This window comes from Mytilus californianus, unplaced genomic scaffold, assembly GCF_021869535.1.
Source record: "Mytilus californianus isolate M0D057914Y unplaced genomic scaffold, xbMytCali1.0.p SCAF_5, whole genome shotgun sequence".
NCBI classification, from domain to species: Eukaryota; Metazoa; Mollusca; class Bivalvia; order Mytilida; family Mytilidae; genus Mytilus; species Mytilus californianus.
In genome coordinates this window covers 71,512,272-71,564,033 of record NW_026262701.1, presented here as the reverse complement: position 1 = coordinate 71,564,033, position 51,762 = coordinate 71,512,272, and the positions used below count along the sequence as shown (strand labels likewise).

General features: G+C 32.8%; 3 protein-coding genes across 6 annotated transcripts; 2 read left to right on the top strand and 1 right to left on the bottom strand.

Moving 5' to 3' along the window:
• Nucleotides 1-2,971: 2,971 nt before the first annotated feature.
• Nucleotides 2,972-7,661, top strand: LOC127703007 (uncharacterized). The gene is made up of 5 exons (XM_052207383.1): nucleotides 2,972-3,066; nucleotides 3,535-3,637; nucleotides 4,367-4,493; nucleotides 5,763-5,867; nucleotides 7,171-7,661. Exons 1-5 carry the CDS (start codon nucleotides 3,035-3,037, stop codon nucleotides 7,293-7,295), a joined length of 492 nt encoding a protein of 163 aa, XP_052063343.1. The 5' UTR covers nucleotides 2,972-3,034; the 3' UTR covers nucleotides 7,296-7,661.
• Nucleotides 7,662-14,032: 6,371 nt separating this feature from the next.
• On the bottom strand, nucleotides 14,033-21,922 carry LOC127703005 (BTG family protein-like). The gene is made up of 4 exons (XM_052207381.1): nucleotides 21,819-21,922; nucleotides 21,072-21,521; nucleotides 20,421-20,547; nucleotides 14,033-19,893 (listed from the first exon to the last, which is right to left on the bottom strand). The coding sequence occupies exons 2-4, from the start codon at nucleotides 21,380-21,382 to the stop codon at nucleotides 19,357-19,359; spliced, it is 975 nt and encodes a 324-aa protein (XP_052063341.1). The 5' UTR covers nucleotides 21,383-21,521; nucleotides 21,819-21,922; the 3' UTR covers nucleotides 14,033-19,356.
• A 6,914-nt stretch (nucleotides 21,923-28,836) lies between these two features.
• Nucleotides 28,837-50,806, top strand: LOC127703002 (protein AAR2 homolog). Of its 4 annotated transcripts, none has more exons than XM_052207375.1 (5): nucleotides 28,837-28,966; nucleotides 35,788-35,957; nucleotides 40,677-40,777; nucleotides 41,789-41,888; nucleotides 47,067-50,806. In XM_052207375.1, the coding sequence occupies exons 2-5, from the start codon at nucleotides 35,791-35,793 to the stop codon at nucleotides 47,818-47,820; spliced, it is 1,122 nt and encodes a 373-aa protein (XP_052063335.1). In that variant the 5' UTR covers nucleotides 28,837-28,966; nucleotides 35,788-35,790; the 3' UTR covers nucleotides 47,821-50,806. The 4 variants fall into 4 exon arrangements, with proteins under 4 accessions (XP_052063335.1, XP_052063337.1, XP_052063334.1 ...); XM_052207377.1 differs by lacking the exon at nucleotides 28,837-28,966 and adding an exon at nucleotides 28,982-29,155; XM_052207374.1 differs by lacking the exon at nucleotides 28,837-28,966 and adding an exon at nucleotides 29,162-29,870.
• The last annotated feature ends 956 nt before the right edge of the window (nucleotides 50,807-51,762 follow it).

The window sequence follows — 51,762 nt, the reverse complement described above, 5'->3', positions numbered from 1 at the left end:
ACAATATTTTACATTTTGTCCAGCAACCAACTAAAAATCACTTTATCTGTGACGTTCTACCTTTGTTTCAACGTCCAACAAGAAGACGTTCAGATTATGACGTTATCTCTTCCCGCCATCCCGGCTATCTTTCCCTCACTACGACGGAAAGACCAGCAAGAAAATTCTGAGAAGCAGTCTTTTCAAAAGAAATCAAGGAAATGAAAATGGATTGTGTCTATATTCCGGATATTTACAGCATAACTTCTGTTGCACACAGAACGTAAGTTTTTATTGAAAATGTTCGGAGATTTTGTATAGTTTGTTTCGTTAGCGTTTCAAGTCCATTATATTTTTTCATGGCTTAACTTTATGTGGAAGGGTATACTCTTTTATCTTATTGTTATTATTTAAATAATTTAATTCATTTATTGCTAAAGTCATATAATCATGCCTTACGGTTTTGAACACAAACATAATTTCTGACCATCAAAGTAAAATAAGTAAGTTTTTCACTTGGTGTCAAGCATAATTATTTTTTTTCCAGAATTGATGTTTTCGCTACAATAAGCGAGTCCCTTGAGGTTAACTTCAATTCGGAAACTGCAGATTTCCCCAGACAACAAATAAGAAGCATCATGCAGAAAATGATGGTATACAGACAGAATATGGGTAAGATTATGCTATCTTCAGAGGTGAAAAATATCAAATGTAAACAAAATATATTTCGACCTAACGAAAACCGAAACAAACATAACATAACGTGTGAAAACTCTTCCATAGACCTACACTTTAGCGCCTTCACTTATAACAGTGTACATACTAATGCCAACTCTTTAAAAGCAAAGTTGTTTTGAGAACACATAACTGAATCGTTCTCTCGATTAGCACTTCTGAGGTAATGACCATTATCAAATTTTATTCAAACAATTCAAATTAAACGTTCTGAATGTCTGTTGTTTCTTTTTTGAAACTCAATCTGTAATTTTAGGTTTTCAAAGTGTTTTTGGTGATTTGATATCAGTAAATTTAAAGTGACACAACAACCGGTAAAAAAGGACATGCATGCTGTTTTACATTTTTAGCAAATTCACTCGAACGACGTGGATAATTTTTATTTTTCCAGAATTTCCAGAAATAAACAAGTTGTTTTATCTTCTGTCTGAGATGGTGTTGGGTATTGTTGGAGCACATGAGACAGCTAGCGAAAGTAGTAAGAAGTCCGTTGCTGAAAGAATCCAGAACAAAATTGTTAAACTGGTTTCATCATCTGACAGCATTCTGCCAATTCCAACGTAAGTTGTTTGGTTTGGGTAACCAGTGTACATGGTTCTTGTGTTAATGAAAAAAATGTCCCGTTACACAAAAGGATCATTTTTTTCTTATTCTTTAATAGAAAAAGGGATGTCGTATATCAATTAATTACACAAAATCACTTCATGCTCATGAAAACAAAACCCAAAGCAACAGCGATTTCATTGCTGTTATTCATCTAAAGGTCAGAGTGAAGCAAAGAGCACCTCTCTGCAAATTCAAGACGGTCTCTAGTACTAGTTTATGGCAAAATTCTTGGATAGATTTTAAACATACCTTTCGTTAAACAGGACAAAAACCTTTAGAATTATTCCTTCTTGCAATGATCATCTGTATGCATATACAAATTTCGTACAAACGTGTACAGTTCTTCAAATAAACAAAAATGTTGACCTGCATGCGCTTTGCAACGAAAGTAAGATTTCATAATAAATTGTATATTTTTAGATTTGATCAGATAAAAACCGAAGAATACTATACAAAGATCGATGAAATGAATAAACTAATGAGAGCCCACACACATCAATACAAAGAACTTCAAAAACAACAAGAGGTATTTTTTACAGTACAAACCAAACATGTGAAATAATCTTTTGCAAGCTTGTAGTTCAATTTAATTATTTTCATCAAGTTATATGTATTCCAAAATTGTTATGTTATGAGATAGAATATTGCTCAGACGACTTTTCGGCATTGTAGTTGAAGGCCAAAGTGCAGCTACTATTTTGCTTCGATTTTCCATATTAGACCATTTTAGAAACATTTAAAAAAAAAAAAAAAAAAAAAAAAAAGCTATGTACATGTACATGTTCCCAACACACTCAATTTCTTTGTGTTCGCACATTTATTCGCAGCAGTTAAAAAAATTAAGTTTGCTATGTGTAATCTGGCTAACAACTAGAAGTAAAATAGTTTTACATTTAAAGATGTGTTGGATTGATAACAGTAAAGTACAGAAGTACGAATTATGCCTGAAGACGGCCGAAATGTCACGAAACCACCTGGCGGATGAACTATCCAGTAAAAAGCTGAACGCTCGAGATGACAGCATTAAACAATTGCAGACTACACTAAAAGATAAAAAGCAGAAAGCAGCAGATTCAGCCAAGAGATACCAAACTTTGCTGACAAAAGAGAAAATGGCTAGAAATGCTTTGAGAATGGTTAGTTTAGCAGAAAAATTTAAAGGGTCTATCTATGATTGAATATAATGTTAATATGTTCAAAATTTTAATCATTTACGAGTCAATAATCAATCGCACAACATTATTGGGTAAGTTTGTGCAATCTGAGCAATGGTGCATTTTTTGTATGCAAATCGATTAAATGCTGATTGTGTGTTCACTAGGGACACAAATCAACCGTTTTATCGGTTAACCCATTCAATCGTTTCTTAGTTCGCACGTTCCATAAATGAAGACAAATTTCAAATCAAGAGAACTGTGTTTTTTTTTAATTAAACTTTTTTAAAAGGAACACAATGAATTCAAACTACACTGTAGAATCGCTCTGATATCTGTAGAAAATAATTTATTTGGTACTTTAATTTGCAGATTATCATAGTTTAATCATGATCCTCTTTAGGTGGATTATCAGAGTTTAATCATGATCCTTTTTAGGCAGATTATCATAGTTTGGTCTTGACGACCTTTTTAAATTATATATTATCTAGCTTGAAAGTGACTTATTGGACGATATAAGGTTCAACTTAGCAGATCGTATACACAGTGGATTGTTGTCTATGAAATATATCCTAACAACACAAACTAACAAGTAAGTAATTCGTTTCATGTTTTGTATTACCTAGGGTAAATGGAAATTAAGCACTCCTACCAGATAGCTACTTAAAATTGACACTTGTAGTGGCAAGTGTAGAAGTTTGGGGTCCTTTTTATGTAGCGTATCTGACTTCGGATCTTATTTTATACGAGTACGAAATTTAAAGAGTTTACAATTACTTGAATACTGCTGATACTTAAATCGTGTATTGATTAGGACTGGTGATTATTGTTTTAAACATGCGATTAATGAATAAACCGTATTTATTTACGTTGCAATCAATTTAATGTTATTGAACTACTTAACTATTAAATTCGAAAGTTATACGATTTTTCAAGTAAACAAACCAATAGCATTTCTTAGAAAAAGAACAAATAAACAGTCAGTTTTATTGAAATTGTTTTTTTTTTTTTTTTTTTTTTTTTTGATATATTACTGAATGGCTTTTCTTTTGTCTTGTAGACTCTATGAAGTACTTCCACACATTGACGACTTTGACTGCAGATTGGCTGCAGAATCAATTATAGAGAAACTTAGCTCCAAATACCACTTCAGTTCACCACAGGTAATTATTCAAACAATATGCTCATTATTTCAATCGGTGGTCTACCGGTCTGCATAAATACTGAACATGCACGAAATATTTGCCACTGGACGTTAAGCAACCAACAATCAATCAATCAAATATCGTGACTTTATTGATAGCGTGGATACTGTCACGGAAACCTCTCAGTAGTCATGGCTACACAAACCAATAACAAATAAATAAATCAAACATAACAGTAGCATAACCAAGTAGCGTAACTTTCCAAATATGATTTGCACTTGCCAGCCTTATGATAAGGCATAGATATACCAAATATCAGTTAAGGTATGATTTTCTATATAAAGACAAATCAATCCACAGGTCACGGTTCAAATTCTTCGTTGTCGGTGCTACTCAATATATTTTGTGCGTTGTTTTAAACTTTCCCCTGCAGAAACTTTTTAAATGTGTCGTCGTAGTTTTAGTAAAAGATGTATTTGTTTATGTCAATGAGACAGCAACTTAACGACACAGCACAACCAAAAAAGATGTTCAGATTGTTTAGCAATAAGCAGGAATTTCTTGGTACTAAAATATGCATTAGTTAAAAGATTACAAAATTAGAAATAACTACATGTATGCTTTATCTCTGTTTGTTTAATATATACAGACATGTATATGATACTTTCACTTTAAAAGCGATCATGTCGTACATAATGTTTGTTAGGGTTAGTGGCAATTATGATTACAACAAATATTTTTATGTAGGAATTTCATACTGCAAACGGACTTAAAGTCAAGCTTCCAGATATTCAATTTGTTAACTACAAATCAGCCATACAGATAGTGAAGGAACAACTATCTGATCAGACAAAAGAACAACGCAATAACAATAGTAAGTCAGTTTATAACGTTTATTTTGATTGGATAATGTCAAAAAAATTCAGGACGGTATCAGTTCCATGTGGGTGATGATATGAAAGCGACACAAAAGCACATAAAAACTGAGACCACAGTTTTATATCAGAATATTTGTTGTCAGATGTATTTTTTTTACTTTATTGATGCCGACCAACCTTCAGATACATAACAGTAACTTCCTAATTCCATTTACATGTCATTTATACAAGACATTATTTTGAATATAAAAATAAGAAGATGTAGTATGACTGAAAATGAGAAAACTGCCCACCAGAGACCAAATGACGTAGAAGCTTTCTTTGTATGAGTCATGTTAATCTATTTATTGTCTTATGCATGTATTATAAACAACACGATTCTTATATTAGCCATTGCATTGTCTTTTAAAATGTCAATTCTTCGCAAAAATACTTAATATGAAAAAGAAGATGTGGTATGATTGCCAATGAGACAACTCTTCACAAGAGACCAAATGACACAGAAATTAACAGCTATAGGTCACCGTACGGCCTTCAACAATGAGCAAAGCCCATACCGCATAGTCAGCTATAAAAGGCCCCGAAATCACAAATGTAAAACAATTCAAAAGAGAAAACTAACGGCCTAATTAATGTACAAAAATATCAACGAAAAACAAATAAGTAACACAGCAACAAACGACAACCACTGAATTACAGGCTCCTGACTTGGGACAGGCACATACATACAGAATGTGGCGGGGTTAAACATGTTAGCGGGATCCCAACCCTCCCCCTAACCTGGGACAGTGGTGTAACAGTACAACATAAGAACGAACTATAAAAATCAGTTGAAAAAGGCTTAACTCATCAGATGGATACAAATAGAAAAACATATATACAGAGTGGACGCGAACGGGTTCTTGTACATCCCAACAATAAAAAGACATTAAGTACAGATCTGAGAGTACTCGCAGTTACTGACAGCTAGTTCAAAGCCAATAACAACTAATAAAAAAATCATGCATCTAAGACTAAATTATTAATGTCGGGTTCTAATTGTGACGGCAACCGGTATTCGATGAGTTCTATCGTCTGGTCAATTCTTTCACACACAGAGAGCAAATCTGTCAAACACGAGCAATATACCAACAATATCCTGGAGAAATGAGAGGTTTTCATAAGCCCAAATTGCCATTTACTCTTACAATTACACTGTGCCTGCGTTACAGTTGGTCACTTTGAATTATTAAATCTAATAACGGTCCCAATATTTAATTTTGCAGACGTCAGTTGCCAAGAAAACCAGTTTAACTTTGTAAGCAATAATTATGTGAAGACAAAAGAATTGTCAGAGAAAACAAACGAGTGTTTTGTCAAAATTAAAGAAGGTAAGGTCATTTCGAGGGTTTTGAATAAGGTTTTTAGACATAACAGGCAATTTCAATGTTTATAAAAACTTCAAAAGATACAGCAATATCAGGGTATATTGCGATGCACAGGGCTTACGTCATGAAATTTCGAGTACGATAATCATACTCATACTTACAATTCTATCAAAATACTGTACTGGATTTTGTGTTTCGAGCAGAAGTTTTTGTACTCCGAGTACTAAGTAAATTTTTATGACCGGGATCTAGGTCATCTTTTTGGCAAATGTGATTGTAATGCTACAATAAAAAAAAATCAGAAACATGAATAAAAGGAGGTGTGACGAAATAAGTCAATTAGACAGCAATTCAAATGCACAATAAGACCAAAAGGGGCATCTAGAGGTTAAGATGTCATCGTCAACGGTGCAATATAATGTCTATATGATACATGTATGTTATGTTTTTCCATTTAAGAGGGCGAAAACAAATAATTGTAGAAAATATGACAACTTTTGGATTTGAATAAAATCTGTTGTGCGGATTTCATGAAGGAAATAGCAACCCAACGACACACAATAATCATGACAAAAGAAAAATAATAATATATATGTGTGGTTTTTATCTTCATGAATGGGAGGAATCCATGACAAATCGCCCCACACCTAATCGCCCCACTTTTTAACCAACTCGCCCCACTTATGAAAAAGGGTAAAATCCCATTGAAAATAGGTTGGATAACTTGCTCCATTTATGAAAAGGGTAAAAATCCCTCTGAAATAAGGTCTGTCAAGTCACCCCACTTGTGAAAAATAGATAAATCCTGATGAATTTAGTAATGCCAACTCGACCAACTGGATGCAAAAGATGCAATCCCGTTGTATATCTATGTTCCACTCATAAATAAAATCAGTAACTATGAAAACCTTAGATAAACATGCTTTTCCCGTTTGAATGGTTTTACACTAGTCATTTTTACCTTTTTTCATTAAGTGGGGCGAGTTGGCAGGAGAAAAATTAACGGGATTTAACCCTTTTCACAAGTGGGGCGATTTTTTAAAAAGTGGGTCGAGTTGGTAAACCAGTTTGGGGCGATTTGGTGTTGGGCGATTTGCCAGTGGGGCGATTTGTCCTACTTCCAATGGGAGGTAGATGATACTAAATTAATAATAAAGAATAAAGAATCAAAGTCCAGAGGATAGTGTTTGTTATTTTGTTGATATAATATTACACACTTCTTTTTTTATCATAATCAATTTCTAATTTTATCAGCTTTCCGAATGCAGAGGAACAAAATACACTCAATTTGTTTTTTAATTTTCAGGGATGGTCGTAAAGTTGAAGATTGCTACGGACGAGTCGGACGTTGCCTTTGGGTGGTATAAGACTAACCCGTGGAATCAAAAGAGATGGGGATTCTTTCGCAAATCTACAGAAAACATGAAGTAAACATAAACACTGAGGACTGAGATATGCATGTTGACATTATTGGTTTAATATTTTTTTAAATGATTCGCACTATAAGTGTACTTTGGTTATGTTTCAATATTGAGTTGTGCGAGTGTGTCGGTCTGTGTGATTGAGAAAATGTGCGTCCGTGTGAGAGAGGGGAGTGTGTGTGTCTGTGCATGTGAAAGAATGTTTATCTTTGAGTAAAAGTATCCGTGTGAGTGAATCTTGTGAAAGAGTGTGTATTTATTTGTCTTGTGTGGTATGGGAGAAATGAGAGAAAGAAAGGGTGGAAGTGTTTGTGCTGTTTGTCATTGTTAAAAATATTGTGAGTGTATATAGCTATTTAATAAATGATTTTTTTTATGAATTGGTCTTACTCATTATTCCTTAAACGTTCTCACAGTTTTCTTACAAAAAGATTATTTTCTTTTTGAAAAAAATATTGTTTTCAACAATACATAAACTGTGTTGAAACTTGTACATTTGTTTCCAGCCATACTTTTATTTTGACTGGTAAATGCATATAACATGTCAACAAAGTGTATCTTGAAAAAAAACGTGTAAGCATGTGCAACAAAGAGCAGGATTTTCCTCCAGTTACAGCTTGGGATCGAGCGCAGAATGCCCGGCATTGATTGCTCTATTTATTGATTAATGAAAATAAAATCAAGCAGTCTCCCGTTCAAAAAGCCATTTACAAAAGACTTAAGGCAAGCTCTCTTGTTAGCATATACACCGTACACGCCTTTATAACATTTCATCTTCCAAAGAAAGTAAAATCTACAGGTATTTCTAGATGCATTGAATTATCTTTGTTCTGTGAAGTGACGGACTTATGCTGTCCAATGTTCATAAAATTTCATGAAGGTTTGATGAAAATGCTTATGTCTAAAAAAACTTTAACCATATACTGAACCTAAACTTTCGACGACGCAATGAAGGTCGCTGTATCTCGCTTCCGCGACTAAATGTAACCGGCTTAACAAAATTAGTTTTAACCTGCAACGTGTTTATGTACCTGAGCATCGTTACTGGCTGTCTTTTGTCATATATTTATGTTTTTGTTGATATTTTAGGGAATTAGGTGTTGATGGCAAATCTTAAAAAGAGTCTGTTATTCATTCTTTACTTTTCTCAAATCGGATGATTTAGAGTTCTACTTGTATTGACGCACTATTGTTGAAGACCACGTATGTTGACGTCTCGGGTGATTTAGAGCTTGACATATTTTATTGACGCACTATTGTTGAAGACCACGTATGTTGACGTCTCGGGTGATTTAGAGCTTGACATAGTTTTGACGCACTATTGTTGAAGACCATGTATGTTGAAGTCTCGGGTGATTTAGAGCTTGACATATTGTATTGACGCACTATTGTTGAAGGCCACGTATGTTGACGTCTCGGGTGATTTAGAGCTTGACATATTGTATTAACGCAATATTGTTGAAGGCCATGTATGTTGATGTTTCGGTTAATTTAGAACTTGAAATATTGTATTGACGTTCTATTGTTGAAAACCATGTATGTTGACGTCTCGGATGATTTAGAGCTTGGCATATCATATTGACGCACTATTGATGAAGACCACGTATATATGTTGACGTCTCGATGTCTTTGAATTTTGGGTCCTCAATGCTATTCAACTATGTACTTGATTGAACCTTTTAACTTTTTTTATCGACCGTCACTTGTAGCATTTTTGTAGACGAAGTTATCTTTGATGAGTTTTTTTTAGTGGTTAGGTTTATGTCTCATCTCATTTTATTCGTGTTTATCATATAAAGCAGGGGCGGATCCAGGATTTTAGGTTAGGGGCGCAAACTTAAATTTTCGCCGAGTGAAGCGAGGCGAAATTTTTTTTGAGTTAAAATTATCGAAATATTCTTTATTAAGCTGAGGACAACCCATGCTTTGCAAATTTTAGGGGGGGCGCACGCCCGTCACGCCCCCGCCTGAATCCGCCCCTGTAAACATAAAGAGGTGTGGTATGATTTCCATTGAGACAACTTTCAACAAAGGCTAAGGGACAAGGATGTGAACCATTACAGGTCACCGTATGCCTATACAAAGACTAACACTCTTATCTTGTATATACAAGTTTAAAAAGATAACACTTTATACCGACCTTACGTCCGAATCGCTTAATGTCTACATTCCCCTCAAACCAAATAACAGTTGAAAACCAAGTATTTATGAATAACTAAACACGTTTGGCGCTATATGACATAAAGGGACCTTAAAGAATATCCAAATTCATCAAAGTTTAACTTGCCAGAAGGAGTTGGAACCTTACGGTTTCTTAGTCATTTCTTATTTTATTAAAGGATAATTTAATTGATGTTTTAAATCGTGTCAGTACCGTTACAATGACTACTGAGCTGATGAAGTAAGCCAGTAAAGGCTCCAAAATGACAAAGTGTTTATGAAGCTTTTATGGAATACTTTCAGGAACTTACCACATAAAATGACTGAAAACAAAAGACTGTAAAAATTAAACCACTTATTTTTTGGAGTTACACCCCCTTGTAGTGAAAAACGAATTAGTAAAAATGATTTTTATCAAATTCAATTGAAATACATATGAATAATAAATAACTTCGCTGAGCGCAGCTGGATACGACCGCAGATGTCCAACCCTGAAAAGTTGGGCCAAAATGGACACCATATTCACGCTTGATACAGGTCTGAATTTGGATTGTAACTAAATTTTTGACACATAATAGGTTTCTGACACAGAATAACTGTAGTCAGAGAACTTCAAATTGGTTATATGATTTGAATTTATATTCAATTTATTGCTTTTGTGCAATACACTATGCTGTTGCGAATTGACCCCCCCTACCAAAAAGAATTTATTTTACCCCGGTTTATATTAACCCCCAAAAAAATATTTGAAGAAATTTTCTTTTAATTTCTGAAATCTGAAATGAGAAAAATTGTCCCCCCCCCCCCTCCAATTTTTTTCACCTCCCCCCTTTCCCTTAAGATATGGTCAGTATCTCAATTCAAATTTCTAATGCAGTTTGCAACCAAAATTACCCATTTAAATACATCATAAAAGTTTTAAAATATAAAATGACATACATAGTCATGGCTAAAATTAATATTAATTAATAGTAACTGCTAAAAATAAATTGACAGCTAATCACCTCAAGACAATAATCATTTCTTAATACATAATTTACAAGCAGTGTAAGGGAGGTAATCAAACAGTGTTCTTTAATTTGAATTGGATTACCTCCCTTACACTGCTTTTAAATTGTCTCAATTGTCCTTTAACCAGAAAAAACCTTGTTTTTCCCCTTTTTTTGCCCCTAATTACTAAATGGTTTGAGCCATAACCCCCCAAAGTCAATCCTAACCATCCCTTTGTTGTATGGATGTTTGTGATATAATTTCAGAGAGATTCATTATACACTTTAACACAAGTTATTGTCTGGAAACTACAAAAATGCTTATTTGGGCCCCTTTTTTGGCCCCTAATTCCTAAACAGTTGGGACCATAACCCCCAAAATCAATCCCAACCTTTCTTTAGTGGTTATAAACCTTGTGTTAAAATTTTATTGATTTCTATTTATTTATACTAAAGTTATTATCCGGAAACCATCTGTCTTCGGACGACGCTTTTTTTTAATTTTGATAATGGATTTGTTGAAATTAAAAAAGCAATACTTTAACATGTAAGTTAATGAACCATGACTGAAGGTACATGGCTAAACAATCTCCATGGAAATGAGATGTGCTAATGCTAATACAACTGCATACCAAATACCATTGACTTATCCTAAGTCGTTCCCTTTAAACAAACCTAAACACAAACATTAACGTGTAAACTATGTAAAAGTTTCAAAGTCAATGAACCATGCATAGGGGGTGGGGGTATATAATCTCCACGGAAATGAGCCTTGCAAATGCCAATAAATTTGCATATCAAATATCACCTGACTTAACATCAGCGCTTCATCTTAAACTGATCTAATCACAAACTTATACATGTAAACTAAGCAAAAGTTTCAAAGTCAATAGATCATGACTGACGGGCCGGAGCCAAATAATCTCCATGGAAATGAGATGTGCTAATGTCATTACAACTGCATACCAATTAACATTAGACTACCACTAATGGTTCCTCATAAACTGACCTAATCACAAAACTAATACATGTAAACTAAGCAAAAGTTTCAAAGTCAATAGACCATGACTGATGGGGCAGGGCCAAATAATCTCCATGGAAATGAGATGTGCCAATGCTGATACCACTGCATACCAAATAGCATTGACCTACCACTAGTGGTTCACCATAAACTAGACCTAATCACAAACTAATACATTGTTGACGCCACCGACACCGGAAACAGCATACCTATGTCTCGCTTCTTGACTCCGTCAAGGCGAGACAAAAATTGGAAGAAAAGGCATGCGGTTTTCAACAAAGGACAATGATTGTGTGAAGTGCCTATACACATTTCTTATAACAGGCTATCGGTACTGCAGATGCAATAGGTAACACAGATCCATACTCGCACGAGGCTGGTGTGTTCGACTCCAATCTTACTTGACTAGGATTATCAATCGAACGGCGAATAAAGATAATTATGCTGTACACGCTAGGATAAACCTTTTTTAAATGGCTATTTGTAACGAAGATCGCATTGTTTTTGTCGTAGTGATAGACGCTAATAGAGTGAGCAACCGTATGTTACTCTGTGGAATCGTCAAACTTAGTCGTTATTTGTGACTTCTAAATGAAACTTTTTAGTAATATATGTTTATGAAAACTGTCAGACTTCTATGGGTCATTCAAGCCCTTACCAACTGATTTTTACAGTTTGTTTTCAAGTTGTGTTGTCTTGCTACCACTGTCCCATGTTAGAAGACTAGAGGGTGAAACGCAAACAAATATGTTCTTAATATGCCTTGCCCAAACTGGAGTTTTTTGCTGTTTTTCTTTTATTGTTGTTTTATTTTCTGTTTAGAGTTGTTTCGCATTTGTCATCCAGGGGCGTTTTATAGCTTACTATAAGGTTATATGGGTTTTGTTTATTGTTGAATGCTCGGCGACTTGAAATCGGTTCACATCCTTCTACTGTGGTCCACTTCGATACTCGACTAGAATTACCAATCGTACCAATTCTCTTTTTCCCAGCAGTGAGGATATGGTGACGGTCTCCGTCCGTCCGAATTACATCAATACTCAAGAGGACGTTTAACAGAAAACTTGCATACTTGTTAAGACTATAAGTTGTCATATTGTCTATACTATACCCTAATACTATACCGTCATTTTGAGTTGATATTTTTTACGGAGGTATTGGACTTCGACTGTTTTATACCATTGTAAAAGTGACTTGTGTTGCAATTCCTGAGGCTGTTTTACAGAAATCTCTTGGTAGGGTTGTACATGTATGTAGTAGCTAGTTGACCATATTGTACCACCATTTTGATATAGATAAGACTTACTAAAATCCAATTTGACCCATTTATAGTTGTCCAAGTCATTGCAACACCAATTACCGATATTAACTCACCTCCAGAGTTTAGTTGCAAGGATATTTGTAAGATGAAACCACAGAAGTTAATCGAAATTGGTCTCGTCATCTTTTTTTACAGGAACTTCTGGATTGCTAGGCTTGTAATATTGTTGAAGTGACGTTTACCACATAATTCTTTTATTCAAATGCATACACCCTAAAGAACAGTTCTAGTGTGGTAGATGTAAAGTTCTTCTTTATTTGAAGGCATGATAATCGCCAAACTGTTTGGAAATAGTTCAAGTCACTGGAAAAAATCCAGACCTCATATTGAAACAGATTTACGGCTAGCTGTATTCTTTTTCCTGCTTCTGTTGATGAAACTATTTTTTAGTATGTACATATACTGAATATGTTTGTGCTGTTTGCTATATAAACTAGAGGCTCTAAATAAAAGCCTGTATTGCTCACCAAGGTCTAGGTCTATGTGCATCTTCAAATATGGATACTCTCCAAAATTGTCGAATAAGATTAGTCATAACAAATCTTCTTTGTTGACTGTATATTGCTGACCATTTTTGTGGTTATTAATTTCTCTATCTTCTATTATTTTTGGCGAACACTCATAAATGGTCATTTAAGGTAACAACTTAGAAGCTTGAGACATGACAATTTTATCTATGCTGACCTATTTGCCGACCTTATTTTGCTTATCAAGTTTTTCTTTTAAAGTTTCTATTGATTTATTATAGTCTTAAAGATAATAGGCAAAAACGCAAAAAAAGTTGGTTAACATCTAATAAATTAGGCTGTTAGTTTTCTAGTTTGAATTGGTTCACATTTTTCATGTCGGGGCCTTTTAAAGCTGACAATACTTTATGGGTTTTTCTAATTGTTGAAGGCGGTTGACATATAATTGCTTTTTCTTATTCATTTGAGCTCTCCCGGATAATTAGTTGTCTTCTTGGCAATCATACCAAATCGCCTAATTTTTTTTATTGTATCAGACTATTGTCATTGAATAGAATTTGTAACCAGCTAGTTCATAAGGTAACAGTCGGAAGGAAGACATATTATTCAGATTCAAAGCCATCCAGGCTTTATTTTACTCCTTCAAGCCTAACAAAGAAACAGAAAATATCAATTTTGAGTGTCTTTTGTATGACCTTGCCGTTGTTTCAATCCTATAACCTCAGTCACACAAGCCTCTACCATGAGACCATGAGGCCGTTTCAGGGGTTTAAGAAGAATAAGAGTAACTTATATATAAAAATTTTAATACCAGATCTCTGGAACAACAAGTTTTGACTTGTAATGCTGTGGTATATCAATATCACAGTTATCAAGTTATGCCACAATTCTGAACACCTTTCAATGAATCAACATAATGTATGGTTTTTGCTATGAAGTTATGAATACAAATATTACAGAAGAAAAAAACTTGTTCAAATACACACAGATAAGATATACTAATACTTAACAGATTTGTAAGTCATTAAATGACCATAATATGTAGGCCTTAAAATAGAATTCTATGTCTGATGTCTGTATAGCAAGCAAGAAGTTCTAATCTTTCAGGAAAGGGACTAAAAATAAGCATACAATTATAATGAACATGTCATGAAAAAATAATAAGATAGTCTTTCTTTTCATATCATACCCGGTACATGGTTTGGTAGGTTCAAAACATAATACATGACAAACTGTTTTCCTGAATTAAACTTGAGTATTATTCATTCTATAGTTCGACATCAAACAAAGAAATTCTATCTAAAGGCTTACAGTTACATAAACATGCTATTCATCATTTATAACTTTTGTTTATATAATTTTGTAGGAAAGTCTTAAAATTATACAGCTCAGGTCGATTGTCATTTCAATCACAGTACGTAGGGGGTGGTGCAATGAGAGCAAATTTTCTAATTTAACTTTTGGTCCCATGTAGAAAAGAAATTCCAATTTTTTTTATTTTTCCACTCAAGACTTGAATATCAAACCTCTAAAAATTGATTTTAGGATTTTTCATTTAATTTTTTTTACAAAATATAAGGAAAACTTTTGAGTTACAAATGTACCAACATGGAGTAAATTATAAATGACAAAATCCACAAGAGTTATAATATTGTATGTTCTTAGTCAAGTTACACATGCATAAATATCCTACATCAATTTTTAAACTACGATTATAAAATGACAGTTAAAAAATGATACAGCAGGAACGAGATCATAATTATACATGGAAATGAATGCCATTTTGTGTAGTTATGAATGTTCTGAAGTAAACATGGTCTGAGATCAACTAGTCAACTTGGCAGGGATGATTTATGAAAATTGAACAAAATATTGATTAAAAATATCAGAAGAAAATATTTTGGCAAAAACTAAATTTTGGAGAAAATACAAAAGACATTTTAAAAACTTTTTTTTACCTGAATATCACAAGAAAAATCCGTCAGAAACAAAGCTGAACAAGGTCTTGCAATTGAGACAGCACAAATATCTCTGTCAACCAAGTACATGTTGTATTAGCCCTACTTACTTGTTTAATTACTCTGAAAAAGGATGTGGACATGTTCCATCATTAATTACGACAGAGACAATTTCTCTATATTTATGCTTAATTTAAAAGAAGATTCCAGACTCAGAAACTACCTCGAAATTTCTTTGTTTTTTTTATAAATGGTGGTTTCTAGTCTTCAATCACCTCATCAAATCCCCCCTAAAAAAAACTGTCTGAATTTTTTTTCAAATTTATATTCAATTCAATTAAATTTCAAATCAAACTTAAAGGATATTCCATAAGCACTATTTTTTTTTAACAGGCAAACCCTGTTAATGCAAAGAACAGGCATTGAAATAAAACTTAACGTGCGAATTAACAAAAATAGATGGATTCTGATGGTTTTGTTCGTGCAACAGTAGAAATAGTTAGAATAATGAAATGAGAATTAAATGTTTACATGTGTTCTTATTCCTTTAAACAACCAATTTACTACAATCTTATTAACAGCAAAAATTAACTGAAAACCAGCTTCTCTAACATAAAACATAAAAAACAGTAAAATTGACTGACCACATTTTCTGAGTATGGAAGTATTAACTTCTATAAAATTTGTATTTAAAACTTCGCAAGTAGCCATTTGCAATTTCCCTCATTAAATGAGTAGGTCAAGTCAAGGTAATTTACTTCAATCTGGTGTTCAATTGTTTATTTGAAGTCTCTGCATCATTGTATGACACAGGATTGCTTATGATATATTCCCTTTCAACTAAAAGGCAACATGTGACCCCTAATTATTTTGATTTCTGAAAGCTTTGGAACATGATAATAATATAATTTTTCCAGATAACTGCAGGACTTTTTTATTCCTTTAAACATAAATCAAACTTTGCACCATGAAAACTATAAAATTTTACTACTTGTTAAAATCATTTATATATAATTTTGCGGATAAAAACCTCAATTGCAAGTCAATCTTAAACCCCAAAAGACCATGGTTGTTTTTTAATACTTATACTTGAAAAAAAATAAAATTGGGTTGAACACATTCAATAACTTTGACTTGACCTCAATATATAAAATGTGTCACATAACTGTAACATTCTCTCAATCTCTTTCACATCAAGTAAGAATGTGTCTTTATACAGTCCTTTGATCTAGCATTAAAAATGAAGTAGCTCCAACATGAAATTTACAAAATACTTGTATAATTTCAAAGGTAACAAAATTTACAATCTGAATTCAAATTCTGACCATTTTAGAGAATGTTCAAAAATACACTTTCAAGCTTTAGTAAAATTACACAAGGAATTTTTAACTACCAGAGCTCAATTTGGGGAAAGATTAAGGGGACATTGCTCAGCCCTGCCAAACCATACCATACAAATATCTGATTACAGGTATGCACAATTAAATGTATGAGGGAGTGTAATTCAAAATGTTTATACCTGCATGTGTATGGTGGATAAAATTTGAAATTTGTTACATTTTTTTAATACAAGCATTTTCATAAACTGCAAGTGGAACCACTTCTACCATGTAAGCCCTGTTTTGACCACTGAAAGTCATAAAAATAACAATATACTATTATTTATCAATTCGTTCTTTTTTCTGAATTAATGCTTAAAAGCAACCTGAAAAATAAATCTAGTTAAAGCTAAGACATTAGTATTGCACCAAGTAAAAGGTTCACCATAAACCATCTGCCTGGATGTGTGAATATTTACATTAATGAACAGGTCATGATATGTTGTTGACTGATCTTTCAGAGGTCACCTGGGATAATTCATAAAATATACTTTGGAATTCAATACACAAATTAATTTGGCAGCAATTCCATACTGCACATTTATCACAATTAATAATATATATTAATAAAAAAAAAAACAATTAACACAAGTAAAACAATTATCAATGGATGACAGAGGAGACCACAAAACATAATGCGGAGAAGTATTGGGCGAAGTAAACCAGGTTTTCAATAATGAGATTTAAGTTATTCTTTTTTTTTAAAATTTGATCAGATGTCCACAGACCATTTTTCTAGTGTTATATTATTAGTAAAATATTAAAATTGCTTTTCAATCAAAAAGAATAATTAATACTGTATTGAACAACTTTCAACCTTGGATTTTACAAATCTGAAACTTACGAGAAAAATTAATTACTTAAAACTGAAAGCCACATTTTACTTATTAAATTCTGCTTTAATTTAAACACAAAATAAAATAAAGTACAATGTTTGGACAGTTAACGTTAAATACTGATCACAGTGCTGATATCTAGTTGAACAAATCTAATAAAAAGCATGAAGGCAAAATTTGAAAAGGAAATGTTGTTTCGTAGTCAATTTTGAGACCCATTGATCTCTTCAAAAGCACATGTAACAATTTTAAAAAAATTCTGTGTAAGATAATCTTTTCCACAACAAATTGTACAGCCTACAGGGTGGTTGAAAAGCTATTTCAAAATAAACATGACTTAGTGCCATCAAAAGGCAGTTGTTTCTGAAAATCTGTCCAATTAGGAGATTTAAATAATAATATGCCAAAATGCAGCTAGGTGGGGTACAATGCAAAGGGGCCCCACAACGCATACATTTTAAAGGAAAAGCTACCAGGATGCAATTTGGTATATGTAAATTACCTTTTCCATGTTGTATCTCCAGCAATTCAAATGAAAATCATTAAAAAATTTCTAGCTGGTGTTTATATAAAAAAAAATAATTTTAAAACCTATACATGTACTTTGTCAAAAGTTCTACTGTATCTAATCATTCTGCAAAACAACATGCAGAAGTCATTCCATTTGGGAACAATGAACATTCAAACAACACTTAACTACTCCATTTTGTGTCACTTTTCTTCGATACAGCAGAACTACAATTATATCCATCAATTCCATGTTTTAAAAATATATACTTTCAAAAGATTTCAGTATTTCTTCATTTGTACATTTCCGTTTATTTTATTGTTATAAATTTATTTATAGACAGAAATATAGTTTGTTAATTTTTATTTTCTTTTTCGCAACTGTTTATAAGTCAATGGATGAACAATGGTATAATCACGTTTTTTTTCCATTTTTTGAAAATTCTGTTTTGTTCCAACAAGATATGTCATGAATAACTGTTTTGATCTAAAAGCTTTGAAAGTTAAATGCTTTTTATTTTAGATCTTTGCTGAATCTTCTTAGACAAAAAGTCATGGAAATTGGTTAATAAAACAATAAATTTAATCTTTCATAAAACATTATTTCAGTTATTTTGGTCTACACTCAATTTTCTGTGCGAGTAAAATTTCTTTATATACAATATAATTCATTCATAAATGTCTACGAACTTAATAAAACTTCAAGAACTGATGGATTTATCACAATTTGCACTTTATATGCTGTGGAACTATACAAATGTTGATGAATTCACTCATCATAATATAAAACCACAAGTAAAATCGACAAAAAACAAAATTAAAATCAATTTATCCAATAAATCAAAGAAAACAAACAGTGATTCATAAATTAAGAAATAAAATATAGTGTTTAATGTACTTCACCATTAGTCCTGCTACCAGTAAACTAGTATTTGTCACAAATGTACTATGAACAGAGCACTTTCTTGTTATCTCATACCTATCACATATTTCAAAAGTAAATTTGCCCTAAAACTTGGTGATATGAAGTACATGTAATGTGCAAAAATATGCTGGTAATATAGTAAATATTCATGCTGCATTTTTAATCGTTTTCAAGCAGGTTTCCAAATCTTTTTCAAATGTTAAGTAGCACTAAAAATTACATATGGCAAAAACAATAGTATTTCTCCCATTTAAGCATCATTGTATGCACATGTTTACGAGTATTTCATTTCGAGGTGCTATTAAAATAAGCTCTCACAAATATGTGTCATAATTATTTCCCCACAATGTTTATTGTGATTTTACCTATAGCACAGTTACAACCAAAGAAACATGTTCATTTCCATTAAGCAAAAAATAAAACAATGAAAAAAAAATATAAATACTCTGATATAAATAAAAATATCGTCTGGCCAATTAGTAATGAAATGAACACATTTTATTTATTACTAGTGAACCTTTGGTGCTTGATTGAATTTACTATGAGATGGCCCTGATCCTTTACCCCAAGAAAACTGCTCTCCGCTTTTGCTCTGGAAATTTTTAAACCCTTGATTTGAGCTGCCTTGTTTGGACTTTCCCTGATTGAGATTTGAGGTATGCTTCCCTTTATTTTGATGAGATTTATTTGATTTTTTCTCCTGAGATTTCTCTGGGCTTTGATCAGGTGATTTGCTACTGTCTGATGATGAACCGCTGTCTTCTGACAAGCTCGATGATGGTTGTTCTTCAGACTTCTCATTCGCTTTCCCTGCAATGCTGTTCACTTGATTCATAAACTGCTGTCTGACCTCGTTGACGTGCTCAGGAGAATGCCTCACCCCATTGACTTGCTGTTCTGACGGCAATTTACGACGACTATTGCGGTGGCGGTGGTTGTTGTAGTAATTATGCTGTTGGTAAGTATTGAAACCATTATAGACTAGATTATGGTTGCTGTTGTATGGACGGGATGCAAGAGATGATCGGGTGGTAACAATATTCACCTACAAAGGAGGAATCATGGCTGTCAAATAATTCATTTCAAAGACCAATGGACATAAATATTCAAATAAAAGCACAGACCTGTTCAAGGGATGATCCTGTCTTTAATTTATATACTTGCAACAAGAAAAGAGTAATTAAGAAATGGAACCAATGTAAATGAAGCTTGTCAATTACTTTTTTCCAAATCTAAATTTGTTCCTAAAAGCAAAACTTAACTTAAAACCATTATGCCTAAAATAATAGTCAGTCATTAAACATGATGAATCAACTGACAAAAGACCATTCCTCAATAATTTGTAGTTGCTTAGATCTGGACAGGAACACAAAAAATAACCTCAGCAGGGAACCCATTAGCCCAGGCTACTAAATTTGGGGCTTTTATATTGTGGCAGGTTGGACCACCAGATGGAAAATGTTAGTGTTTTTTTCTTTGGGAAGTATATTTTATGGTATAAACATTTCATACATCAATTCCCATTTCTATTTTCGGTGTTGTAGTTTTAACTATACATATATATATATTTACCTGATTGTTGTATCTATCCTTTTCTTTCTGTAAATATTCATCTATGTCAACAGTGTGCGCTCTGTTTTCAAGATTTCCATCTTTAGATGTTGCAAGAGTACAGACTGGTCTGTTTGCCTCACCAAACCTTTGAAAAAAGAACAAACAATTTTCTTTTTTAGGACAGTGCATTTCTGATAAATTTAATTAGTTATAATGAGCTCAAGGTATTGATGGGTTGTTGTGTGACAAGCATGTTGTAGTGCTGTACTGTATAAAATTTGTGTAATACAGGTCTGTTATTCATGAAAAGACAATGGGATTGACAGCAACATTGCTTATTAATTCAAAGTTGTTGGACCATGACATAGAGGGCAGGGCCTCCAAATAGTCTTCAAACTGATATGTACTGAAAGTAATTGAACTCCTGTACCCTGTAACTAAAGAACAGTGTAAGTGACGACACTCGAATTTGAACTGGAACTGTGTTTATAAGCATTGTGTGTAAGTTTTATAACAATTGGTTGAGGCAAACAAAAGTGAGAGAATGGAAACCAATTTTTGGACGGACCACGTCCAGACGAATAAGGGTAAACCTAAATACCCTCTTCTCCTGGCAGCCAGGGCATAACCACATTGTCTATTTATCATTAAAATCAATTAACTTGTTACCTGCAAGAAACATCTGAAGGATCTACCCATAGTGTCAGTTCACAAAACAACTTAAGATCTTTGTATTCCAGACCAGACTTGTGTACAGCACTCTCCATTACTGGGTCATTTGGTTCTTCTGGGTTGATTCTTATACATCTATAAGCTTGTCCTTTAGCTGGAAAATCTTGATACCAATGGTTCTTAAATTTCTCTACCAGCACTGATGAAAGACTATTTGAGAAGGATTCCATTTTCTCGTTTGGAATGCTACCGCACTGCCGTACTAAACGTGATAAAAACACCACTGCTGCTGCAATTTCCTCCCTCATTTTTAATGTTCTTCACTTTAGCACTTAAAAAAATCTTCATCAAGTTTTCACTCACTGCTTTTTCCACAACAGAATCTGTCAGATCCTGTCAACACTCTCAAAGCCTCGGTTTCGGTTTGTTATTGTCTTCTTTGTTCGCCTGGAAGTCATTAAAACCTTATTAAAATTTATCAAAAACAACAGTGTCTGTTGGATTGTTTACAGTAAATGATATGCTCAACAAATTGAAAAGATCTGAATCAGTATTAACTAAAGCAGAAAAGGGAATTTATCATAAATTATTATTTCCTTATTTTCGATGATTCACGAACAACACCAACGCGAAGTTCACAACATTCCAGAAAAATCATTGAAATATTTTGATAACTGAAAACACCAGCCTGAATATTGGTTTAAATTGAATAATGTGGATGGCTGTATAAACATATCAACATACCCAATAAAGTACTCTTGAAAAATATCTTGTTTACTGTAAATACTGACCAAATCCACCATTAAAGCGCACAAATGCCAGAATGCGGTCATCCAATCAACAACTATTTCCGTCGACGAGTTGCTACGAAATACATAACGTCATTTCGCGGGAAATTTAACACGTGTCAATGTTTACAAAAAACATTTATCAACAGGGGGTCACAACATGCGATTTTGGGTACAGACGTGCGGCTTGGATTTAAAAAAAAGAAAGAAAAGTTCATTACCTTGAAGACTTGTGAAAATCACAGGGACTCGGTTAAAGCAGATTAAAATTTTGTTTATCAATGTTTTTCAAATCTTTTTTCGTATTTCTTGTCTTATTTGTATTACCTTATTAACGTTGGCATCAATATTTCTTTGTTTTCTAGCAATGTGCAGTTTACTATCCATATCCGTTTACTGAAAAATCCTAAAGTAGATTTTTCAGTATACGGATATGGATAGTAAACTGCACATTGCTAGAAAACAAAGAAATATTGATGCCAACGTTAAAAACGTTAATAAGGTAATACAGATAGATAGGAAATACGAAAAAAGATTTGAAAAAACATTGATAAACAAAATTTTAATCTGCACACTGAGTCCTTGTGGTGGAAATATCGACCCATAAATATATTTCATGGCAAAATCAAAATCCCATTCACAGTATATTTCATGCCCAGTTATCACATAGGCCTACGTACGTCTTATAAATAATTTGATTAAAAGGATAAGACAACATATAAAATTATATACAGATATCTATTCGAAAGATGAAAATTATTGACCCATTGATAATTTACCTTCGTGAAATGAAATTACAACCCTTTGATTGATTTAACCAGAGACATATAATACATGTCTCTGATTTAACATATCAAAAAGGTACCCATTCCAGCGCACGTCTGTGCCCTCGGTATACCGTCATAACTATTAAGAGAGGCCCCCACCCCCACCCCCACCCACCGGTGACATTGATGAAAAAAAGATGGGCAATTAATCGGAATGATAGTATACTTGATAAAACGGTATTTTTGTTAATAATTTTTCCCAGTTGCTAAAGTTAAGGATTCGTATCATTATAAAAACACAAAATTTGTTTTCACTGGGTAGTCTGGGGTGGAACTGGCGTCTGCCGTGACCATAAGATAACATGATAATTTAAAACCCAGGTAGGAATAAGGAGTACGAACGTCGGACTCTGAAATTTCAGCTATCCATACTTGAACTTGGCACAGTCGTGGTAAAATTTCTGTATGGTTAAATGGATTGTTAGTTACGAGTACTTTCAACGTCTTTCTAACCTGCATTAGCTTCCGAATGGCGGATCTAAGATTTTTAGTCTGAGAGGCACAGAGATCGTAATTTGCCCTGATTTTTTGTTAATCTATGGTTGTTTTATTACACATACTATAGTTCCTTATCCTTGTTCAAACGAATCTGAATATTTGCATGAATTTCATGATTTTTGTTAGCTGAACGGACTTCGGTTTGGAGCTTATTCAACAAAAACTGAGTCAGAGATGATGATCGGATCTGCTGAAAAAGCACTTCTTTGTGCATATTCATTTAGCTAAACGAACTTGTGGTGACCACAGATATTATTTTCTTTAGACTGTCTTACCTAAAAATGAAAAAGAAAGGATATAGTGCATCAATTCATGACACAAAACCATTACACGCTCAAAAAGACTGAAACAAAAGCCAAGGAACAACGCTTTGGTTTCTGTTCTTCATCTTATAGTGATGCTTTAAAAAAAAAAATGGAGGAAAAACTCTCTTCCCTGGTCAAGTTCAAGATTGTCCCTAGCGCCAGTTTGAGAAGAATCAATGAGAGCCTTTCCTAGATGCCGAACAAGCTACATCTGTTCATTGAAGAATACGTGTATAGCTGCAGAGTAAATTGATATATATATATATATATGGCAAAAAAAATCCTGGGACTAGGATAACCTGAAATATTTCATAACCTCCATGATAAATCGATTTCACTGGGATATCAGGACATCAAGAATTCGAATTATAGAATTATAAAGGTCCTGAAATACTCACGAGTCAGGATATACTGGAATGGAATGATGAGGTCCTGAAATGGAATTATGGAGGTCCTGACGTCCTGAAATATTTCAGGAGGTAAATTGAATTATGGAAGTCCTGAAATAAAGCTATTCTAAACGATTATTTGTGAAAATCCTGAAATTGAATTATGGAGGTCCTGGGGTGGATCCGAAAACCTGGAAGTCCTGAAAATGAATTATTGAGGTCTTGAAATATTGCAGGCGGTCCATAATTATTTATGGTTATACTGAAATTCAATTATGGAGGTTCTGAACTTATTTCAGATATCCATAAATATTTATAAAATCCTGAAATCGAATTATGGAACTCCTTGAATACTACAGTTTTAACAAAATCTGCGCCTCACAGAAAGTACAGCAACGTATCGATCTTTCTTTTTTTCTCCAGCTGTCGTTCGATACAAAGTTTTACGAAATTCAATTAAAATTCAGATCTACATACATAATATATATCACAACTCGTGTGCTCGTATGAGGATAGCGAGTATATAGATCTATATTTTAATTAGATTGTTGATAATTATGTAATTGAGACTCGGTCTTCCAGTTAAAATATTCAAATTCTACTGATAACTTTCTTATTTCATTGCCGATAGTTTTAAAATTGTGGTATAATCTCTTTCATATTTGCTCGGAGAACAAACAAGTTTTTATAAAAAAAAACCAAACAAACCTGTACATAAAAGGATTATGAGTTATGTGATGATAAGTTTACTATTACATGATGATGTCCAAGTGCATTTGCTCAAGGGTTGGTATACTACATTATAAATTTTTTATCAGCCCTGGGCCTCTTTTCCATTCAAGCATCTATACAATTTGATTCGTATACAACTTGCTATTTTGGATTACTTTGAGTCACAGTGGACATCTGTTTATGCTGTTAGCAACCTATACGACATCTTGATTACAATATTTTTGTTGGCGCTGGCAGTTTTTTTGTGACATGCGGCATGCGCAGTATAACAGTGATTAAGTTGCAGAAAACACTAGGCAGAGGTGTTCAATAGTCCAATAACATCTAACCCATGTGCAAGAATATGTCACATTTCCAAGCGAGATAACCCAATCTGTTTATATTGGACAGTAGATAATTAACGATAACTCTTAACTCCTTCCAATAGATGTCGTTGCATTTACTAATCTTGTTAAATACAACAGAGACATGTCTCTGATAAAAATTAATTAGTGTCTTCACGGGAGTTATAAATTACGATACTTGAGTTAGTGGTCTTTAAAAGGACTATGATATTGAGATCAAAACCTCGTCGATATTATAAATCAATGTAAGAAGGGGAAATTATTTTGAAAAAATTAGGGAAAAAATTCCATAATTTTTGTTAATTGATCTTGAACAGTCATAAAACGTATCTCATGAGTTTTGATGTTCATATATCTTAAAAATACCATCTAGGAGCTTATATGACATCCTTGTTACCAAGAAATTTAATATTTTCATTTGTCCTTATGCAACAGAGCTGACGACGAAATTTGTACTGAACCGTAGCTTATTGCAATTTAATCACCATTAGTAATAAAATAATTATATGGCATAATATCAGCTGAATTTTTTATAACCATTTTTAACACCAGCAAACTCAATTAAGTTTGTCCTGCTTTCTAATAATAGGCTATATACATTCATTCATTTCAGTACAATCATTCATTTATGCCTTGGACAAATAAGTTTGCTTTAAAATGATGCTATATATGTCTTTGAAGAAATAAATTACAAGCTAGATGTTTTTCATTTTTTAAATGTTTTATGTAAAAACGGCTAAACATATCTCAACCATCTTTAGTTAGGTAAGGCGTTAGCAGACAAAAAGGTTCAATAAATCAAATTTAGACAATTGGTGAAAATTAAAGATATAAATTCTAAGACTAAATAATTGAAGAATAAGTCATTCAACAGTTAAAATATATTTTTTATTGATATTGATAAGTAGAGCTCTCTCTCTGATTGATAAGTGAAGATTTATCAATTGTAATAACTAAAGACATCATCATGAAGCGAGTTAGGTCGCAAGCGCTTTTATAGTGGGTCTCCCTTTTTATGTGTGTTTAGGAGTAATTCTTATTTGAAAGTTTTCTTACATATTTCAACTTATTTCACCCATCTAAAATTGTCTTACTGCTATCAGTGCGATTTAATACTAACAGTATTTATATCTGATGTCCCTCTGTCCTTATTTTCAACAGTGCAAGAAAGGTATAAAATTTGCCTGAATTAAGTCACGGATAAAAATTCACATTGACAATAAGGGACGACATCAAAAGTTCAATGTAGGATAAACAAACTTAATTCACGTAGTTTTTTTCACTGACCCCCCCCCCCCCCCCCCTCTCTTCTCTTAACTTAACTTTGGAAAAATTGATACAGATATATGTAAATTCGATGTCAAATAAACAAAACTTGCAGCAATTTTTACCCCCACCCCCAGACTATTTGAACTAAGTTTTTTTTATCCTACATTGATCTTTTGATGTCGTCCCTAAATCAAAGCCCATTTATGCGATTCATAGTTTGTCTTTGATAAATAAATCGCCTTTTAAAAAAAGCAATTTACATTGTTCATGAACAATTGATTATAAAAACTTGGGTAACATTTTTCTTGTTTGAGATTTTTTTCCACACAGCAAGAAAGATCGAAAATTTAAATTAAAAAAAATCAGGGACACAAATTCGTCGGACAAAACTAAATTAATAAATATAAGTTAGTTTTTATGAGTCGTGGCATATGCACCAGACAAAAGGTGTTTTGAAATACAAGGAAACCCCAACATATCAACGAAGAAGGGCCTCTTTTACTGTGCATAATATTAAAACTTGTCACCAGGTCTTCAGCAATTGGCTTTTTAATATCCATTTACAATGACAACACATTCATCATTATAACAGAAACCAACATTCAATGTGTTGTAGGCGTTACATTTTTTCACACAAGAACATTTTGAACAGTGTATTTCTAAAATGACCGAGAGACAACTTACATGTGTTTTGTATTGCACCATTAAGTAATAAAAAAAAACATATATATAGAAAATGACAAATTAAAAGAAGAAACAAAAAAATAAAAGCAGCAAATTAAACTATCTATACATAGATAACACTAATCAATTTACTTCCATGGTCAAACTAAAGAGCGAGGAACACGATTCCCTAAAAAAGAGTGATTTGAGATATTTTTTGCATTAGTTTTCGAGTTATCAAATTTGTTTTAATAGTTCCACCACATTGATGTAATGTCATTACAGGATGATACTTCCACAACAAACCGTGCATACATTCATTACATGTACATATGTCACCAATTAACACAAGTTGTATTGTATCATATTCAATTTAATAAAACAAACAGTGGCATCCTGTTGAGCATATATAAGACATCGTAATTGGAGATAGGAAAGACAGTCAAGCGACAGGGTGCCTGCTGATAATAAAATTCATTTGACAATATATCAATTTCGACCTTTTTTAATATACCACCTTTTCATTTTCTTTAAATATTATCGAAATACAAATGATGGAAAAATGTTTTACGGGTGAAAAAAAATTATTAAACAGCGAATCGTTTATTATTATTTGAATGTAAATGTATACTTTATCATTTATCATTAAATACGTTTCATCAAATATGAATAAAAAATATCTTTATAGTCTCTATTATATGAAATTATACGAACTATGAACTATCATGAACAAGAACCCTTATAGTAAAACTCCATTATGTCCTTTGAACAGATGAGCTATCCCGACGAATACAATTTAATATAATTAAATATAATTTTATTTTGTATTCAATATTTATCGTTTCTATTTGAACAATAAAAAATAGCCACAGTGAACACTTTAAATTTGAACTTATTATGTATTATTTCATTTATTCAAGAATAACCGGAATTTAGTTTACATGTATAACAGTATGATCTCGCTAATGTACGTTGTTTTCGTATATTACATTTGTGTTGGTTATTTTTTTCAAAGACAACTTTTCAAAACGCCGGAGACCTAAGAATTTCTTAATTTAAACTGACTTTTCTGACATCAAAATATAGCTTATTGACAGGAGTATTCAACAGTATGTGTTAATAGTATTTCCTCCGCATATTAAGTGTGCTTCAATTTTTTTACTTACTGCTGTCTCATTTCTTTTGAGGTAATTCATCGATATTTACTGATGTGAGTAAGGGAATTTAGATACTGAAATTTCAAAAAATCGGAGACCTAACAATGAGATAAGATAAACTGGATTTTTTAATACCACCAGAAAGGTAAATCTATGTAGAATTCGGTCGTATGTGTTAATAAGAATTCAGATGATTAATAAAAATAATATGAAGAATTAATGAAGGGTACCTATTTATTTTCCCGTTACTTTCTATGTTAATCGAACATCATTAAAAACATTGCACCCCGGGTGTCGCTGATAAGGGTAATCGGCCATTAGTGTCCTTCATTCTTGGGTATGTCTGGGGAGATATTTCCCTTTTCTTTGGTTTTTCTAATGTTTATATTAAAATTATTTTGTTATTTGTTATTTGTTATTTTCTTTTTGCAGGTTTTACTATCAATGTGTCGCTGAAATAATAGAGAATGAATATATCAGCTTAAAAACGTTTTAAATGGAATAAGAATGTGAACTTCATGACATAGGAGTTTTTTTCTCTAATTTTCTCAGTTTCAATTTGACATTTTTAATGATCGACGAAATTCGATATATAAGGTTCCATAATTAGAGAGATAAAGAACTTTTAACTTTCAACTGTAGTACAAGACTGGGGCGAGTTGGTAGAAAGTGGGGCGAGTTGGTGAAAAGTGGGGCGATTAACGATGGGGCGAGTTGTCTTCCTTCCGGTACGTTACTGTTTATATAAAATGCACTTTAGGTTCTTAGTGATATTACAATGAGACTTGGTAGGAACAATCTGGCGATAACTTTAAATGTTGGAAAACGAATTTAAGACGTTCCCTCACTTTTGCATGTCCCTCTAAATTATTTCAGGTTTTGATGCTGTATTTTTGAAAACATAAGAAGATAACAAAGTAGTAAGCAAAATCATCTAAAGTCGCATCATCTTAAGTCGAAGGACAGACAAACACCATGGCCAAAGGCAAAGAGAAAAAAAAAAAGACTAAAAGAGAAACACGCTCCCAAAATTTGGGCAAAACATGGGACTAATATAAAAAAAGTCATTTATATTATGTCCCGCAAAACATAACAAAATATGAAAACTCGTAAATGTTAATAAAATAAAGAATGTTTTTTTCACCAATTTTCAGCATGTTCAGTAGAACAATTTATTTTCACATCCCTTCTGAAACATTTGTTTGTATTTAATGTATTTAATAATGAGGGTAGGAATTCCCTTTACCCTCAAGCGTCAAACGGCTATTTTTGGCTACCGTTAGCGTCAAATTGGTTAAAATTTTATTGTGATTCGTCAAAATCTCCTTATCGTGATTTTCACTGGTCTCAAGACTCAAACAATCATCTGTTACCGTTATTTTTGGAAAGAATTTAACGTGATTCGTCAAAGTCAGTCTATTTTATTAATATCGTCATAAAAAAAAAAAAAAATGTACATTTTATCAAAATGCACCAAAAATTATCGTTAATGTCATTTGTCAAGATATTATCATGATTATCCGTTATTCGTCTTGAAGGTGTCACCCCCATTTACGACCCTCATTTATGGTAATCCAAATTTAGCTAGCTTGCAAAAGATGAAATTATAGACCTTATTGGCACTTGACCAAAGATTATGTGACCATCAATTAACTATCAACCTTTCTTCAACAATTCCTTTTGCATTGTGGCGTTGGACATTTTCTTTTGTGACTTCAAAATTTTACGGAAATGTTTATGATGTCCAGTAATGGCGACTTATAGAGAAAAAGTGTTTACACCAATCTTGATTTGTTTTATATGAATGAGTTATGCCGGTTGACCGTAGGTCATTTGGTGTTAATGACATCATTGAACAATCGGTTCTTACTGTGATGTAATGACATAATTGTTGTGACAATAAATTAGGAAATGTATGGGAAAGTGCACGAATTCTAAAGTCATGTATTGTTGGTGCTTTTTTTTTAATAGTCCCTATCTACATTACTAAGGACAGCAGTATGTTTTTTCTAATCTGTTTAGCATGTTTAGGGTACACAGATTTCCTAAAAACTCCCTAAAACCCAATTAGAACCTGAGAACTGATAGATATATATCCCCGAAACTCTATTTCAAATGGTGTAAAACTGTCTTAATTGATAATGAAGATTATAACTTATGAAAAAGTACTGAAGAATTAGATTCTTCAGCAATTGAAATTTGAAAAGTAAACACCTTATTTGGAAAACATTAATTTAAAAAAAAGGATTCAGTACTTTTTATGCTTTTATTAAGATAGACATCTACCTTTTGAATAATTACGTCCACAATATTGTTATACAAGGAACTTGCATGCAAGACACACAAATTGAATTCCTGAAGTTTAATTGTACATTCATTGAGTAAAATTGACATATATCTCAAAATTATAATCTTTATTAACTATAAAAGCAGTAAAATACAACATAAAATAGAGTTTTCAGGTACTGTAAATTCAGAAATTATTGCGTGCATTTATTATTGCGATTTTGGAAGGATGCACAGCAATGCGAAATTAATTATAATTGCGATCTCAGGAAAATCTACATAAAGATGTGTATTAAATTCAAAATGCGAGTTCTTTTTATTGCGATACTTATTCAGTCGCATTATTCGCATTAGTAAAAACCTTGCAATAATTTCTGAATTTATAGTAATATCTATCGGTCTCTGGTTCATATTAAGTTTTGGGGAGTTTTCAGGAAATCAGGGCTCCAGTCTGTTTACTAATGCACTTAAGTTAAGAACAAATATATGTATATTCAGGTTTGGTGGTGTACAGGAGATAACAAGTTTGACAAAATTACCATAGATCAATATATGTATTAGTCCAAGTTTAATTGTAAAATTTGAGTAAATAACAAACAATTTTTTCTCCATTTAAATGACACTTATATGTTATAATTATTAGTACTGTAGCTTGAAAAAACCGGCATTCCTACCAATATTTTCCTATGTCTTGGGTGAGAAACATCAGAAAAGATTTCTTTTTAATATTTCATGTCAGAAATAAATTATGTATTATTTAAACTTAATATCAATTTCAAAAGATGTTCAGTTTGTGACAATTTTACTGAATTTGCTCCCAGTTTTTATACGACCGCAAAAATTGGAAATTTTTTGGTCGTATATTGGTATGACGTCGTCGTCGTCGTCGTCGTCTGGCGTCGTCCAGCGTCGTCCGAAGACACATTGGTTTTCGCACTCTAACTTTAGTTTAAGTGAATGGATCTCCATGAAATTTTACCATAAGGTTCAATACCACGAAAGGAAGGTGGGGATTGATTTTGGGGGTTATGGTACCAACAGTTAAGGAATTAGGGGCCAAAAAGGGGCCAAAAATAAGCATTTTTGTAACTTCCAGACAATAACTTGTGTGTAAGTGTATGGATCTCTCTGAAATTGTACCACAAGGTTCCATATCACAAAGGGAAGGCTGTAATTGATTTTGGGGGTAATTGCCCGAAACATTTAGGAATTGGGGGCCAAAAAGGGGCCAAAAATAAGCATTTTTCTAGTTTCATGACCATAACTTGTGTTCAAGTGTATGGATCTCTCTGAAATTGTACTGCAAGGTACCATACCACAAAGGGAAGGCTGGGATTGAGTTTGGGGGTGATGAATCATAAGGGGGTTCAAAAAATTTGGGGGGGAATTTTTTTTTTTTTCTTTTTTTCCTTTTTTTTTTCTTTTAAAATTTTCCATTTTAAGTTGGTTATTTCTGATTAATATTTAAAAGCAAATAATAATGATATGGTAGGAGATACACACCAAACAGGATGTGTAAATTATTATATAATAAGTATTGTGCAATAGCAAGCAATTTTCAATTGCACAGTATTGCACAATAGCAAGAAATCTTCAATTGCACAGTATTGCGCAATAGCAAGAAATCTTCAATTGCACAGTATTGCGCAATAGCAAGAAATATCCAATAGCACAATATTGCGCAATAGCAAGAAATTGTCAATTGTACAGTATTGCACAATAGCAAGAAATATTCAATTGCACAGTATTGTGCAAAAGAAGATACTTCGTATAAATTGCTTATTTCTTGATCAATTTCAATGGGGTTTTATTCTTGAATTCTTGGGGTTCTTAAATATGCTGAATCTAACCGTGTATTAAGTTTTTGGATTTTGGGCCCCGTTTTTAAATTGGTCCACATTGAGGTCCAAAGGGTCCAAAATTTAACTTTGTTTGATTTCATCAAAAATTGAATTATTGGGGTTCTTTGATATGCCGAATCTAACCGTGTATTTAGATTCTTAATTTTTGGTTCCGTTTTCAAATTGGTCTACATTAAGGTCAAAAGGGTCCAAAATTAAACTTAGTTTGATTTTAACAAAAATTGAATTTTTAGGGTACTTTGATATGCTGAATCTAAACATGTATTTAGATTTTTGATCATTGGCCCAGTTTTCAAGTTGGTCCAAATCGGGGTCCAAAATTAAACTTTGTTTGATTTCAACAAAAATTGAATATATGGGGTTCTTTGATATGCTGAATCTAACCATGTATTTAGATTTTTGATTTTTGGGCCCCGTTATCAACTTTGTCCACATTGAGGTCAAAAGGGTCCAAAATTAAACTTTGTTTGATTTCATCAAAAATTGAATTCTTGGGGTTCTTTGATATGCTGAATCTAACCATGTATTTAGATTTTTTATTTGTGGACCCGCTATCAAATTGGTTCATATTGAGGTCAAAAGGGTCCAAAATTAAACTTTGTTTGATTTCATCAAAAATTGAATTATTGGGGTTCTTTGATATGCCAAATCTAACGGTGTATTTAGATTTTTAATTTTGAGTCCCGTTTTTAAATTGGTCTACATTAAGGTCCAAAGGGTCCAAAATTAAACTTAGTTTGATTTTAACAAAAATTGAATTCTTGGGGTTCTTTGATATGCTGAATCTAAACATGTGTTTAGATTTTTGATTATGGGCCCAGTTTTCAAGTTGGTCCAAGTTGGGGTCCAAAATTAAACTTTGTTTGATTTTAACAAAAATTGAATATATGGGGTTCTTTGATATGCTGAATCTAAACATGTATTTAGATTTTAGATTTTTGGCCCAGTTTTCAAGTTGGTCCAAATTGGGGTCCAAAATTAAACTTTGTTTGATTTCAACAAAAATTGAATATATGGGGTTCTTTGATATGCTGAATCTTACCATGTATTTAGATTTTTTATTTTGTGGGCCCGCTATCAAATTGGTTCATATTGAGGTCAAAAGGGTCCAAAATTAAACTTTGTTTGATTTCATCAAAAATTGAATTATTGGGGTTCTTTGATATGCCAAATCTAACCGTGTTTTTAGATTTTTAATTTTGGGTCCTGTTTTTTAAATTGGTCTACATTAAGGTCCAAAGGGTCCAAAATTAAACTTAGTTTGATTTTAACAAAAATTGAATTCTTGGGGTACTTTGATATGCTGAATCTAAACATGTGTTTAGATTTTTGATTATGGGACCAGTTTTCAAGTTTGTTCAAGTTGGGGTCCAAAATTAAACTTTGTTTGATTTCAACAAAAATTGAATATATGGGGTTCTTTGATATGCTGAATCTAACCATGTATTTTGATTTTGGACATTGGACCATAATAGGTAAATTAAAAAAATTGAAGTTCTTAGACCACATTCTTTCTGTGTCAGAACCTATGCTGTGTCAAATATTTAATCACAATCCAAATTCAGAGCTGTATCAAGCTTGAATGTTGTGTCATACTTGCCCCAACTGTTCAGGGTTCGACCTCTGCGGTCGTATCAAGCTGCGCCCAGCGAAGCATTTTATTATTTTTAAGCATCAAAATATTTTTATAAGACAGACCACCTTGTTAGATTTGAATGAGATGCTTTGGATGGTCTAATCTGTCCTTGTAGGTAAATGTAGGCATGAAAGAACTCAAATGACCAACATCCTGTAGTCATGTGGTAGTGATCAGGACTACATTGTACATGTTGTACTAAGCAAAGTTAATAATAAATGAATCAATCAAATTGAATATTTAACAGTTGATTAACAATGTTAATGAGTACAGTTTCTGTGGATTTTTACCTTGTATATATATATATATATATATATATATATGATCCGTTTATTTGGCAATCGCCAATGGCAGTCAGCAGGGATTAAGAACATTTGTTGTTCGACCTGTTAGTCAAATACGTTTTGTTAAAATATACTTTTTCACTTTTTTGGTCTTTTGGAAAATGTTGTTTGTGCTGTATTTAGACCCCTCTAACAAGGAATTTGTTTTGCATGCACACGTATAAAAATTGCAGTTTTTATCCAACGCAATCATAGGTTTGAACGTTGTTTTCAATTTAGACTTGTTTATATTTTTTCGTTTGGGCTTGTTTTATATTTGCCTTCGGGTTTATATGATCCGTTCATCCTATTTTGACTCCTCAAAATTCAAGAGTATCCTAAATTGAGGTAAATTGTATGGCTTTCCAAATACCGTTTTGATTCCTAACATCACTGAAGAGACATTAATTGTCGAAATCCGGATATGGTGTACAAAAACCTTTGCACCTTTTGTTTGCGGTATACCATCTTTTCCGCAAGTGTATTGTTTTCTGTTTAGTATTAAATTTATAATTAAGATCCATTTATTACATCCGTGATCCGTTTATTTGGCAATCGCCAATGGCAGTCAGCAGGGATTAAGAACATTTGTTGTTCGACCTGTTAGTCAAATGCGTTTTGTTAAAATATACTTTTTCACTTTTTTGGTCTTTTGGAAAATGTTGTTTGTGCTGTATTTAGACCCCTCTAACAAGAAATTTGTTTTGCATGCACACGTATAAAAATTGTGGTTTTAATCCAACGCAATCATAGGTTTGAAGTTGTTTTCAATTTAGACTTGTTTATATATATATATATATATATATATATATATATATATATATATATATATATATATAGTAGTCATGGTAGTAGTTCTTGTGAATTTAAAAGAAATTTCCACAAAATAAATACTAAAATTCTGGATTAATTTGAACCAAATTAATTCTGACATTGTAAATAGATATAAGAAGATGTGGTATGAGTGCCAATGAGACAACTCTCCATCCAAGTCAAAATTTATAAAAGTAAACCATTATAGGTCAAAGGGCCTTAAAAATTACTAGTGTAAAACCATTCAAACGGGAAAACCAACAGTCTAATCTATATAAAAAACGAGAAACGAGAAACACTTATGAACCACATCAACAAACGACAACTACTGAACATCAGATTCCTGACTTAGGACAGGTGCAAACAAATGCAGCGGGTTTAAATGTTTTAATGGTACCAAACCTTCACCCTTTTTCTGAAACAATAGTGTAACATCACAACATAGAAAGACACACTATAAAATATCAACTGAAATAGCTTAACTCAATAAAAGGACATATTAACACCAGGGAACATACACTGAACAAATAAATTTGACCTATGATACAATGTAAATACAAAATAAATAAACTAAGGGAAGAATAATAAAAGTAACATGTTATACCGCTATATAATGTTAAACAATTTAAGAAAAACAATATTGTATGCATACTTCTAAGGTATACATTTAGAATTATATCCAGAAGCGATCCCCATACTTCGTCATTATATGACCTAATCATTCCATTGGTCAGATTCACACAAAATAGAGGACCATACAAGTAGGGTATAATTTGGATGCAGTGCTTATTTACCTTCTCTACTATTTAGTTTAATTACAGATCATGGATCAAGACACAGCTCAGACCTTGTTCAGAGAAGGTGCCATTTTTGTATTTCTTGATGTGCCAGTTGGAACAGAATTTGGTATTGATTATAATTCATGGAATGTTGGACCAGAATTCCGAGGAGTGAAAATGATTCCTGCAGGTCTTCATTTTGTATATTATAGGTATCTTACATACATTGTATTTTAATCACTTCTATCAAAAACTATGAGATTTGAAAAAATCTAATCTGTCCTAATAACTACACGTATACATCAGGGATCATTACAGAAAATATTTCAAAGTTCGAGTTAAATTATTATATTTTTAAATCATTGAAAAAGAGTTATATTGATTTTATAAATTTTGCAAAACTTTTAAATATGTATATGTGTGCAAAAATGTGTGTATCTTAATTTTATGACCCCAAAAAAATTAAATTCAATACATATTATAATAGCATTTAAGATATTTATGAGGAAGAATTGATTCATGGCTTATCTTCTTTAATCTGAAAAATGAAGTTTATGCAGAGAAAACAAACGGTGGTGCTAAAAATTCAAGGGTGAAGGATCATCACCCTTATAGCTTTGTCACTGAGTGGCTAGGGCATATAGTCTGTCATTCCTTCATTCTCAAATCCATCAGTTGTCTGGACTGGACAAAAGGGATGATTTTTTTTGCCTATTGTTAATTTTCCTTTTTTGGACGGTGATGATCCTTTGGCACCGTCTAATGGTGTTTTTATATGCCAACTCGTTTGCTATGCCTGTGTCTGTAGTGACATTTGAATTTCAATAAGCATAATCTATGTATTACTAGTACATTATTAAGTCAGGGATTTCGTTACCACAAATTACTGAAAACCTTTACTAAATTCATCCATAGATACAAAGATTTAGTTTACAAGTTTGGCTGTACCTGTAGCATGTGTAGAAAGCTTATTTCAAACGAAATAGCACATCCTAAATTTTACAGCGATGTTGTTAATTGAGCCTGTAATTTAGATACGATCTGGGTAAACTTATCAATCCTTTAAATAAACTTATTCTGAAAGGTTACCAATTCAACACTGTAATTAAATCTTTGAATATTTTTTTATTGGTATAAATATTGATTTTGTTATCAGTAAATTAAAACCATACTAAATATTGTTGTTATACACATATGTTATTTCACAGTACTACAATCTATCGATACCTATATTTTGGCATTGCACAAGGTCATGTTTTCTCTGACTGTTAATGACATTCTTTATGTGCCTGTCCCAAGTCAGGAGCCTGTAGTTCAGTGGTTGTCATTGGTTCATGTCGGTCATATTTGTTTTTCGTAAATTGTTTTGTTATAAATTAGCCTGTTAGTTTTCTCAATTGAATTGTTTCATGTTTTTCATGTCGGGGCCTTTTATAACTGACTATACAGTATGGGTTTTTATACGACCGCAACAAATTTTTGGTTTTCGCACTCTAACTTTAGTTTAAGTGAATGGATATCTATGAAATTTTACCATAAGGTTCAATACCACAAAAGGAAGGTTGGGATTGATTTTGGGGGTTTGGTACCAACAGTTAAGGAATTAGGGGCCAAAAATAAGCATTTTTGTAACTTCCAGACAATTACTTGTGTGTTAGTGCATGGATCTCTCTGACATTGTACCACAAGGTTCCATATCACAAAGGGAATGCTGGGATTGATTTTGGGGGTAATTGCCTTAAAATTTTAGGAATTAGGGGCCAAAAAAGGGGCAAAAAACAAGCATTTTTCTAGTTTCATGACAATAACTTGTGTGTAAGTGTATGGATCTTTCTGAAATTGTACTTCAAGGTTCCATATCACAAAGGGAAAGCTGGAATTGAGTTTGGGGGTAATTGCCCAAAACGTTTAGGAATGAGGGGCCAAAAATAAGCATTTTTCTAGTTTCCAGACAATAACTTGTGTTCAAGTGTATGGATCTCTCTGAAATTGTACTGCAAGGTACCATACCACAAAGGGAAGGCTGGGATTGATTTTGGGGGTAATTGCCTCAAACTTTTAGGAATTAGGGGCCAAAAAGGGGCCAAAAATAAGCATTTTTGTAACTTCCAGACAATAACTTGTGTGTTAGTGTATGGATCTCTCTGACATTGTACCACAAGGTTCCATATCTTAAAGGGAATGCTGGGATTGATTTTTGGGGTAATTGCCACAAAATTTTAGGAATTAGGGGCCAAAAAAGGGGAAAAAAACAAGCATTTTTCTAGTTTCATGACAATAACTTGTGTGTAAGTGTATGGATCTTTCTGAAATTGTACTACAAGGTTCCATATCACAAAGGGAAAACTGGAATTGAGTTTGGGGGTTATTGCCCAAAACGTTTAGGAATAAGGGGCAAAAAAGGGGCCAAAAATAAGCATTTTTCTAGTTTCCAGACAATAACTTGTGTTCAAGTGTATGGATCTCTCTGAAATTGTACTGCAAGGTACCATACCACAAAGGGAAGGCTGGGATTGATTTTGGGGGTAATTGCCTTAAACTTTTAGGAATTAGGGGCCAAAAAGGGGCCAAAAATAAGCATTTTTCTAGTTTCAGGACAATAACTTGTCTGTAAGTGTATGGATCTTTCTGAAATTGTACTACAAGGTTCCATATCACAAAGGGAAAGCTGGAATTGAGTTTGGGAGTAATTGCTCAAAAGGTTTAAGAATAAGGGGCCAAAAAGGGGCCAAAAATAAGCATTTTTCTCGTTTCCAGACAATAACTTGTGTTCAAGTGTATGGATCTCTCTGAAATTGTACTGCAAGTTACCATACCACAAAGGGAAGGCTGGGATTGATTTTGGGGGTAATTGTTTCAAAATGTTAGGAATGAGGGGCCAAAAAAGGGGCGAAAAACAAGCATTTTTCTAGTTTCAGGACAATAACATGTGTGTATGTGTATGGATCTTTATGAAATTGTACTACAAGGTTCCATATCACAAAGGGAAAGCTGGGTTTGAGTTTGGGGGTAATTGCCCTAAACATTAGGAATTTGGGGCCATAAAGGGGCCAAAAAACAAGCATTTTTACAGTTTCCAGACAATAACTTGTGTTCAAGTGTATGGATCTCTCTGAAATTGTACTGCAAGGTACCATACCACAAAGGGAAGGCTGGGATTGAGTTTGGGGGTGATGAATCATAAGGGGGTTCAAAAAATTGAGGGGGGGGGGGATTTTTTTTTCCTTTAAAATTTTCCATTTTAAGTTGGTTATTTTTTATTTATATATGAAAGCAAATAATAATGATATGGTTTGATTTCATCAAAAATTGAAATATTGGGGTTCTTTGATATTCTGAATCTAACCGTATATTTAGATTCTTAATTTTTGGTCCCGTTTTCAAATTGGTCTACATTAAGGTACAAAATTAAACTTAGTTTGATTTTAACAAAAATTGAATTCTTGGGGTTCTTTGTATTTAGATTTTGGATATTGGACCATAATAGGTAAATTAAAATTTTTAAGTTCTTAGACCACATTCATTCTGTGTCAGAAACCTATGCTGTGTCAAATATTTAATCACAGTCCAAATTCAGAGCTGTATCAAGCTTGAATGTTGTGTCCATACTTGCTTACAACTGTTCAGGGTTCGACCTCTGCGGTCGTATCAAGCTGCGCCCAGCGGAGCATTTTATTCTCATTGTTGAAGGCTGTACAGTTGCCTATAATTGCTTACATCCACTTCATTTGAACTTAGGTGGATATTTTTCTCATTGGCAATCATACCACATCTCCTTATTTTTTTATACGCCCGTTTACAGGACGTATTATGGTATACTGTTGACCGTCTGTCCGTCCGTCGTCAACATGTTGGACATTAATTCAAAAACTCTTTAACCAATATGCATGAAACTTTGGTGAATTGTTTATATCTATAGACGTGAGCTCCCTTTCGTTTTTTTATAAATTTCAGATTTACCATTTCTGAGTTTTGGGGTTTTATTTATTAAAAAAGGGGGGATTTTCCAATTTTAGGACAATAACTCAAAAAATATTTCACCAATTTGCATGAAACTTTTATGAATAGTTCATATCTATTGACATGAGCTCCCTTTCGTTTTTTTTAAATTTCGGATTTACCGTTTCCGAGTTTTGGGGTTTTATTCATTAAAAAAGGGGGGATTTTCCAGTTTTCAGACAATAACTCAAAAATAATTTCACCAATTTGCAAGAAACTTTGGTGAATTGTTTATTTCTATCGACATGAGCTCCCTTTTGATTTTTATAAATTTCAGACTGTACGTTTCCAATTTATGGGGTTTTATTCATTACGAAAAGGGGGATTTTCCAGTTTTCGGACAATAATTCAAAAATGCTTTCAGCATTTTTTATGAAACTTTGGTAAATTGGTTATATCTATTTTTGTAAGCTCCCTTTTGATTTTTATAAATTTTCAATTTCACATTTCTGAGTTATAAGATTTTATTTGTTTATAGTCTGACATCAGATTTACTAAGTATTGCGCAACAGCACAGTGTATTGCACAACAGCAAGAAATCTTTCATATAACCAATTTCAAGTTCTTTTACTACATTTATTCAGAAACCTATAATATATCAAATATTTAATTACAATCCAAATTCAGACCTGTATCAAGCTTGAATATTGTGTCCATTTGCGCCCCAACTGTTCAGGGTTGGACCTCTGCTGGCGTATCCAGCTGCGCTCAGCGAAGCAGTTTATATATGGTATTTTCATACCTTCAGATATTAAGATTTTGGTTCTTCAGTGTATAATGGTAAGTTAAAGATATCAATTCCCATATCTTTCTGGATGACATAGTTTTTTCAGAATTACAGCCCTTGCAATTTGGCAGCAGGCCAAGACATTCAATTTATCCTTCTACATTTTGTTTATAAGATAATTGATTAAGATTTATTTACATTTCAGTGCTTGTAATAAGGAAGGCCAAGCAGCACCTAGAACTGGATTTTTCTATAATTTCAGAAAGAAAGAAATTGTTGTTCGCAAATGGAACAAATTGTTAGAAGGTAACCTTATTCTCAACAATTCAAAATGACAGAATTAATACAGTTTACTGAAGTTGAATTCCTAAAGAATATTCAATGTTTATCCGCTTATACACAGGTTCAATTTAGGCAGTTTCCTCTTTTAATCAGGTTTTGTTTCTAATAGGTTTCACTGTATTAAAATTAAATGATGTCTGAAGGAAGTACCATATATCTAGATATTTTGGTGTGTGTCAAATGTATGTTTTGTTCCATAGGCCAAAAAAAAATTATATGTAAAAAAACAGTATGTTTAAGGTTACATCATTAAAAAAAATAGGGTAGGTAGGTCGGTATCTCCATTTTATCTTTTGCGACATGATTTTGAGTCGTGAGTAACGTCTTGCAGTGGTCTGAGTTGTCCATGGGCCAAGTTTACCCATATTTTTAATGATTGGATTTTTTCCCTTGGTTATTGGTTTGAAAAAAATTGCGGCAAGGTGTTTATTTCATCACATGAGTCGCAAGTTTCTTTAAACAGCTGTCATATTCATGATTGTGAACATTTAGATGTTTCAGGCTATTGATTTATTTTTATGGACAACTCTAACTTCTCTTTTGACATGAGTTCAGTTAATTTTTCACTTTAAGACGGGAATAAAATGACTTAGGGTCGGTTGGGTAGCTGTAAATAGACATATATTTTTTTTGGCCATATATTGGTAAAAGGTGATAAAATTTCCCATTGGCAAAAAATCCCTTAATGGTCTTGGAAATACTTTTAAATAACGAAAATTTAGTTGTAATTTTCTTGAGCAAATCACTGAGAATAGATCATATAATATTTCCTCAGTTATAGGGTACCTAATAATGTTTTGGGTTTAAAAAGTACAAACAGATGTCTGTGAGGCCACACCAATTTATATTCTCAACATTTTTTATGATAAAAAAAAGAGGTGTGACCAAATAAATTTGATATAATTCATTAAATGTTATATCTTTACCAGTATTGGAGTAACTTCTGCTGCAAATCAGAAATGCATTGTTTTACAGATATTGATCCTGATATTGATGTTAGAGGAGATGTACTTCAGAAATTTCATGACAATAAAGAGGAAATGGACAGATACTTAGGAGCTTATCCATATGAAAAGTAAGAGAAACATAAAAAAATTGAACTTCTTTGATAGTTTTTATATGCCCGTTTACGGGACGTAATATCGTATACCGTTGTCTGTCCGTCCGTCGTCAACATGTCGGACATTAACTCATGGTAAAAAATCTGAACAATTGGTAAAAAATGCTTCAACCAATTTGCATAAAACTTTGGTGAATTGTTCATATCTATTGACGTGAGCTCCCTTTCGTTTTTTATAAATTTTAGATTTTATGTTTCTGAGTAATGGGGTTTTATTCATTAAAAAAAGGGGGATTTTCCAGTTTTCAGACAATAACTCAAAAATGCTTTCACCAATTTGCAAGAAACTTTGGTCAATTGTTTTCGATCTATTGACATGAGCTCCCTTTTGATTTTTATAAATTTTAGATTTTACGTTTACGAGTTATGGAGTTTTATTCATTAAAAAAAAGGGGGATTTTCCAGTTTTCGGACAATAACTCAAAAATGCTTTCATACAACATATTTGTTACGTTTGGAGGACGTGTTTTTCAACAGACTGTCAGAATTCCAATGGGAACCAATTGTGCCCCTCTTCTTGCTGACTTGTTTCTTTATTATTATGAGGCTGACTTCATACAGGAACTTCTTAGGAAGAAAGATAAGAAGCTAGCAATATCCTTTAACTTTACGTTCCGCTATATAGATGATGTTCTCTCACTAAATAATACAAAATTTGGTGACTATGTTGAACGAATCTATCCCATCGAACTAGAGATAAAGGATACTACATATACACTTAAGTCTGCCTCATATCTTGACTTACATCTAGAAATTGACAATGAGGGTCGGTTGAAAACAAAACTTTACGACAAAAGAGATGATTTCAGCTTCCCAATTGTGAACTTTCCATTTCTATGTAGCAACATTCCAGCAGCGCCTGCATACGGAGTATATATCTCCCAATTGATACGATATTCCCGGGCTTGTATTTCCTATCATGATTTCCTTGATAGAGGATTGCTGCTCGCAAGGAAGCTGTTAAACCAAGAGTTCCAAATGGTGAAGTTGAAATCATCCCTTCGTAAATTTTACGGACGCCATCACGAGTTGGCTGACCGTTATGGAATAACTGTTTCACAGATGATATCGGATATGTTCCTTATGTTGTAACTACAATACCCTTCCCTTTTCACTAATGTGACCTACCGAATTAGACTATTTACTGGATTTGTAATAACATAAGCAACACGACGGGTGCCATATGTGGAGCAGGATCTGCTTACCCTTCCGGAGCACCTGAGATCCCCCCCAGTTTTTGGTGGGGTTCGTGTTGCTTAGTCTTTAGTTTTCTATATTGTGTCATCTGTACTATTATTTGTCGGTTTGTCTTTTTATTTTTGGCAATGGCGTTGTCAGTTTGTTTTCGATCTATGAGTTTGACTGTCCCTCTGGTATCTTTCGTCCCTCTTTCAGCAGTTCTCATGAAACTTTGGAGAATTGTTTATATCTATTGATGTAAGCTCCCTTTCAATTTTTATAAATTTTAGATTTTACACTTCCTAGTTATGGGATTTTATTCATAAGGGAGCTACCATTTGATTTTTAAGGGGGTCTAGGATGAAAAATTTTGTCCTGCATTTTTTTTTTAGTTGTAATCTCTGTCCTGCCTTTTTATTTTTCCCTCTATTCGGTCCTGCCTTTTTTTTTTTTAAAGTTTATCCTGACTTTTTTTAACCTAAATTGTCATCCTGACTTTTTATACGACCGCAAAAAAAATTTTGTGGTCGTATATTGGTATGACGTTGGCGTCGTCGTTGTCGTCCTGCGTCGTCCGAAGACACATTGGTTTTCGCACTCTAACTTTAGTTTAAGTGAATGGATCTCTATGAAATTTTACCACAAGGTTCAATACCACAAAAGGAAGGTTGGGATTGATTTTGGGGGTTATGGTACCAACAGTAAAGGAATTAGGGGCCAAATAGGGGCCAAAAATAAGCATTTTTGTAATTTCCAGACATAACTTGTGTGTTAGTGTATGGATCTCTCTGACATTGTACCACAAGGTTCCATATCACAAAAGGAATGCTGGGATTGATTTTGGGGGTAATTGCCTCAAAATTTTAGGAATTAGGGGCAAAAAACAAGCATTTTTCTAGTTTCATGACAATAACTTGTGTGTAAGTGTATGGATCTTTCTGAAATTGTACTACAAGGTTCCATATCACAAAGGGAAAGTTCGAATTGAGTTTGGGGGTAATTGCTGAAACGTTTAGGAATTGGGGGCCAAAAAGGGGCCAAAAATAAGCATTTTTCTAGTTTCCAGACAATAACTTGTGTTCAAGTGTATGGATCTCTCTGAAATTGTACTGCAAGGTACCATATCAAAAAGGGAAGGCTTGGATTGATGATGGGGGTAATTGCCTCAATATTTTAGGAATAAGGGGCCAAAAAGGGGCAAAAAACACATTTTTCTAGTTTCCAGACAATAACTTGTGTTCAAGTGTATGGATCTCTCTGAAATTGTACTGCAAGGTACCATACCACAAAGGGAAGGCTGGGATTGAGTTTGGGGGTGATGAATCATAAGGGGGTTCAAAAAATTTGGGGGGGGGGGGGGGGATTTTTTTTTTCCTTTTTTTTTTCTTTTAAAATTTTCCATTTTAAGTTGGTTATTTCTGATTTATATTTAAAAGCAAATAATAATGATATGGTAGGAGATACACACCAAACAGGATGTGTAAATTATTATATAATAAGTATTGTGCAATAGCAAGAAATTTTCAATTGCACAGTATTGCACAATAGCAAGAAATCTTCAATTGCACAGTATTGCGCAATAGCAAGAAATCTTCAATTGCACAGTATTGCACAATAGCAAGAAATATCCAATAGCACAATATTGCGCAATAGCAAGCAATTGTCAATAGTACAGTATTGCGCAATAGCAAGAAATATTTAATTGCACAGTATTGTGCAAAAGAAGATACTTCGTATAAATTGCTTATTTCTTGACCAATTTCAATGGGGTTTTATTCTTGAATTCTTGGGGTTCTTTAATATGCTGAATCTAACCGTGTATTTAGTTTTTGGATTTTGGGCCCCTTTTTAAATTGGTCCACATTGAGGTCCAAAGGGTCCAAAATTAAACTTTGTTTGATTTCATCAAAAATTGAATTATTGGGGTTCTTTGATATGCCGAATCTAACCGTGTATTTAGATTCTTAATTTTTGGTTCCGTTTTCAAATTGGTCTACATTAAGGTCCAAAGGGTCCAAAATTAAACTTAGTTTGATTTTAACAATTTTTAGGGTTCTTTGATATGCTGAATCTAAACATGTATTTAGATTTTGGATATTGGACCATAATAGGTGAATGTCCAATTTAAAATTTTTAAGTTCTTAGACCACATTCATTCTGTGTCAGAAACCTATGCTGTGTCAAATATTTAATCACAATCCAAATGCAAAGCTGTATCAAGCTTGAATGTTGTGTCCATACTTGCCCCAACTGTTCAGGGTTCGACCTCTGCGGTCGTATCAAGCTGCGCCCTGCGGAGCATTTTATTTTTTTTGCAAGTGTCTCATCCTGCCTTTTTTTTTACTCAAAACTCCTGTCCTGCCTATTTTTTTCAAATTTCATCCTAGCCCCCCCCCATAAAAATCAAATGGTAGCTCCCTAAAAAAGGGGTGATTTTCCAGTTTTCGGACAATGCCTTTAAAGTGCTTTGAGCAGTTTTCATTAAACTTTGGTGACTGGTTTATATCAATTAAGATAACCTCCCTTTAGTTTTTTACAAATTTCTGATATGGCATTGAGAAGTTATTGAACTTTATTCTTAAAAAATGCTCATGGCGCAGCTGTTTATTATTCATGGTACTATATTTTCATTAATATGAGTAAGAAAGAAGTGAGTATAGCATCTGAACAATTTAATTTAACTAAAATAGACATCTGTGTTCTTGTAGTATTTAGCATAATAATTTAAATGTAACACATGTGTCGATTTTAATTGTTATTTAATTCAGTAATTCTGTTGACCATACTTGCAGATTGTCTATACTTTATAAAAAAAAAAGACTATGACGGAGTTGATGATGCACAACAGAACAAATTTCATAAAATATAAGATCATTTTATCAATAGAAAAGCTAAAAGTTAAATGATATTGACAGTTGGTCTAAGTAGTTCATCTTCAGCAAACGCTAGTCTGTCAATATGAGGTTGTGAGGTGGAACCCAGCATGTGTCAGGTGCGTTTGACTCCTATCCTAATTGACTAGGGATGCCAGTTTTTCTGCTGTAGGTTGATTGTTCTCTATGGGAACTCCAGCTTCTTCCACCACTACACACTGGATGCCAATACGTGTATATATAGCCAATAGTGCTGAAAGTGGTGTTAAACACTATACCAACAATCAATCAATCTTAGCAAAGAATCAAAGAGATTACACTGTACAGCAAGATCAAGACTTTTTTTTAAGATTTTCATTTTATTGTCAGGTTCAGGAGTTACTACTAACTAGTTGATTTTAATCAGATACCAACTGTCATCATTTAACCATTACCGGTACTTGATAAGAAATTGGTTTCTAACTTAATTGACATTTTTAGCAATATGTATTGAATTATGTTTGCAGGAATATAATAAAATGTGGATTTTTATGAAAATAATAATCCTTACGTAAAATGAAAAGACAAAATTTGTTTGGCAAATAGTTTTTTTCTGTAACCTAGCAGTAGCAACAGCCTTATCCCAAGTGATATTACATCAACTTTTGTGTATAAGAATAGAGGACTAAACTTCGAGATATACTATAAACCAACTTATTTTTTGCGGATTCTCTTTTCAGGTTTAACCCTTTCTACCTGAATTCACAGCAAATCTTTTTTGGGTGGAATTTTATTGATTCATTTAAATAAGGAAAGATACAAGTTTTTAATAATACATATTTGTGACAATTTATGTTCATATTATTTTTCTACTCGCAAAAGTCGCGAAAAATAAATCACTTGCGAAAACTAGTTGGTTTACAAGGTCAGAGTCCATGTATACTAGCTAGGTATAAATGCTTTTGAATAATCCAGCTGGAATAGGATTCTTAGTTTACTCAAACAACACCAAAACTCTCTATTTCTTGAGTAATTATAATTTTTTGGCCTTGATTTGCCCTGTGAATCATTAAATGACTTACTCCTCATTTCTATTTTTTAGTTTCAAAAAATGGGTATCTCTCTCCAGCTGCATGAGCGAAACTTTAGTGGAAAGGCTTCAACCGGAGAATGGGAAAATTTTAAGTGTTTCAGAATTCATATCAGAAAGTAGTAACACTGCAAGCCGTAAAAAAGCAAATGATGATCTGCCAGATAAGTCATCTATAGAACCAACATCTGCAAGAGAAGCAGAATCACAACTACCACAAATGAAGGTACAGCCGGGAACATTTATCAGGTTTACAGAATTACCAAAGAGGAGGTATCCAGATGGGAGTACTCCAGCAGAAATTACAAAATGTAGCATGGATTCAACCTACATATTAGAAACTCTATTAAAAGAAAATTATAACTCCATAGAAAAAGATTTACTTGGAGAAGTACAGTTTTCTTTTATCTGCTTTTTGATTGGACAAGTCTTTGATGGATTCGACCAATGGAAAAAATTGGTACATTTGCTGTGTAGCAGTGAATCTGCATTAACTAATCATACTCAACTCTTTTTGGATTTTGTTGGTGTACTTTATTTTCAAGTTCATGAAATCCCAGAAGATTTCTTTGTTGATATTGTATCACAGAGTAATTTTCTGACGACGACTTTACAAGAATTCTTTTCTAATGTAGAATGTAGTTCTGCTGATCAGAGCCTGAAAAGAAAAGGCAGAAAATTCAAAGAACATTTGACCAGTAAATTTAGATGGGACTTTGATTCTGAGCCAGATGAATATGCACCTGTTGTTGTGGACACAAATTAATATTAAAATCTAATCAGTATAAAATTGTAGTGTTTAAATGTTTATGGGATATACTTGAGTCACAGCATCAAAATAATATAGCTTTAGGTGTCAGACCACTAATTCACTCACTCTAAAGACTTTAAGCATTAGTGTAAATTCAGAAATTATTGCAAATAATGTGACTGGGTGAGAATCGCAATAAGAACAACTCACATTCTTATATCTGACAGATATATCTGTATGCATCTTTTCCACAAATCGCAATAATTAATCTCGCAGTATATTATAATTCCTGATGTACATGTTTTTGTTAAACTTAAGCTAAAATATTTAGAGAGCTGTAAACATTAAAAAATTTTGTTTACTATATAGGGATTTTGAATTGATGGTCGACCATTGGTGGAAAAAGCAGTGAAAAGAAAATAAATTCAGAAAACAATTGATATTTCATTTTAACTTGTGGCTTTTGATTTGGTTTTTTTTTACCGATTTTGGTGGTTTTTTTTGTTAGGAAACTATAGTAGATAGAGGGAAACTGTAAAGAAGCAAAATTATTAAAAAAATAGATCTACAAATAAATCAGCATGACCTAAATCATCAATTGACTCATTAGAGGAGAATGCTTTTGAAAATGATTTTCTTATTTTTTTTCATTTTTGCCAGAAACTTTGATGTATTCTTTTTGCATTGTATTAACTTTTTGAAAAAAAATGCCAATTGAGCAATGTAGACGCCTTTGAGCCTCTAGTTATCTTGCTGGCGACAAAAGTTGCGGAAAGCGACACATAGGGATTGCTTATCCGGTGACGATGATGACATTGTAGTAGGCGTCAACAATTGTTAAGTTTTCTGCTTAAGTTAGTTTGGTAGGAACTACTTGTGACAGATCAATGATATTTTATTTGAAGTTGCATTACTATCAGTACATATCATTTTGATTACTATTTTGAGGCCTTGTCCTCTAGGTCATGGTCCAATGACCTTGAATTAGTTTGCAATTTTCAATGTCAATTTTCTGCTGATGTTAGTTTGATAGGAACTACTTGTGAAAGATCAATGAAATTTTGTATGAAGCGACTTTACTATCAGTAAATTCAGTTTGACGACTATTTTGAGGCCCTACCCCCCAGGTCATGGTCCAGTGGCTATGAATTAATTAGCAATTTTCAATGTTAAGTTTTCTGCTTAAGTTAGTTTGATAAGAACTACTTGTGATAGATCAAGGATATTTTGTATGAAGTTGCATTACTATCAGTACATATCAGTTTGACGACTGTTTTTAGGCCCTACCTCTAGGTCACAGTGACTTCCAATTAATTGCAAATTTTCAATGTTAAGTTTTCTGCTTTAGTTAGTTTGATAGGAATTACTTACAGTAGACAATTATATTTTCTTTTAAGTTGCATTACTGTCTGTACATCTCATTTCGAGGCCCTGCCCACTAGTTCATGGTCCAGCAACTTTAAATTAATTAGCAATGTTGCTGTCCATCTGATTGTCTTTTTCTGAATTTTATGCCGACAGGCAAGACACTGTTTTCACTTCCTTCAATGTTTTACTTCCTGTTTTCCCAAAACATATCTTTAAATGTCATCCATGAATATGCCATTTTCAATGACATTTTTCTCAACCACTACAAGCTTCTGATATATGGCATCAAGTGTAAAATTTGTGTAAGTTTTTACTGCAAAAATAGAGTCAACAAAACTGAGGAGGGTATTTCTGTCATTGCTAAAGAAATGCAACCTTTCCACAGAATCCGTTTCTCTGTCAAGGTATTTAAATTTTGCAAGTTCACCTGTCCAATTGTATAAATACAATAGCTATTGTAATAATGTATGTGAGAGTATATTCAATGTGAACTTTAAATTTCTCCTTGAAAAGCCAATCATTCTTTGATTATTAAATTTAGCTGAACAAAAAAATTAACTCCCAGTGATGAAAATACATTGAGTGTCTCAATTTTTAATGGCAAGCTGTGTCAATGCCATAGATTCTAAAGAGGTGCACAGTAGCATTACATATTTAAGATTGTAAAAAGGTTCAATAAATAGTAATAAGGGTGTGGAGGTGTTGTGGATACAAAATGGGTACACCCAAATGTGTATGATATGACTTAAGTCCTTGTCATTCCAAAGTAAACCCCAAAAATCAAACAGATGAAGAAATAAAATAGGATGTGCAAAAGTAAATCGTGAGTAAGATTCTGTGAAAGTGCCACATAATTATGTCCAGCAGATCAGGAGCACTTAGGGATACAATAGTGGGACAGAAGGACCAATGAATGGATGACAGACAGACAGACTCTCCCATCACAATATAACCAGGTTTAGAATGTGGGGTATAATAAATGAAGCAAAAAGAATATGTATGTCAATGAGACCTTCTTTTGGTATGAGTCTGTTCTACACCCCTTGTTTCGTAAGATTATGGATTCCTTAAATCTGACCAAACAATGTATACATGGCTGTAGGTTCATTACTTGTACACAGATATTCAGACGGTACTTCGATAGCTCTCCTTCAACATTGTTGAGTCAAACTAAAAATAAACATGTGTAGTATTAATATATTTTATTTTTAAGATATAATAGTATGACCTTGAACTAAGGTCATACTTTTCATGATTTAATATATTAACAAAATGTATCACATGTAGCATAAAGGTTAAAGAATGGCTGAAATTATGGACAAAAATATGCAGACTTTAAGACATAAAGTCCTAACTTCAGAAATAAATGATAATATATATAATATGATATTTCAATCATAAAATGAATAAGATAAATAATCATGATAAAAAAAGCAATATTTGAAAACAATGTTATTTGAGAGAAAAGATGTGGAATACTGAATTTAAAATATGCATTAGAATGGATAGGACTTTTATTGCTGTTCTATTTGGCTGCTGTTGTAGGTTTGAGTTAATTTTATTATATCTTGCAGCAAAATGTCAAAGGCCCTTGGCATCCTTTAAATAAAATAGATATTTGTTGATTAATGGCTACATGTCTTGAAAGTTATGTGGGGCTGGGAATTAACAATAAGTTATATCATATGATTCATGAAAGGACCACTTGAAACAAAAACGAGGGATGAAAACATATTGAAATTATCTGAGAATAATAAACATTTCAGTTGAATGCTGTAATAGTCTTTTTTATAAAAAAATAAAGAGATGTTGAATGATTGCCAATGAGACCATTATCCACCAAAGTACAAACGATGTGGCTATAAGCAACTACAGGTCACTGTAAAGCAAAACCCATACCATATACTGTAAATTCAGTATTTATTGCAATGTTTTTATTATTGCGAAAAATGAGACAGGGTTATAATCACAATAATTTAAACTTGTATTTTGAAATTTTTTATATGAATTAAACAGGATTTTTCTCAATATCGCAAAAATTAAAATTGCATTTTAGTCTCAAATGACAAAATCGCAATAATAAATGCACGCAATAATTTCTGAATTTACAGTAGCCTGCTTTGAGCCCTCTAAAGTGTGTACACCTGTGTTCAGTTCTCTAATGACCAGGCTAAGGAACTGGAAAAGGCAATTTTTAAATTAATCTTTAACTGGTAAATGTCTAATTCAGGCCAATTTATACAAATGTGCTCCTTATTACGAGAGATATACATTCACAGACCAGATTATTCCAAATAACATTAATTTTTTGAATTCCTTCACAAATAAATATAGCTCCCGATCTGTTGCTTTATGTTTAATACATTTGTGCATGTAGGTTTGGTATACCAAATTTTCTTGCTATTGATGTCAAAATTAACTATCTAGATGAAATAGAAATATCAAAACACATTTTTTGGTCAATCTTAAACATCAAGATACCATTCAAACTTTTGACAGAAACAATATGCTAATGTTTAATGCTAGTCAATTTGCACTTGTGTCTGAAATAACATTTCTTAAATTTATGACTATTTTAGTGAGTCATGT

Excerpts from the sequence above, each read along its gene's own strand:
- LOC127703005 (XM_052207381.1), bottom strand. The coding sequence starts at position 21,382 with ATGAGGGAGGAAATTGCAGCAGCAGTGGTGTTTTTATCACGTTTAGTA. Across the intron at positions 20,548-21,071 it reads CCTTCAGATGTTTCTTGCAG|GTTTGGTGAGGCAAACAGAC; the intron begins GTAACAAGTTAA and ends CTTTTTTCAAAG. Across the intron at positions 19,894-20,420 it reads AGGATAGATACAACAATCAG|GTGAATATTGTTACCACCCG; the intron begins GTAAATATATAT and ends CCTCCTTTGTAG.
- LOC127703002 (XM_052207374.1), top strand. The coding sequence starts at position 29,847 with ATGAATGAGTTATGCCGGTTGACC. Across the intron at positions 40,778-41,788 it reads ATGGAACAAATTGTTAGAAG|ATATTGATCCTGATATTGAT; the intron begins GTAACCTTATTC and ends ATTGTTTTACAG. Across the intron at positions 41,889-47,066 it reads GGAGCTTATCCATATGAAAA|TTTCAAAAAATGGGTATCTC; the intron begins GTAAGAGAAACA and ends TCTATTTTTTAG.
- LOC127703007 (XM_052207383.1), top strand. The coding sequence starts at position 3,035 with ATGAAATATATCCTAACAACACAAACTAACAA. Across the intron at positions 3,638-4,366 it reads ACCACTTCAGTTCACCACAG|GAATTTCATACTGCAAACGG; the intron begins GTAATTATTCAA and ends ATTTTTATGTAG. Across the intron at positions 4,494-5,762 it reads AGAACAACGCAATAACAATA|ACGTCAGTTGCCAAGAAAAC; the intron begins GTAAGTCAGTTT and ends TTAATTTTGCAG.